Source organism: Sphaeramia orbicularis, chromosome 6 (assembly GCF_902148855.1).
Source record: "Sphaeramia orbicularis chromosome 6, fSphaOr1.1, whole genome shotgun sequence".
Lineage (NCBI taxonomy): Eukaryota > Metazoa > Chordata > Actinopteri > Kurtiformes > Apogonidae > Sphaeramia > Sphaeramia orbicularis.
Window position 1 is genome coordinate 8,826,911 of NC_043962.1, and position 72,089 is coordinate 8,898,999.

Below are 72,089 nucleotides of genomic sequence, written 5' to 3' on the forward strand. Positions count from 1 at the left end.
TATATATTTCAATCTAAAGAAAGTTTGACAGATCTATTATGGACAAACAAAAACAATCACTTAATTACTTATAAGATATTTGACATGGTTTGACTAGAATGACTTATATATTAGTTAAGGTTAAGAATTAAAAACAGTTACAAATTCTACTGAAAATTATCACCATTAGGTTTCTTCGATTAGGCTAATCAGGGCCGAAGATTTCTAATGATGTTCATTGTGTGAAATAGTTTATTAAAATACAAAAAAATAACAAAAATAATGTCCAATAAATTAAGGTCGGTTATAAGTTATACAATATTACAAATAAATGTGAATATTCTCATAATATTAAATAATATATGAAAGGATCATAGAGAGGATATAGAGTATGCACCTGTCATCCATTTGTCAGTTGGTGGAATGTTCTGTGAAAATCAGTTAAGAAACACCAAGCATTCTGGGAAATTGAGGACATAAGTTATAATTTTTATAAATCTTCATTTATTCTATAAATATGTTTTTATTTTTATGGATTAATGAAACTATTTGTTCACTTTGCAATGATTAAAATATATAAAAAAAAATATTAGGGTAATTGATGACTCTCACACTTCTTCCTCTGATATGAAGGTCCTGCGGGTTTAGAGGGTTAGGGTTCGGGGTTTAGTTTTAGGAACAGGGATAATAACCATGATCGCACATGTAAGGATCACACATTCTGATTTTGAAGTCCAACGGAAGATATTAGAGAGATGAAACCTTGACCTTAACCCCCCCCCCCCCCCAACAGTGCTAACTACTGTACTACCTTGATATGCCTAACCCTTAATTAGGTCTTTTCAATTATCTAAAAAACTTTTTTTTTTTTCTTTTTTCTTTTCTTCTTCTTCTTTTTTTTTATTTATTTATTTATTTTTTTACAAATTTGAAGACCTGCCCAAAATGACCATTTTTGGAGCACATACTCAGCCACAGGAGGGCGCTGATGACTATAGGAATATAGGTATAAAATATAGGTATAAAACAAAATAAACCCACATTAATCATTTGATTAGGTCTTTCCAATCATCTGGAACACGTTTTTGTTTTTTTGCAAATTTGGAGATTTATCCAAAATGATCACACTACTCAGCCACAGCATTGATGAATACTCAAATTAAGGTTTTAAACTACATGAAACATGTCATGAAGCACTTAGTAATTATCTAGAGCTCTTTTTTCTTCTTCTCCAAATTCAGAGATGTCACCATAATCGTGGCCTTACACTCCAGCCACTAGAGGGCACTGATGACCCTTGAAATAAAGATATGAAATGGCCTGAGAACCTTGTTCAGGTTATTCACATTTCTTAATGAAAGAATAGCTTGTAAATTAAACATTTTTATATAATTTCCCTTTTTTTTAACACTAAAACCAAGACTAAAATTTGGAGTTGTCATCAGTTATAGGCTCATATGCATATATAAGTGTGTACTCCTGGAGGATTCTGTTGGGTTTCTGTAAATTGGCTTGAGAGTCTGGTTTCAACCGGTGCTATATGTAAAGTGTCATGAGATAACTTTTGTTATGATATGGTGCTATAGAAATACAATTTGATTGATTTGAATATGATTGTATTTTACTGTCTGACCCAGTGAGATCTAGTGAGTAAATGTGCTGCATGTGGTCCCTGAACTAAAATGACTTTGACACCATTGATCGTTAATATCTTCAGTGTCATTTTTGCATGTCACAAATTCCCCCCCATGAGCTGGATTGGACCTTTTGGTGGACCATATGTTTGACACCCATGATTTAGCCGGTTCACAACGATGTTAAAGCATGGCTGCTGACGATTCGCTTCGGTTTACTCCAAAGGGAGGAGGAAGGAGAGGAAAGACAGGAAAACCAAACTTTGCGTAACAGTAAATTTAGTCAACCAAATCCTAAAGCTTACATACTGAGCATGATTAGAGTAACAGATCTGTAGTCATCTGTAATAATAAGCGTACGTAGACCACTGGGGCATGTGTGCTGTGGATCATCACAGACCATCATATCAGAAACATGAATCAGTGCTTCACTTAAAGTGCAACAACAAGAATTATTCTACCACCTCACAGGAAATATAAGATTAGCCGTAATGCAGCCTTGACATTTGTAGCTTGGCAGCATCATTTCGGAAGAAGAACCGTGAGATTCATTAAGATCTTTCAAACATTTATCTCAGAACGCAGACAACTTTTAATAATAAGAGTCCATCGCTCACACTTTCCATTTCAAACTGTCACAAAAAGGATGTTGCTGCCTCTTTGTTTGGCATGGGCTTTGTTGTTCTTCTGGCTTTGCTGAAGAGGATAACCACATTGGAAGTGATTGCTCCATCAGCCTTTGACTCCTTACATCTACCACGGCCAGAAACTGTCAAAACTTAAACTCAGTCTTGGCCAGAGGAATATCGCCTTCTTCCTGTTTGGTGCCATAGAGCAATAAAACAGATTCCTGTCCAAATAAGATGTAAAATCCAGAGTAGTGTCTGTTAGCGCCTGCCAATCGTCCTGTAACAACTGATGGTTAAATAAGTGACTCGCATACTCACCACTGAATACCAGTTCAGTGATGGATGTTCATATTTACTTGCTTTGTTTCCTGTTCTCTGAGCACTTATTCTACACTTCAATAATATTAATCTGCCTCTCTGTGGATTTGCTGTACTCATGTCAAAATTTTTTATCCTCTTAAAGCAACTTGAGTCTTTGACATTAAGTGAAGGAATGCGGCCTCTTGAGAAAAAGACGGCACGGAGCACTTCCAGGACTGTGTATGTCAGCCAAATGAGTTGTGCTGAGCTGTACCAGGACCCAAATATCTACAGTTTCTGTTTTCTGCTGCTTCTGGTTTCTCTGTTGTATGTGTGTGTGTGTGTGTGTGTGTGTGTGTGTGTGTGTGTGTATATATATATATATATATATATATATATATATATATATATATATATATATATATATATATATACATATATATACATATATATATATATATATATATATATATATATATATATAAATGCAGTTCCTCAAATGACCACTTGAGGCTGCCTTAAAAAAAAAAGAGTCATTCCCAAAAGACAAGGACCTCAGCTCCAAAATGAAACCAGTGGAAGTATGTTAAAAGTACAGCTGACGGTTACTGGGATTGGCTCCAAAGCGCTCTGGCTCCCATGAACGTACGTTGAGCCTCTCTCTAAAAATACCTATAAGTTAATATTTTTTTTCCCTTGACTCATCCATTTCATCTGGACCTTCTAATAAATGATCCGCTGGTCCATCTTTAAGATTTTCCTTTGTTAATTACATATAATAGCAAATACGTTATTATAAGTTCCATGTTAAGGTTCTATGGGGATACCAACTGGAAGGTTCCCTGCAACCCTGACAAGGACTAACTGGTTTTGAAAATCCATGTATTTATAAACATTACAACCTGCAGGTTTGGCGGGCACTTATAGTTGGACTCCGTAAATGATTCCAAATTAAAGCAGATCAGCCATAACACTGACATATGACAAGTCCTGTAGTCTTGATGCAGATCAAACTCCCAGCAGAAGTGGGCGGTACTTTAACTGGAGGAGAACTCAATTAATTCAATCAAAGTCCACATATGACTTCTGTCAGTGATCAATAGGACCTACACTGATATCTCTAACTATGTCCATGTTATAAGCCATTAAAATATGGACCATTACAAGTAAAGGCAAATTTTTAATATTTCAAAAATTCATCAAAAATGCAAGAATCTAAATTTCTCAAAATTGTGAACAAACTTTGTAGACATTGTACCGAAGAAGATACACAATAAATTTACAATTAATCCGACCAATAGTTTCGAAGAAGAAGACTGTTGAAATCTAGACATCGGTGACCTCAAGTTTGACCCTTCAAGGTCACTCAAGGTCAAAGGTCATGGACTCAAATGAAAGTCCATACATGACTTCCTATCAGTGATTAATAGTAACTACACTGATATCTTTAGCCATTTCCATGCTATAAGCCATTAAAATATGGCCCACTATAAGTAAAGGCAAATTTTTAATATTACAAAAATTCGTCAAAAATGCAAAAATCGAAATTTCTCAAAACTGCGAGCAGTCTTTGTAGACATTGTCCCAAGGAAGATACATATCAAATTTTAAATGAATCCAACCAGTAGTTTTATCAGAGAAGATGTTTGAAGAAATGGCTCATGAAAATGAAGAAGAAAATGAAGATAAAGACGACGATGATGCCACAATAGCTCACCGGCCTATTTTTATAAGTCACATTAAATATAAATGCAGTACCCGCTTCATTTGGTAATTATTAATACTGCACAGTTCAGTGGTTTCTGTGATTATTTATACACATTTTGTCGTTCAACAACACTTGCTGACGTCATGATATACCTCCGTACTTTGCTGAGAACCCAAACCATGTTCTCTGTGTCTTCACTAAGTAGAACATTTAGATCCAACCTCTAATGTGACTACCCAAAGTGGACAAAACCACAGTTACATTGACCAGTGATCTGACTTCAAAGGGCCTGAGCAGAAAAGAAACACCACACACACACACACACACACACACACACACACACGGAGCTCAGGCTGAGATGAGAGATATAGGCCTCATCGGACAGCTGAGATATAGCACCAGAGCCCTGGGGAGTTTCAGGGGATTTCCACTGAGGGAATCGGACACATTGTCTGATTTACACTAACACTTTGGCTAAACTTATGATAAAAGTTCACAAAAGAAACATTGCCGTATCTGTCTTTATCCATCTGTGCCTCTATCCGTCTCTGTCGTCGTCCTCTTCTCCCTCCTCTTTCTCTGTCCATAAAAACCACAGCGGCTGCTGGTAAAAAGAAAAAAAACAAAACATTTTAAAGCTGTGAGTTGTTTTCATCCATGTGTTTGTTCTCAGGCTCAAATAAAGTATATTTAAGCCCAGTGTCATATAGTAACTGAGTACAAATACTTCACTACTGTAATCAAGTATGTTTTTGGGGAGTTTGCACTTTACTGAGTATTTTTTATTCTGTTTACTTTCACTTTTACTCACTTACATACTTCTACTTCCATACATTTTTAATGCACAGTACTGTTACTTGTTAAAAAAAATCCGTTTACACTCATTGAAAGACTCCTTTGTAGGTTATTGAATATTGTCATCTCCCTCCTCTTTTCATAAAACATCCGAACAGCACTTGCTAAAAAGTAAAGAATGCAATAAAACAAATGTTATAAAGTCATAAACTAACAAAAATCACTCATTTATATTATAAAAGCCAAGTGGCCTCTGAGTGTAGGTGTGTGTGTCTTGGGAATCACACAAATTCCAGAAACAGCTGACTGCTGCCGTTTATCATACTTATGTATTTTTGGTCAAGGAACAGACTAGTGAAAGCGGCAAATTGATAGGACCAATATTTTGGGAGATATTTGTGATTTTGGAATACAATAGCCTTATAACCATGTTGCTATGACCACAACGCTTTGGTGGTGACTGCTGGACAAATGTGGTACAGCATGCACAAATACACAACAGCATAAAAACTACCACATCTAGAACACACTAGTATTCACTTTTTACAGCTTCAAAATGTCTATAAAATAATAATAATAATAATAATAATAATAATAATAATAATAATAATAATAATAATAATAATGGATTGGATTTATATAGCGCCTTTCTAGACACCCAAAGCGCTTTACATTATTATTATTTTATTATACATTACATAAAATCTTTCTGAATCACTGTACAGTTATAAAACCCCACATGCTTCTGGACCTCCTGAGGCACGGGGCTGGCCCCATATTTAATGTTTGTGAAAATGACCAAAAATAGTCACTTGTCTGATAAAGGGTTAAAGAAAATTTGGTGTTTTCACAGCTGAGATTAGGTCAAGAAGCTGGTTTGTCATTGGGCCTGATCGTGTAATGAACCGATACAAACGATGGTTCACACTCAACCTGTGGGTGATCTGTGGATGTGAGGGAGAGATGAATGAAGGTATGAGAAAAACAGACTGGTATTATGTCAGGGGGTTACACTTTGGATTCCTCGTTTACAAAGAGTAATGTAGGCTCCATGTTTTGAAATACCACATAAGTTTCATAGTTTTCATTTGTTTTTAAAATTCTGACATTTCTAAAACCAGCAGTGTCCTACTCCTGTTTAGGTTTCAAAACATTCTTTTGTAAGTGTGTGATGTCGGCATCATTTTTCATATTTGGACTGCTTGTCTTTTACTTTACCATGTTTAAAAATTCTAGGTAAACTTTATAATATTCCAAATTCTGACTGCCTTTGGTTATTAACATTTACTTGTACTTTTGCTTTCATTACTTGAGTACATTTAACTGTAGATTATTTGATATACTTAACCCTGTAAAGCCTTAAGAATTAAATCACTGACAGAAAATTCCAGTTCTTTGAAACTGGAGCCTTAATTGGTCCTTCTGAACAACCAATTTTTTTTTTTTTCAAATATCAATTTCCATGTATGAGTTTCAATTTTGTATCATATTTGATCCATCGGGTGTCAGTGCTCAAATATTATTATTTTTGAACAAACAAAAACATAATATAACATAAACATGTCTAACAAATTGGTAATTCCTTTTCAAAATTGCCAAAGTTCTGCCTCCTTCCTCATTAATGACAGTCTTGTAGTGTCACTGGAAAGGCCTCTGGTGAACAAACACCTCCCCCGGTGGATTATCTGTGTATTGTATGTATCTTATTGTATACATCAGGTTTTTCAAGAAAAAAAAAATAAAAGTGACAACGTATCAAATATGATACATTTGCCATTATAGGGTTAAATACAGTAAATACTCAATACTTAACCCTTTATCAGACAAGTGACTATTTTTGGTCATTTCCACAAACATTAAACATGGGGCCAATCCCGTGTCTCAGTGAGGTTCAGAGGCCTGTTGGTTTTTTTTTATAAAACTATACAATGATTCAGACAGATTTTATAGACATTTTTATGCTGGAAATAGTGAATATGAATGATTTTTGTCACTTTATGACTTTTTAACAGTTGTTTTATTGCATGTCTTTACTTTTTAGTAAGTGCTGCTCGAATGTTTTATGGCAAGATGAGGGAGACTGTTGTCACAGCAACCGATGAGGCTGTCGATGATGATGTCCAATAACACACTAAGGTTGAAATTTGGGATTTCAGAGTATTTCAATGAGTGTCCAATAAAGGGTTAAAGACTTTAACTTGAGTATTATTTCAGTCGGTGACTCATTTTTTGGTACTGTACCTGTACTTCTATTCAAGTGTGACTTTATACAACACTGTTTAAGTTACTGTGAGACATGAGTAACAAAACATAACAAAAAAAAACATTCATAGTGGATTGTAAAGAAGAGGGAGTGAAAAAAGAGTGAACGAGCGCTGAGAAAGGCTGAAAGAAAACACATTGGTTTTTATCTGGCTTCACTGCTCCTTTTTTCACTGAGTCCAGAGCCAAGGAATGTGATGAGGAATCTGGTGAGAGATAAAGAGAGGAAAGTGGATGGTACTGGACTGTGTGTGTGTGATGATTGTGCAACAGTTTTTCATCCACATAACTGGATCCACCGAACGTCCTTTAGTTTTACCTGCGCTTTAACAACACTTTAACTGACTTGTGGAGTTGAGCGCTGATGTGGGACATATGATACCGACAAAGAGAACCTTGTGTTGTGTGTTATGGGAGGGAACGCTGGTCAAGGTCAGCCGTTAATCTGTTGCTGTATAGGCTTCGAATGTGCACACATTTCATTTCAAGACTTTTATGTGCGTTTTTAACAGTGTAGGACTTCAGCTTCAGTTGCATATTAGTGTAGCTTCATTACAAAAGAATTAAAAATAGTGAAGCTAATAGTATTTCACTGTTATTACTTGAACAGAGGTGATATTTTAATCTAGTGTTAGTGGAAAAACATGTATGAACTGTTTCTCATGCAAATGTAAGATATGTACACATGAAGTGAAAACATACATAATGTGCAAACTATGCATCAGTCCTACTAATAATTAGAATAGTTTCATATTCTTTTTTTTTTTTTTTAATACAAATACTTAATACATTTAGATGCTATTTATCCTATTACTGTGTATCTGTTTTTATCTGTTTTACTATAGCTTTTATTTATTCTTATTTTATGAGTTTTAGCATATCTTGTATTTGCATCTACAACTTTGTTCAGCATTTTGCGTTGTTTTAAATATATATATATATATATATATATATATATATATATATATATATATATATATATATATATATATATAAATTGACCTATTCTTCTGGTATACCTGGCCCATACAGAATATATTTTTTGTTCTATTTATATCCCCATATACAGATGTGTGTGTTTATAATATCATACTACTATAGATATAGGAGCAAATACATTGGAGCTAATCAAATAGGGAACAGATTAATAGATTTATAAGTACTATATCGTCGCTGTTGGGCGGAAACCTCAGGTCTTTTTTTTGGTCATAAAATGATTCTATCAGTCAGTCTTCACATTGGTCTAACGGTTATAGAAATAAATATATAACTACATCTCTTAACGCTGTTCATTTATTTAAAATATACATAATTTTTCCACTTTTCTGAAAAATAACCATTTTGGACATAAGAGGTTTCCGCCCGACAGTGACGATATTAATGTTTCAGCTGGAAATAAGTTTTTTTTAACCCTTTAACTGATGCAGTGAGGAGCTTCTCATTTCTTAAACCATCAGTTTGTAAAGTAGACTATGTTTCAATGGAAAAAGGTCACGTGGTCTGATGAGTCCAGATTGACCCTGTTCCAAAGTATTGAAATAATTACCCATCATGCCTAGTGTCTACAGTACAAGCCAGTGGGGTCAGTGTTATGATCTGGGGTTGGTTCCGTTAATCAGGTCTAGGTTCAACAACGTCATGTGTCCATTAAATGAATTCAGCTGAACCTGAATAAACTGAACTGAATGAGCAGTATTAGCATCAGTGGATTTCCTTCTACGCTGATGATGCCTTCATATTCCAACACGACAACAACAGGATCCATCAGGATCAGATTGTGACACAGTGATTCAGAGATCATGAAACATCATTTTCACACATGGATCAGACACCATAGAGTCCAAACCTGAACAACAATCTTTACCAGACAAAATCATCTTGGCCAAAAAATTAATGCAACTATGGACGGAAATATTGTGTCATTTACTGTGATGTTGCATAAGCATTAACAAGTGACGCCACAGTGAATGAATTCTGTTTTTAAAGTCAGAGGCCATCCAAAGAAATACTGTGTAAATTTTTTTCCTTTTTTTGTCACAACAGAATATGACCCTTTTGGGGCTTGAATTAAATTGTTAAAATCTCCTCATGATCATGAAAATGTCTTGATGTGTTATTTCTAAAGTGGAAGAAACCCAGTGTTTGTAGTTTTAACTTTATGATCAAATCACAACAAATTATCAGTAACATCTCAGATATTTCCCATACCACATTCAAAAATAATTAAAATGTTTTTCCTACATTAAATTAAATCTTACATCATAACATAAACTGATATTTCAGTTATTATGGTTGTGCTGTACTTAAATAAAGGAAGACTTGTTGTCAGAAATGAATGAATAAAGACGACAGAGACAAAGTGTTATTGTATAAAAAAGAGACACAATACATTTACACATGGAGAAACAATCATGTTCAGTTATTTCACACTTTGGAGTACAAAATGCACATGTGCTGCTTTTTGACTCAAATCAAAGACAGAAAAAAAACAAAGTATAAACAGTTCCGGGATCTATCCAAAGAAAGTCTGAAATATATCTGTTAAGTTACATGTTTTCCCCATGGAAAGAGTTCAGTTCCCATAGTGAAGAAGTATTATTTACATCTTGACCATAATGTCCCGGCCACAGAGCCAGTGTGACCCAGCAGACATATTTTAGAGTGTGCAGAGTCTAAAACCCTGCCAAAGTCCAGTAATATTTACACACCACAGAGACAAGAGACTCACACACTTCGGCTCTAAGAGCTATGAGCTCTGCACACACAACAAAAAAACATCTGCATCAGGTTGTTTTAAATCAGCCCTAAAGGCAGATTTGTGTTTGCGGTGAACATTTTATTGTGACAGGACAAAACACCAAACTCTTACATTGCAAACACTGCCAACGGTTTCTGATGCAAATGGTTGACTTTACTAGATCTTTTTTAAAGTCAAAGCAATTTTTTATGGCAACACTACACAAAGTATAAAAAGGCAACGTGTCACTGCAGCAGCGACAACACACCTCGTATCATTCCAGTGAAAGCAAATCTGTCCATTCAAACATAATAAATAAGCCTGATTAAAGCAGTTTGACTGATGAGATATTTACAACAGCTGGACGGCTTCGGTTTGTCGCTGTACGCAGCAGATCCTGAATGGAGCTCATGTCCCACCAAAACCCAACCAACATCCCACTCATTTAACCAAATGATCCACTAACAAACAGTGGACTTTGAAAATACAAAACATCACTAATGAACAGATGCATATATGGGTGCGTCTATGAAACTGCTCCTAAAAACAGGATGTGGGACTAAAAATCCAAACCAGATGTAGACTAATGTTACGAAGCAAGTTTGGAAGCACCAAACTATTTTTCAGATACAACACATTTTTGTATTATTTTTATACAAAAATCCACATGTAACACGGTAGAAATGACCCAAAAATGTTGTGCTACATTTTTAAAAATATGTTTTTATTCTCTCACAGGTACATTTTGGGAATTGAACGAATTATCCAAGGCAGAGTGTTTGACAAAAATGACCGCTGTTGCAAAATCATTTGTGATTTATTTGTGTTTAAATGGGCAGGTTCTGCATGTAACACGAGTGGACACGATGGGTTAGACATGAAACCTGGAATGAGACTGAGATTCATGAAAAACCTGCATGTCTGGATTAGAAAAACCACTAGGATCCTCAAATTTAACACAGTGTCTTTATTTATAGTCTACATAAGACCATTTACTGCCATGTTTTCAAGATAATATGCACTGACACCTAGGTAGCTTTTCCTGTCCCGATTTTGGTCCTATTTTTGATACCAATATTTCATAAAAAATTCATTAATCTTTTGTAATTTTTTTTTTTTTTTTTTTCAAAATTTTAACAAATTTTTTAAATATCAAAAATTCACCTTTCCTTCTAATGGTCCATATTTTGAGGGTTTATAACATGTAAATGGTTACAGATATCAATATAATTCCTATTGATCACTGATAGAAATCATATATGGACTTTGAATTAGTTGAGTTCTCCTCCAGTGAAAGTACCACCCTCTTCTACTGGGAGACTGATCTGCATCCAGACTACACGACTAGAACAGAACCTGACAACCTCACAAGTTCAACTTATTGATTTGTGGTGGAACATAAACGCGAGCTACAAGGACATTACTTACATTTTTACAGTGAACGTGTCCTGGACTTTTGTCTTCATTGGATCCTGCTCTGTCCTTTTCAACATTCATTAAACACCATTAGTTTATCTACCTTTTTGTGCTTTTGAACCACTGTAGAACTCACTGTAAACTCCTGTCTTCATTGTTCATTGGTTTGGTAAGTAATGTTTTGTACTTTCAAACTCCACTCAGTGGGTTTACATGACACTTAGAAAAACAAATTATTGCGTTAGTCCGACTAAAACTGGACTGTAATAGATGTAAACGTATTAGCTCGACTGAAATCAAAGTTCTAATAGTCGGACAAACACACTCAGATAACAGATAATGAAAGTGGATTTACTTCTGCATGTAAACAGACCAGTCCAACTGGAATGGGACCAAGTGTTCTGACCCATATCCTGATCTGGAAGTTGAACATGACACATATCTGTAAACTCTATAATGTTGTCTTCTGTCATGGCAGTTTACCTCTAGGTTGATGACTTTTTAACTCACTAGTGACTATTGTTTCTGTGATGGCGTAAGTTCTCCTGCTGAAAGAGTGTGTATAAGGTGACGTGATTTCAACAACAAATCCATTACACTCCTGTGCATGTAGACAAAGACAACAGTCCACTTAATCGGTTCAGTCGAGGCGTGTTCATAGGTCGACTAAGCTGTGCGTGTAAACGTACTGACTGCGTTTGTTAGTGAATTTCAGGTTAAATTTTGGCAGTAAATGAGCTCCATAATCCTGACCCTTTTGCCGACTGTAGAAACCAGTGTATTTTCTCATTAAATGTTTTTCAGGACTGTCTTTTGACATGCACAGATTATCAACATTCATGCTGGATCAGTTCAGCATTAGAAAAAGACAGTTAACCCATAAAGACCCAGCACTACTTTTGTGGCAGTTCCCAAATGAATTTTTCCACTATTTCTACCTTTCTTAACTGATTTATCACCAACTTTTTTTTTAACAATATTATCCTCTGTATTTAGCCTTTTTTTGGTGTAAATCATGTATTTTCCTGTAATTAATTCACAGATCATGTAGATGTTCATAAAAACTCAGAGTAAATTCAAAGTTAACTATATCAAAACAGAAAAATGAAGAAAAAGTGACTTTTTCAGCAAAGATATTAACTGTACATAAAACCAGTGTCTCCATCCACTGTCACTGATCCAACTCCATGGGTTTTACTGGTGAATCAGTGTTGAAGAAGATAACGGTGTTTCCATGGTAACGACGGAGCCTCTGAACAACCATGAAAAGATGCCAAACGGTATTTTACACCAATTATTTACATGTATTGATGGGATTAGTGGATGAACAGGTGTTAAACAGTTTAAATCAGTAGATGGTTTGTGTCACCGGTGGCCGTTTGGGTCTTTATGGGTTAAAAAAGCGTTTTTCGGTCTTACAGGACAACCTGGAAGAAATCAGGTGTGACAATAACTCAGGGCGAGAAATTCTTCAGATTCCACAGCATCACAGTGGAGATGGTTCACAGAATTTGTCATTCTTAGACACATTTTGCATTTTGGCTCAAGAGAGCACACTGTGGCATCTCGTTTTTGTGTTGTTGTTTTTTTTTTCTAAATTATGATAATATACAACCACTGTTAACCCATTAGGACTCCACTGGACTTGTGGCTGCAGACCAAGTAAAGACGAACCAGAGTGGAGGACATAAACAGATGTAATCCAGATGTTTACGTGTAAAGCTGTGTTATGTACACAGTCAGATGGCCAGCTGCAGCTTGGTGAGGTTCCTCTGGTGCATGTTATGGTGACGCACCAGCTCGTCGCTCCGCGCAAACTTCTTCTGACAGTTGGGCCATCGGCAGTGAAACGGCTTCTCACCTGAGACACAGAGAGGTGACGACAGGAAGGACCAAGCATTACAATATCATCACTGTCACAGGCTGAATGGGGAGATTCAACAGACTGTATTTAACCAGTGATATAAATATTAGCGCGAATACATGTTGATATTCAAGAAAGAAATGGAAAAATAAAAGTTTACGCACTTGTTTTACCTGTATGAGTCCGGGTGTGTGTCTTAAGGTGGTCAGACCGAGAGAACTTTCTCTGACACGTCTGGCATTGGAACGGTTTAACTCCTAAACACATGTACAGTATGCATGCACACACACAGACACACACACATTCACACATACAGTACACATATAAGTTCACACACACGTACAGAAAACATAATCACACACACACACACACACACGCACACACACACAGGGAGACAGAAAAATACAGTAGAGCAGAGGCTTGCAGGGAAGCCATGCCAAAGTCTGGCCAGCCTTGAGCAAATTCACATGAGGAGAGTTCAGTTTAGAGCAGGGGTGTCAAACATGCGGTCCGAGGGCCAAAACCGGCCCCCCAAAGGTTCTAATCCGAACCCGCTGGATGAATTTGCAAAGTGCACAAATTACACTGAAGATATTAACAATCAAGGGCGTTGAACTCGTTTTAGTTCAGGTTCCACATACAGACAAATGTGATTTCAGGTAAAATAACAACATCATAATTTATAAATAATGACACCAAATTTTCTTCTTGATTTGATGTGAAAAAAAATTATATTACATTATGCTTATAAATAATGTCAACTCAGAATTTTTCTCTGTTTTAGTGCAAAAAATAACATTAAATTATGAAAAAATTTACGTTAACAACTATCCTTTAACAATAAAATTTTAATAACCTAAACAAATATGAACAACGGAAATGTCTGAAGAGAATTAAGAGCAATTTAAACAATATTCTGCCTGTTACTAAATGTTCTGTGCCTTGTAGATCCAATCATTATGCATAATTAATAATTTAAAAAATATAAATAAAAAAATAAAAAATAAATAAAAATCAATATTTTAACTTAATGCATAATATTGTTAAAATGGCACTTATTTTCTTACGAAATTTCACTTTTTTCCCGGTAACTCTTTTTTTTTGATAGTTTGTAAATGTAAATATTTTCGTAATTTAACATTATTTTTATGCACTAAAACAAAGAGAACAGCTTGTAGTTATCATTATTTATATGCTATTATGTTATTATTCTATTTTGAGATCAAATTGGGCTGAATGTGGCCCCTGAACTAAAATGAGTTGAACTTCCCTGGTTTACAGCATGAGTGTACACAAAATAAAAACAGTGCGCGTCAACAGATCGCTTTGTACAGATAAAATAAATGTCTGTCATGCAGAACAGCAGAGGAGGGTGAGGGCAGAGAGCTGGGAAAAGTGAAAGGAAACAGGTAAAGGCAGAGTGACAGAGTGAGGGGACAAAGATCAAACCTGTGTGCCTCCTTTGGTGTCGCTTCAGCTGATCGGAGCGAGAAAACCCCCGGCCGCAGTCAGTGAAGTCGCACAGATAGGGCTTCTCCCCTGAAGACCGAGGAAATAGAGCTGAAGTTGAAACCATCTCCACAATTACATCAAACACAGAAGAGGGGTGGACCATGCTCATATACTTTGGTCTTGTCCCTTTATCAGATTGTTTTGGGAGGAAGTGTCCAAAATAATCTCTGAAGCACTAGGCTTTGAGGTTAATATGTCTTTTCCCACACTTGTACCTTGGACTTCCCCCAGGGGATTTAAACAACAATGATTCTTATTTACTAAAGATTTTTATGGCACCCAGCAAGAGAGCTATCACGAGATGCTGGCTTCAAAAACACGGCCCTTCAGTGGACACCTTCATAAATATTGTGGATCAGTTACATCCTATGGAGCAGATCATTTATAATCTGAGGCTACAAAAGGATGCAGAAGGACACTGGACAAAGTGGATCTTCTTCTTTTCTCAGTAACTTCAAAAACACTACCTGCTTAAACCTGCTTAAGCACATGTAACTTATATATTGCAATATTTCATTTCACAATACCATATCGATATTAAAAAGTACTGTATTGATATTTTTAGGTATTAATCCAAATGCAGACATGGTGGAGGTTCTTTTTTTTTTTTTTTTGTTTATATTTTATTTATTATTATTTAACACTCATTAAATAATGTTAGTTCCTTTGATGGAACTGCAAAAAAATAATGTTATGATGGTAGTTATGAACTAATAGAATATGAACATTTGAACAGGATCTTAAACTGTAATGTCTGTAAAACATAATTTAAGTTTTAACACCGGAACATTTTGTGTCAGTTTTTCCATTAAATCACAAATTTGATGATTTGTTTATTTATTACCACGAGATGACACAAGAAATCATTCCATAAACATGGCAATGAACATAAATATGGTGTTGATTTACAGATATATTCATTATTATTATATGTTACACCTCTATCCTGTACTAAATTACAAAATGATTCGGTTTCCTGGTGTGTCTACACATACTGCGCCATGCTTATTTTAAAACTCTTCTTCTTCACTTGTAACGTCTGTCAACATCCTTTTTTTTTTTTTTTTTTAATTCACGTGACTCTAGTTGTGGAAAAAGGTCTTTCCATTGCAGTTTTGCGTCATATACCAATCGTGCTACACCTGAAAAACCACCTTTTACCAGCGTAAAAACTTTTAATCGAAAAACGAGAGTTTTGGCGAAATTGTCATTTTCCATTAGGTACATTTTTATGCGTAAGTTATATTCACGCAATTTGAGGGTCAATGGAAAAGTGACTAGTGTCAGAATGTTATGGTTGATTGGTGTATACAGTCGTCATCATCATCATCTTCATCATCATCACCACAGCTCAGGTTGTGTTTTGCCTGCTGTGTCACCTGTGTGTTTGCGACCGTGCATCTGCAGATGAGACAACTTGAAGTAGCGTTTGTTGCATCCTGGGTAGGCGCACATGAACGGGCGCTTCTCGCTGCTCTCTGACCGCACGATCGCTGGAGCAATACCGGGCACCCGGCGCACATCCTGTACACACACACAAACACAAACACACACATACACAGATTCACAACCTAAACAATCAGCGCTGAACAACCTCCAAACCGTCCCTAGATAACAATGACTCAACCAGTAAAATGTAATTAAGACAACACACAATTAAACACGACCTGTGAGGCCGGGAGAGGGTCATTATAATAAAAGGCTCATATATTCATTAGATGGAATTAGCAGTAAAATGACTCCAGACTGACTGCAGCCCAAAGGGAGCTGTTAGTCACGCCTGTTAGACAGACCCCCACCCCCCCATCACAGCCCCGCCGCTCGGTGCAGACGCACCAGAAGAAGAATAACAGGAAGTAACAGAAGGTTCATACAATATTTCAGTCTTGCAGAACATATATAGTTGTTTTTTTTTCTTAACTTTACCCTTTCATACCTCATATTTGCTCCCTGTTACTATTTGTGAGTCTCAAACAGGTCATGACTACAGCTCAGGATACATCAGTCACTGTTTCTACTTTTATGCTCAAAACTTTTGTCATTTTTGTACTTTTTTCTCTTCTCACCTCCTCCTCCTCCTCCTCTCCCTGTGACCATCTGCTCTTTATTTTGTCAGTGTTCAGTAAAATTACTTTCAAAGGTCAGCTCTGTTGTAATGGCTCTGTTTACAGCTATTGTTGTGTAGATTCTGACCTGGAGTAAGAGCAATAAGAGCTACTGACAATCCAAAACCAAGTCCAATTATGTACATAATAATATAGTATGTACGTATCATTATATTCATAATTATATTATTATTATTTATCATTATATTATGCATATATCACCATATGTCATATTACTGTTAAAATATCACGTCCTGATTAAGAACCACTATTAAATAGTTTATAAGTGAAAGGGATGTTTTTCTCAATTCAAAACTAGTCCCTATGCTCTAAAAGATTAGCAAATTAGCTTTTATAATCATTACATCTTGTGAGTCCTTTATAAAGCGTATGTACTGATCCATTTATTCTGACTGGTTCTGCTGTAACAGACTATTGTTATGCTACTCAGATTTCCAACTGCATACGCTGAGGAACTATTTTACTTAACAGAAGCAACAACACCATTTTCAAATCAAATTATTTTCATGTAAATATTTTTGGTCAAATGATTGATTTCTTGAGGAAATTTCTGTGGAATAAGTAGAATAACATTCATATTGCCAAATAAATCCCTTGATTCCAATTATGTCACGCTAGCTGCTTTTTTCCTGTTAGAATGTGTACGTCCTAATACAGATAAAGATGATAATAATGTTACTTTACGCTTTATAAATAATATAAAATGGTAGATTATCCTACTATTAAAGCTGTTAGTTATGTTTATGAACCCTTTATAAAGAGCTTGTAAGAATACATTATGTAATAAAAAAAATCATGAAAAAACCCAGTTTCACTGTGTTGCACTTTTCACTGATGAAAATGGACTAATACTCTAAACCAACCAAAACAGATGTGTTCACATCTACAAATATTTTTCTTTGAACCATTATGTAAATTCTTCTATTCGACAACCTTTACTGAAGATAAACAACCACGTAAAATGAGGGATAAGATCATTAACTCTTTCTCCTTCTGACAGAATCAACCATTGCCATGATTTTTAGACAGATTTCCACAAAAACACCATCAGAAACATTCAACTCATTCAGAATGGTTTTGGTGCAAAACTGCAAAAAAACACAACCTCCAGTACTTTGTAAACAAACAAACAAACAAACAAACAAACAAAGCAATATGTAATAACTTATTACAAAATGCAGGGAACAACATTACATAATACTTTGAGGCTATCATTACATATAGTTATCATTGCATCTGTGTTAATGTTTACTGAAGTAAAACAGAATACATTTTCTCCTGTTATTGAACTATATTCTCTGTGGTGTTGAGGGTTTTCCACAGTGCCTCAGTTGCCTTAGGAGTCTGGGTTCTAATATCTACCCTAAATTTGTTATAATATTTAGGTTCATATGTGGCACAACAAAGGTATATGATTAAATAACATTTTCAGCCATTATTATGATCAGATCTGTGACACAAATTTGTAAAGGTTAAATCAAGATACAAACAAGAAACAAGGATCTTAGAACATGTAAATCATTAGATGTGGAAAATTTGGATGATTTTACATGAATCTGTTGTAAGTGGAGCCATTATTATTTATTATTATTATTATTATTATTATTATTATCATTATTATTATTATTATTATTACTACAATACAAAAACCACTGTATCTGGGCATACATTTTCATGCACAAAACACACCGATCACTGGCAAAACATTTGTTTGTCCCACTTGTTAGATATTATATTACAAATCAGACACTTAATGAGATTTTTTAAATGTTTTAGATTAAGTACAGATAATATCTTCATTACAGATCAGCATCACTGTCAGAGAAGTGTGATTCAGTCTCATCTTTTCTGATCATAAAGTTCAGTTTTCAACAGGCTGTGTGATTGTTTTTGTTAGTCATAAATTGATATTAATGATGAATGTAGTTTCAGGTCTGTCAGCTGTATTTCCTTTGGCAGTGCCTGAGAATTAGTGTAATCGTTTGGTTAAAAAAATAGGAAACAAAACACCAGTTTGCTGTTCAATTTGTTATTTTACATTTTAGCAGCTATTAAATTATCCTTTAAAAGGCATAGGAGTGAGTTTGTTTATTCATCTGCACTGAGCCAGAGCTCTTTATGTGTATTTTGTGCAATTCAGTTGTGCAAAGATGGGGGAAAAAAACGTAAGAGGAGAAAGGTGAATGATGAAATAGACCCTGAAAAAAACAGAAAAACAGATCTTACAGTGTTGTGCTGTGGACTAAGAGCAGGTCTGGAGAATCTCTGCTCTCTGTCCTTTAGAGCTGCTGACAGACAATAATTAAAATATAATGATTTATTAACATGCTGATCCTTGAATGGAAACTGTATCTTTACCCAGCGTAACACTATGTGTGTGTCTGTGTGTGTTTCTCCGATGCTTAATGGGTTTGTGGAAAAGTTTCCTCATGGCCTTTTAAAGATCTGTGTGTTTGTAAATCTCTGCTGCATATCAGTATTTCCTCTTCACATCGCCTGTTCATTGCATCAGGCTCTTCATTCCTCTTTCTCAGCTCCTTCACTATACTATTATACAGTTGTGTGTTTTCTGTGATGTGCGTCTGCAGACAGAAGGTGTTTGAACACATGAAGACCTAAACAGCCTCTGATCACCAGAGCATCTATTGATCAAAAATGTGTAATAACTTTAAAACCACTAATCCTATCAATAAATGTAAATAATTCTGGTAAAATACAATTTTTCATATTTTCAGTGGAATCAGATATGACCCATTTGGACGTTCAGAGGCTCTGTAGTTACCGTGGAAACACTGTCATCTTCTACAACATTGATTCACTAATAAAACCCATGGAGTTTTTACAAATGACAGTGGTTCAAGGTGTTTGTTACATGTCACTTAATGATATATTTTGTTGAAATTGTCAAGTTTTCCTCAGTTTCAGTCACTTTTTCTTTTTCAGTCTGATATACACTGCCCGGCCCAAAAAAAAGTCACACATGCAATATTTCACTGCACCACCTTTGGTTTTGATTACAGAAGACATTCACTGGATTTAACTAAGCAAATAGTTCGAATCCCTCCATCGCTACATACTGCAGCAGTTAATAATGTTTCAGCTGTAACAGGTTATTTAACTCTAATTGATGAAGTAAGTAGTTTCTCACATCTTTAATATAAACAAATGGACAGTACCTGAATTGATCCGGATCATCAGGCTTGTGACAGAATGGTTCAGGGAGAATGAGACATCATTTTCACACATGGATTAGCCTCCATAAAGTCCAGACCCTAATTTGGGATGTGATGAAGACTTGATGCAGTGGTCTAATTCTCCATCATCAATAATCAAAAATGAATGCAACTACAGATGGAAAAAATATTATGAACCTTATTGTGACGCTATGTAAGCATTATGTGGCAAAAAAGATGCCACAGTGAATGTCTCCTCTAATCAAAACCAAAGGTGGTGCAGTGAAATACTGCATGCTTGACTTGTTTTTTGTCCAGAAAGTGTAATATCCTTTGAATTTATTCTGAGATTTTAGGAACATCTACATGATCAGTGAGATACATGTAGGAAATTATCTGATTTTCCCTGAAAAATATATTGTAGAGGATCAAATAAAATAGTGAGATATCACTTAGGAAAGGTTAGATGTAGAGAAAAAATCTTTTGGAATTCATCATCAAAATTCTTATACATTTTTAAGAGTTAATTATCAAAGACGAAATACATTTCAGTAAGAATTAAAGTAACAAAACATAAGATGCAAATAAAATGATTTGTATAATACTGTACAAATAATTGTGCAAATTGTTGGTCTTTTATCACTGTTTCCTCAGTCTTTCAGCACTCATTTTGTCTTTCTACTCTTGCTTGACTTTGTGTAACTTCTTAACTTTTGATCAAATGCTGGATATCAAACAGTATCTTCCTTCTGAAATAAAGGGCTTTGATATTATTGAACATTTAGTTAAAAACTAACAACAACCAGGGCTGAGCACTGTTTACATTGCTGTAACCAAGTAAAAACTTTACTTATTAGTCCTTTAATAATTAGTAGCCTGCTAAAACCTCCTCAATTTTTTTGCTTAAATGCATTTTATTCTCAAATTATTATTTTTCCTCATATTTAACATGTATACAATGTTTACCTTGATTATATGATTATACATAACCCTCATTACTCATTACAATAATAGATTATAATACATTTAGATAATAGGTGATGATATAATAATTAAGGCGACGCAGTGGCACAGTGGTTAGTCTGTGTTGTCGTTGTTGTTACTTTGCCCCAGCCAATAAAATCAGGCAAATATGGGTTAATTCTCCTGTCCGGAATTGGTCCCTGAGTGCCTTCAATAGCAGCTCATTGCTCCTAATGAGCTACATGCTAATGCTAACGCTACATGCTGTGTATATTCAGATGGGTAAAATGCAGAGACTGGGATAATAAATTGAGTTAACCTTTACAGGTGTTTCTGTCCAGTAGTGGTATTGTGACTCCTACCTGGATGCCCCTGAAGACTCCATGCGTGTGTATGCGATACTGTGTGCTGCAGCTGTACACCATGGGGGTACTGGGGTCACTGTCGTAGCCCGGTGCATGACTGTCAACACAGAGTGGACACAGATCAACCACACTGAAGATAGAGAAATCACATTTACATTACTTCAGAAAAATCATAAAACAAACAGAGAGAAACAGTCAACATGTGCTTTTATTATAGACTGAAACACACTTTTTACAGAAGTCAGAATGTTTCCTGTAGTACAACAGACATTAGCAGGCATTATTCACTTTGCCACATACATCCCATAATGCAAACAACAGACTAGTCAACTGAATAGAATAGAATAGAATAGAATAGAATAGAATAGAATAGAATAGAATAGAATAGAATATCTTCATTGTGACTGTAACAAGTACAAGGAAATTAACGGTGCCATCCAATCTGTACATTATATATAAAACTTGTTACTCAACTCAACTTTATTTATAAAGCACTTTAAAAACAAAACAGTTAGCATTTCAGCTGACCTAAACCAGACTCTGTTCTGTGGATGAACAGGTAATGACTTAAGTAGGTCATATATCCAACTTAACTGTACACACTCAGATGCATACGTGTGCATGTTTTTGGTCAAATAATAAAATAACAAACCAGCAGGAAAACATGTCCATAATCTATAAAGCCAGGGATGGAAATAATGAACTACAATAAATCAAAGTAAAGTTTTCGTGTATGTATGCTTATTTTATATCTCAACGATGCCAACAACCTCTGTTGCAAAGGAAAAAAAAAAATTAAGTCTTTATGAACTGTAGACCAGAAACGTTGGTTCTTCGTATCAGGAGGTTTGATTTGATGAAACACCAAAGAAGTGAACTTTCATTTAAAACAAATGGAAAAACAAAACCTAAATGCAAATCTACTGGAATCTAAATCCTGGTCATACTCAGCCGATGATGAACAGGAAGCCATAATTAAATGACCAAATCAACTTTAAGTAAATAGTAATATATAATAGGTAACTTGTCTAATTTGCTTCGATTCAAGTAGATTATTATGCAAATAACATATAAAGACATGCTATAAAAATAATACAATTTCCCCACAGCATGGCTTTGGCTACAGTGAACACATGCAGTAAAATATGCATATGTACAGGGTGGGGAAGCACAATTTACAATGAACATTTAGTTGTTTTTTCTCAGCAGGCACTACGTCTATTGTTTTGAAACCAAACATATATTGATGTCATAATCATACCTAACACTATTATCCATACCTTTTCAGAAACTTTTGCCCATATGAGTAATCAGGAAAGCAAACGTCAAAGAGTGTGTGATTTGCTGAATGCACTTGTCACACCAAAGGAGATTTCAAAAATAGTTGGGAGTGTTCATAAAGACTGTTTATAATGGAAAGAAGAGAATGACTATGAGCAAAACTATTACGAGAAAGTCTGGAAGATACTATTAAAGAAGAATGGGAGAAGTTGTCACCCGAATATTTGAGGAACACTTGCACAAGTTTCAGGAAGCGTGTGAAGGCAGTTATTGAGAAAGAAGGAGGACACGTAGAATAAAAACATTTTCTATTATGTAAATTTTCTTGTGGCAAATAAATTGTCATGACTTTCAATAAACTAATTGGTCATACACTGTCTTTCAATCCCTGCCTCAAAAATATTGTAAATTTTGCTTCCCCACCCTGTACATATACTGTTCATGTATTGTGATTACAGTCAATTTGAACTCCTCTTCTCCAACTCCTAAATATGCAGCTGCTTGTTACTTAAACTCAGAGTTTTTCAGTGCTGTGTTGGGTTTAAAAGCTGAAGTACCAGTCTTGTTTTGGATATGACTCGGCCCTGTTCACGTTGATGTGCTGCTGAATGTGTCTTTTTGGTGACTGCACCTACTTCAGCTTTTAGACCCCCCGCAGCACTGAGAAACTCACATTTTTCTCTGAGTTTGAGTAACATGGTTAACAGACAGCTGAGTCATGAGGAATAGGACAGAAGGAGATCAAACTGGCTGTAATCACAATACTTTTTCTTTTTTTTGACTGCTTTTATAGTTTCCCTTTCATTCAGTCTGCAGTTTCAAACTATGTTGTCAGGACACATGTGAGAGGAAACAGTAACTAGGATATCACCTGTATATCACGAGTTTGAGTTCAAAAAACTGACTTTTTATGACCTAATTCTATGTTACATGATTCTGCGCACCTCATGTAAGAAATATAAGTAGGGGACAGATCTATTTTTATGTATTTTTATGTGTATGTGCCAGTTCCATGCCTGGTGTGGACACTGTGAAACCATCATGTTGTATTAACTGCAGTTATTTATTGGTTCAGTGCGGCAAACAGGTAACAGGAGTAAAAACATGTTGTATTGCAGAATTCTTGGTCATGCACAATGTGAACTTTTTTACATTTTGATATGTCAAAGAAGGAAACTGTACTCATAAACACCCCCAGAAATGGCTTAATTGCATTTATTAATGAGTCAAATTATTGTTAATCTTTGTACTAAGTGATCAAAGGTGCCCTGGGATAAAAAGTACAATGTCCAGGTTAATAAGTGGAATGGAAAGTTATGTTGTATGTTGTTTTCTGTTTCAGTTTCAATTTGTCTCTTGTTTCTATCAAAATAAAAAGCTGCTAAGTTCTAAAAGTTGTATTTCTTTAAATAAGTGAACTCTCTAGAACAGGGGTGTCAAACTCCTTTTAGTTCAGGGGCCACATTGAGAAAAACGATGTGAATAACATTAAAAAAAATGAAAATTTCTTAAGACAAATAGGTGCAATTTTAACAATATTATGCCTCAACTTATCATTTATACATGTGCATTATGAATCGGATCTACAAAGGCATAAAACACTTAGTAAGAGGCAGAATATTGGTAAAATTGCACTTCATTTTCTTTAGAAATTTCAGGTTGTTCATATTTGTTCAGGTTATTCACATTTTATTGCCAAAGGATAGTTTTATAATGTAAATATTTTCATAATTTAATGTTTTGGGGTTTTTTCTGCACTAAACACAGAAAAATTTTGAGTTGTCATTGTTTATTGACATAATGTAATATTTTTTCCACATTAAATCAAGAAGAAAATTTTGAGTCATTGTTTATAGATTATTATGCTATTATTTAACTGGAGATCAACTGCTCTGTATTCATCCCATGGGCCGAAGTGGAACCTTTGGTGGGCCATATGTTTGACACCCCTGCTCTAGAGCTCATTAAACAGGAAACAAAAATGAATGTCATAGTGATGGAAGTAGGTTAATAACAAACAAAAAAAAACCTAGCAAACATCTATCCATTTAATGTCTGAAAAAAAAGGTGTGCAACGATAGTTATAAATAACACAGAAAGACATAAAATTGCAGATATCTGTTGCTTACATGATTAAAAACGAGCTGCGTTTAATCCAGTCGGTTAATCCTCTAATCCTGTCATCACTTTGACCCATCCACACATTTTTGGTACATAATACAAGTAGTTTTTAGTATTCAGATCCCTGTTCTAAAGTACAACAAAACCTGCTCTGTGCGACACAGCTGCTGGTGTTTCCTCTCATATCTTCTTACGATAACAGAAAGCTCTTGTCTATGAAATGTTTAACGTTTCCATGTGCCGACGCAAATGAGGAGGATGGGAGTTTGGATCCTGTGCTGCTGTTATGGGAATGTACAGTAAACGGCCCGGCAATCATAAGGTGCTCTTTGTGCTCCCAAGGACACCCAGACCATGTCAGCGATAAATCTACACTCCACAGGTTTTTCTGTATTCATATGCTCTTTTGCTCACGTCAGTTCTTTACTCATTCACTCGTTTTTAGTATAAACTGTTCATATTATTCAGGTAATGTTTAAGTTGTGCATCTCCCTCTATTGAAACACTTCAAACTCTAGTGTATCGATTGAATCCACGTGTAATCTGCAAAGTATGGACCAAGAACATCTACTGTAGTATGTCTAGAATATTGTATATTCTGAAAAACCTAACTAGATTAACTTTGTTGCCATTTTTTTTAGAATACAATGTTTTTTTATTTGGTTCAACCAGCAACCAAAAAGCCCAAAATATTACATTTACTACGACACTGACTGAGAAGAACAGCCAAACATCACATAATCAAACAACATTCAGGCTTAAAATGACAATAAAATGACTATATATATATATATATATATATATATATATATATATATATATATATATATATACAGGGTGTCCCATAAGTCTCCATAGATAGGAGACATAATACATTCCATACATATATGGTTCTAACATGTATTTCTTTATATTTCTTCTTTATAGTTCTTCAGCAGTGGAGGACACGCATTGAAATGTGTTCCCGACAAAATGGCAGTCATATAGAGCATATTATATAAATAAAAATGGTTTATGTCAAGAAACGTTTATTTTTCCTATGAATGGAGACTTATGGGACACCCTGTAAATATATATATATATATATATATATATATATATATATATATATATATATATATATATATGTGTGTGTGTGTGTGTGTGTATATATATATATATATATATATATATATACATATACATACATATATATATATATATATATATATATATATATATATATATATATATATATATACACACACATATACATATATATATATATATATATATATATATATATATATATATATATAAATGTCTTCTTTTTAGATGATACAGTTTCATCTCAAAGCAAGAATAAGATACTACTAATAAACTCCATGTCTTTTTATAGGTAAATACAGAATCACTTTATGTTCTTATCATGAGTAAACTCAGGTTCTTACTTATTGTGTTTATGTTTGACTGACAACTATAAATCACTTTGTTAGTTTATATCAAACCTATGTGTAGAAATATGATAGAAAAAACAATGAGGCTTATGCTGCTGGGGATGACAGTCAGGGTATATCCCCGAAATCCCCCCAATTATAAATCTATCCATGATCATTGTTAGACAATCGATATGAACTCAGTTTGAGCTACATGGACCTGATAGTGGCAGAATAATGGTCAGAGAACCAATTTTTCCCCACAAAACTCCACCTAGTGAATGAAAATGACACCATATGAACTCTGGATGGTAGACAGAGAAAAAGGACATTTGTAAGACGATCAACATGAACCAAATTTTATCTCAATCACCCTATTATTGTTGTTATAGTATTGTTTACTAACTGATTACTTAACTGTTTGCTTATTTTCACTGTGTGTGTTTTTTTTTTTTAATCAATTCAACAATTTCTGTAAAGCCCTGCAAGGTGACTTTGTTGTGATATTGGGCTCTATAAATGAAATAGTTTAAATATTTATCTATTTATTTATTTATTTCGAACAAGCAAAGAAACAAAACAAAGCAAAATAAGACAAAAGCAAAATAACATTTAAATGCACAGAATGTGTCTTCAGGTATGTGCAAGTCTGAATTTTGCACGGTTGAAAATGAGTAGGAGGAAGTATAAACTTATTTAATCCTACCTTTTGCTTTTACACCTTTGTCACTAACTGAATACATGAATCAAACAATACATTTTTCCTAATTTTAGCATTCAACCCACAACTAACACATAATGCAGTAACTGAATTATGCACAACAAAATGATCATAGTAGTGCAGTCATACAAACAGACATCAACAGTTCAACAATTTTCTTCAATAATTACAGCATATTTATCATTATACAACATTATCCATAAACAAACAGCCCTCATTGTCATACGTTTATGGATAATGAATTGAATAACTGAATTGAATAAACTGCTTTTCCAGGTAATCCTTTTCACAGAGCTCATCATAGTTCATAGACAGGTAATGCATAGTTCTGTTTTCATATTTACTGTGAAATCTTGACCCAGACCTATCGTCTTTCAACTCTCCTCCACTTCCTCTCTTCATCCTCATTCCTCTTTATCTCTACACTGACTCCCTCCTGCATCTAAACACCCCCGCTGTTGCTTTACTTCTCTCCTCCTCCTCCTCCTCCTCCTTACTACTCCATCACACCTCCCCTTCCTTCCCCTGGTGTCCCCCACCCATGATAAGAGGCCATGTTCATTCTCTACATGCAACTGAGCAGCAAAACCCCAAAAAACAAAGACATTCCTTGTGTCTGTACTGGCCCAGTATGATACAGTATGCCTCTATCGAACACACACAAACACACACATTCGTCCATTAACTATGATGAATGCCTTTTGGCTCGGAGCAGGAAGGTATTTGTGAGCCGACACAAACGCTGATCAGTGAACGGCTACGCAGGTCACGATGACATACAGTAAAGCACAGTACACACTGCTCTGGGTTTCAACAATGCCTTAATGCAGGATAGTCTCACAATCATAGTGTTTCTAAATGGTTCTAAAATTGTGTGTTTATTTGAGGGTTAAAAAGGGAACATGTCAGTATTCTACAATTAAGACACTACATAACCTTTTCCATCCTTTTTACATTTCAGACCATTAAACACTTTAAACCATCAAGACCCAAACCGCCACTAGCAACCAAAAGCATCTACAATGTTTAATAACTCCTGAATCATTAAACCTATCAATACTTTGAAATAATTCAGATAAAATACAGTTTGTCGTCTTTTCATGGTCATCAGATATGAGCCATTTGGATGTTCAGAGGCTCCGTAGTTACCATGGAAACACCGTCATCTTCTACAGCATTGATTCAGCAGTAAAACCCGCTCTATGAATGCTTTTCTAGAAAAGAGAGCACAGACCTCCGCCAAGGCAGATCAGTGCCCCCCCCATCCCCCCAATCACCACCAAAATTTAATCATTTGTTTCTTGTACCAGTATCAACATTTCCTGAAATTTTCATCCAAATCCGTCCATAACTTTTTGAGTTATCTTGCACACAGACAGACAGAGAGACAGACAGACACACACGGGGGGGGGGCACTGATCTGCCTTGGCGGAGGTCTGTGCTCTCCGAGTGCTTCTAGTTTGACATTGATTTGACAATAGAGATGTCAATAAAACTGAACTTTATTTCATTATTGAAATGAAATGACTTCTCATTATTCAGCGACCTCATACATACTAGTTTAGTCTTCCCCAATGCAGTGGCACATCACATGTTAGTTCACAGAGTCATTATATGGGAACATTAGCATGTGTTGGAAAGTCTTTCTTCTTCTGTCTATGCTTAACCTCCTAAGACCTACGACATGTCAAAGTACAAGCTTTTTTGATTTTTATTAAATAAGTGCCTATATTGGAAACATCATGATGCAACAGTTTTTTCAGATGCAGTTTTTAAAATTTTTATGGAATGTCCTTTGTGGTGGACGGTTTTCTTTTGTTTCTGTTTTTTTTTTTTAAGTTGTGAAACTCTTGTCCACAAATGTGGACAGTGGGTGTTAGCAGGTTAATAAAGCAATAATGCTTAGGGAAATTACTTATATCTTCTACTAAAAATAAGATGCACAAAAAAACCTGTGCATCTATGGCAGGGTACATTTAGTAATAGCTTTAAAATAAACTGAAATTGTAGAATGCCATTAAAAACTTTATTGTTGCAAGTTTAATAAGAACATGAATTTCTTCCTCATATGTGTAAGTTAATATCACTGGAGCCAATCAGTACTCCCAAACCTATAAACATATCTATCAACATATGAAACTACGACTAAGGATCTACCAATAGATTTTTTTTTTTTTTTACTTCATTCAACCACTGTATTTGAGTGTAGAAATTGTGTGCAAATGGCGAAAAAAAAAAAAAAAATTACATTCAACTCATTTCAGGTCAACAGTAGGTAGATAAATGAAGAATAATTGTGAAAATACTGATTAAACAGAAATATTGTAATAGAAATATTCAATCAGAAGTGTTTCATAGTAATTTCAAGTTAATAGTAAAACTGAAAATTTAAAACATAATTGTAAATGCATGTTTTTCATCCTCACCGCTGTCAGACTGTATATACACAACAGTGTAACCCTGTCCTGTGTGTCTCATCTGTTCTGTCTGACATAGTGCAATTCTACTCTATTGTGAATATGTATATAATCATTAGAGTTTATTACTACTATTTTTTTTATAGTGTTTGTCTTTTGCACTATCTTTATGCATGCACATTTTTTTTCCTGCACTTTATTCTGTTGCTGCCTTGACCTTGGAATTTCCCTGTTGTGGGATCAATAAAATCTAATCTAATCTAATCTAATCTAATCTAATCTAATCTAATCTAATCTAATCTAATCTAAATGACCTCTGAACCCACTTGCAGTACTTGCAGGTCCACCAGAGGGCAGCACATTGTGAACTAGTTAAGACATCCATGTTTGACAAAAAGACAGAAAACACCTCAAGCAGCTCATCTGCAATTTCAATTCTCCTCTGTTGTAAATATGTACATAGTCATTAGAGTTTATTACTATTATTAGTACTATATTTATATTGCTTGTCTTGTTTTTGTTTGCACTATCTTTATGCATGCACTTTATTCTGTTGCTGCCTTGGCCATTGAATTTTCCCGTGGTAGGATCAATCTAATGTAATGTAATGTAATGTAATCTAAATGACCTCTGTGCCAAATTGCAGTACTCGCTGGACCACCAGAGGGCATCATTTTATGAACTACACTTTGGATAAACATAATAAATAAACGTAATAAATGTTTGACAAAGAGACAGCAAACACCTAAAGCAGCTCATCTGGCTCTGTCCATAATGGCAACAAAATACTTATACCAGCTTTACAGCCCACTCTGTGTTATTTTAAACCAAAATCAATTTACCAACTTTACTAAAGCTCTTGAGGCTGAATGTTAAATATGTTCATTTGCACTGCCGCTCTTTAAAGAGAGCAATGGGTGAGTGCCTACCTCTTTATGCTGGATGCCAGTGTATTGACAGGGTTCCATGCCACACACTCCAACTGAGAGGTCATTTGATATAAATTTTCTCCGCTGTGAACGAAAGACAAAACGTAGAGGAAAAGCTCATGAGCTCAGTGGACTGTCATTTACTAGGGTTGCAAAAAAAAGTTTTTTGCCAGGGAGTGTCCCTGTAAACCACAGATATGTCTAATCTCAAAGTAATTTGTCAGCTTTTGAAGGATCTGCTACTTCATTGCCTTTCCTCAATGAGCAGGAGGCACTTTTGGTAACCTTTTCTTTATTGAACCTGCATGGTTTTAGGTTCAGGCAAAAAAAAAAAAAAGCTCTGGTTAGGGTTAGGAAACGATTTGGGTTTGGTTTAAAGGTTCAGAGTGTACAATGCATTTGTGCTTGAGTCTGTTGAACAGGGAACTGGTTGTTGGTTGATCTGACTACATTTATAAGCTAATTTTAGTTATTGTAGAGGAGCAGAAGAGTGAAACTGAAAAACTAAAGAGTAACTATAAAGATTTTCCCCAAAAACCTTTGTCTTCTATGTAGAAAAGAGTATACAGCTTGTTATCATGAATGTAGTCCACTGAATCTTTAGCTTAGAAACAGTGTTGGAGTCTTATTTGACAGATCTGAGAATGTGTGAACCTTTAAACCAAATCTTAACTGTTTCATCGCCCAAAACAAAGCACTTGTACTGCGTAAACATAAAAAGAGAGCAAAGATAAAACAAAAGATGTTTAACAAATGTACAGCCTAAACCTTCCACCTCCATCCATACGAAGTGCTGTCAGTGCTTAAACATACCCATAAAACCTGCAAAATAGTTAAACATGATTATTTCTGAGAGACACAGTTGAAAAGTGCAGTGACAGTATTTTTTGTCCATAAATGTTGAGATTATATGTATGTGTGGATTGCAGAAATGGCCATTTTTCTTGTGACTCAGGTTCTGAGTGTGAATCTGTTTTGATTATTATTTAATTTCTATTTATTTAACCTTTCTTTTACCAGATAGGTCAATTGAGAACCAGTTTGATAACCTGACCAAGACGCAGCATATCAAGCAGATAAAACAGTAAAAACAAAACAAAACAAAATACTAAGTCACACAACAAGAAATAATAGAACTAAAAGAGAGTATTGTTTACAGTATTTACAGTGATATACTTTTTAAAGGAGTAGTTATTAGCAGTAAGAATATAAAAACAGATGAAGCAAATAAAGCCGCAAACAACACACACACACACAAACACACACACTGTCTGATGGAGCTGAGGTCAAAGAATGCACCTCACGCAGACACCAGAAATTCTTTGATTAAACACAGCAGACACCACAATCATTACTCACAGCTGCCATGTAAATACACACAAATTTGTGCACTCACACACACACACACACACACACACACACACACACACACGTATCTATACATACACACAGTGGATTTATAGCTCTCATCCCCTCAGCCCCTCTATCACACCACCTGCAGGCTCACAGCGGTCTGCCGGGGTAGATGTGGTGCCTGGTACCCTGCTCATTACACAGCTATTATTTTACAGTACAGCAGGGGCACAAAGCCAGCACAGCACAAATGGTATTTCTGCAGAAAAAAAAAAGGTTGGGAAAGAGGCTAAGCATAAGATTTAAAGTAATGATTCATGACGTTTTCAAATAAATAAGTGTCTATTTGCCTTCTCTGTTGCTGACTGATGGAACCCATCGCTGATTCAGCCTACTTCCATTTAATAAACGCACTCTGTCCATGACATTCAGTGTCTGGTACAGTACATCTCTCCTGGGAAAAATGCTCTGGTTCACAGGAAATGCGCAGCAGCAAATACCGTCATTTAGCATGAAGAGTCATAAGTGCGATGGATGAGCAGACAGTGATTATCGTACATGTACAGTAACGTCACAAATACAGTTTGTGTGGTTAAAAAAACATGTTGAAAAGAGCAGTTCATCTAAAGTACAGGTGAAAACATGCGGCCCGTGGACCAAAACCAGTCCGCCAGAGGGTCTGATCCGGGCTATGGTTTCAATTTATGAAATGTGAAAATTTCACTGAAGATATTAACAAGGTCAGTGTATCTTTTGGAAATTGGATTTTCTTTTCAGAAACTAGATAAAACTAGTGGTTAATTGATTTTTGTTTTAAAATAGAAGAATTAAAATTGAATGTCAAGGCATTTTTCTTTTTCAGTGTCAAAATAGATAAACCAAATTTAAAAAAAAAAAAAAAATCTTCCAGTTCGTATGAAACCTGGAGTTTGTAGACATTTGCATTTACAAACTCTTTCATCAAAAATGGGAATAACATGAACAAATATGAACAACCTGAAATGTCTTAAGACAAATAAGTGCAATTCTAACAATATTCTGCCTGTTACTAAATGTTTTGTGTATTTGCAGATCCACTGTCATCTGTAAGCTACAATATACATGTGTAAATGATAAACTGAGTCACAATAGTTAAAATTGGACTTATTTTCCTGAATAAATTTCATTTTTTCATGGTTGTTCATGTTCTTCACACTTTTTAAAGGATAGTTTGTAGATGTAAACATTTTCATAAGGTCCAGTGATACTTGTTTGGCTGTTTGTGGTTCTTATGATTCTTTTTGTGTGTCTGACTGTTATATCCCAATGAAAATATTGTGGAGAAAAAAAGCTACTAACCCTCATGACGTTACAGAACTTCCAGCCACCCTTAAATAACAGAATACCTACATTTTTCAACCCTTTTTTTTTTCAATTGTAACAGACTATTACAATTACACCACTGCAGGATAAAAAGTACATTTCATTAGCCTCATAGCATAACTGCCTAAGTCCTGTTTTTTCAGGACATAGTCAATAATGCAGTAGTGTTAGCAGATTAAAGCAACACAGATATCACAATTTGGCCAAAAAGAAAAAAAAAAAAAAAGATTTAGACAGTTATGCTATGAGGCTAATGATCTGTCAGAGATGTAAATGATACTGACTTTATGTCACCGCCGCAGCCGTTAAGACTTGAGTGTGTGGATTCACAGAAAAGACCTCAGTGTGTTTTCATTACATGTTGTTCCTGCAGGCCAAGCTGACTGCCAGCAGAGTAAATACAGTCCTGTTGGTACCAGGCTGCAAGATTAGACAACTGACTTGACTCACATGAGGCTTTCCAGCCGGGTGTGTGCATGTCCACCGAGTAGATATCAGTTATGTTTATGACAAAGAACATCTTTAGACTGAGATGTCCAGGATAGTCTTCATCTACCCCCCAAAGTCTGTCTGTTCCACTCATACACACACAGACCATCTTTAGTATGAAGCCCTGCTGTGGAATTTATACAGCGGATTCCTTCTGTTCCTCAGCGTGTCACTGGCATGTGAAGAATGTTTCATTACATACAATCATAACAACAAACAGCTAGGAGACAGTACAGAGGAGATGTACCTGCTCCAAATGGGTTTTAATCTAAAAGACACTTATTAAGCACTAACTGCACATGATCACTGTGGGAAGTCCTCCATGTTGGGTTTAAAGAGAACGGTTTGGACTATGGTCACTACGGTCACATTTACATATTTTGCTGTTGACCCATAAAGACCCACAAGCCTCGACATTTAACCATTATCAAGTGTCACCGTTTATTATAACATTATCATCAGTATTTTTACATCTTTCAGTGTAAATCCTGTGTTTTTCTATATTTAATTTACAGTTCATGTAGATGTTTATTAAAGCAGCGCATGACTTTCACCACAATTTTTTCTTCAAATTTGTAAAAACCCAGTGATAGCCTAATTATTACTAATCCATTAGTCTTTCCGTGTTTACGCTCCTAAATCACTTCCCTCATGGTGAAGAACTTCGAAGATTACTCATACCAAACCAATACGACTCTTGGGCCTTTTTGGAAATCTTGTCACGAAGTACACTGTGGGAATGGGAATTCCATTCAGCCGCAACAGCAACAAACATAGAGGCAAGAAGCAATGAAACCATGACCGCTATCGGGTCAGAAAAAATGGAAGGAATCACTGTAAGTCAACTGTCATCTTATAATGTGGGGTGGGTGATTGTGAAAAACAATACTGAGACATCAGTTTCATGGCATTTTCAGAATATGTTATTGTGTCAGCTTATCATACACACATCGCAAGCATACAGGGTGTGGCCACGCCCTCACCGCTCACTCACTCCTTATAGTACGTGTATGATAAACCTGCACAATGACACATACACTATATAGACAAACGTATTGGGACAGGTTGAATTCAGATGTTACTTTTCTAACAGGGGTCTGGGAAACAGAACAATAATGACTAATGTCATTATATAATTTTATATTGGGATAAATATCACTGCATTGCAAAAAAAAAAAAAAAAAGCATTTTCTTCCACCAACTCACAGATCTAACACTTCTACAATGTTAGCGCAACGTTCCTGAGATGTGAGCTTAAACAATTACAGACTAATGCTTGGGTCCTACTACAGGGGTGTCAAACATGCGTGGGCCAAAACCAGCCCGCCAAAGGGTCCAATCCAACCCGTAAGATGAATTTGCAAAATGCAAAAATTACACTGAAGATATTAAGATCAGTAAAATACTATTATAATAACCTATAAATAATGACAACTACAAATTGTTCTCTTTGTTTTAGTGTAAAAAAGTACAATTACATGAAAATGTTTACATTTACAAACATCCTTTAACAACAAACACAAACAACCTGAAATGTCTTAAGAGAAGTGCAGTTTTAACACTACTCTGCCCATTACTGTTTTTTGTGTTTGTAGATCCACTGTGATCTGTAAGTTGTAATGCACGTGTGGAAATGATAATATTGCTAAAACTGCACTTACCTTTTTTTTGGTAAATGTCGGTTTCTTCATGGTTGTTCATGTTATTTACACTTTTTAAAGTTGTAGATGTAAACATTTTCATAAGGTAATTTTAATTTTTTTCACTGTAAAAATAGAGAAAAGTCAGGAGCTTAAAATTATATTATTATGTTATTACTTTGGCAGTGGCTACTGCCACAGTACTGTGGCATGAAATATGGGTTTGTCTATTGCTACAGAGCCAATCAAATGTTAGCATTTGTACTGTGACAATAAGCAGTAATGACATTTTGTTGCCACAGACCCTGTCATGGTCACTGTTCTATGACCTCATTAGCCTCTTATTGCCACAGTACTGTGGTGATATATGGTGTATAGGCCTTGTACACACCACAATGAAATTATGTCAATGCACAAAAGTTTAATATAATTTCAGCCTTCCGTCCACATGACACTGGCGTTGTCGGTGCCCTGAAATGGTATTTCTGAACAAGTCCCAGAGCAGAAAAATCTCACAATGCTGCCCTGGTGTTGTCGTATGTACAGGCTAAACACTACTTTTTGGAAACGATTAGGCCATAGTACCACGTGACCAGAAGAAGAAAACCCTGGATGTAACCTCATGCACATGCTCACTGCATTCTTCTGTGATTTGAGTGTATCCAGTGGCTCTGTCTGTGTTTCTGCACAGCGCCACATACAGGTGTGGCATACATATTACACCGTTTTAACCCAGTTTTCCTGTTTCCACCTGGAAGCAGATACTTCGTGTATGGACGTAAAACTTTTAGAATCTAAAAAAAAGAAAAATACCACGAGCGTTGTTGTAGCCAGCTAACTGGTACCCTATCCTTTTCTTGTAACCGAATAGGCACATGGCATGTGCTTATTGCCACAGAACTGTGGCAGCAGGGTGACAGGTTACCAGTCCACACATGATACATCGAGGGCGCTGATTGGCTCTGTGGTTAATGGACAAATGAGAAAATTTGTCCCACAGTACTGTGGTAATAGCTACTCTGTATTATTTTACTGCTCCGGCCCACTTCAGATCATGTTGGGCTGAATGTGGCCCCTGAACTAAAATGAGTTTGATAGCCCTGTCCTACTGTATAAATATAACTCACAAGCTTCTAAATTGTGAAATAAATCTATTGTTCTGACTTTTATTAGTACATTTCGTGCCGATGAAGAGTCAGTGCTTATGACGAGTAAAATAATTCAATCATCAATGCTGAGCTGTAAAACTTGATCTAAAATAATATTTCAGCATTCCACTACATCAGTAAATCACCCCATGTCCCTTCAAGACAACTTCCTGCCACTGTTGGGTGATTTCCCAGCGTTTTAATGTCACCATGACTTTGGATGGTCACTAACCTGGATCAACACAACATTTTCAAATCACATTTTGTCTCATGGTTCAGTTAGTAAAGAAACCACTTCAACAGCCAAAACGTGCCCAGAGGAAGAACAACAAAAAAGCAGAAAGGAAGCGGTGGCAGACAGACCTGTCCTGAAGGTGAACATCCTGTTCAGAACTGCATCCTGAGACCTTTTCACTGAATTACAGCCGTCTGACTCCAAACAATCGACAATAGCTTCTGAAACACTTCCAGGTTTAATAGTTTATAAAAATAGCTTTAGGAGGTGTGTGTTTGTGTGTGTGTGTGTTACCTGTTGTAAGGGTTCCTCAGCAGCAGAGCCTGACTCCCTGTACAGCTGTCTGAAGGTGTGTGGCATCCATAAACAGGAGGAGGGACAGGATACTGCTGCTCACCTACAATTCACCAACACACACAAGAACACTATAAATACTTGTATGGATATGGATATGTAAATGACTTTTTTAAAAGATTACAAACTCTAAAATTCCAGAATTGATTCAATTTAAAACAGCACAACTAATATTTAAAGAAAGACATACATTACTTCCTAATACTGGCTGCTATTCACTTGCACATAACATTGAACACAAACTGCATTGAAACTGCATACTGTTTAACTGTACTGTACTGTACGTACTCTGCTAGCCGAGAACTACCTGAAAGCCAAATTTCATTATGCGCACATAATGATAATAAACATTCTTGAATCTTAATAAAATACAGAAACTGTGCAGTGAGAGAGGGGGGATCTAATCTAAGATAAGATAAAATAAGATTAGAACAGATAAGATAAGATAAGGTAACACTTTATTTATCCCACCGTGGGGAACTTTCACTGTTAACAGCAGCAACATGCAAGCAACTGCAGAGAAAAAGACAGATAAACAAAACCACAAGCGAGTGAAAAATGAAATATAAAGAGAAAAATAAGAGGGAAACTGAATTTAGAAAACCACTGTGTCAGAACAACTGTAAAAGGATGTGAGTTTCAATCACAGGGGTTAAATTATGGAAGAGATAAATCAAAGCAAAGTAAAACTATAAATCAGTTTAAAGGAATATGTAAAATACAATTTTTAAATAAATGTAGGATGAGAAAAAAGCGTTTTAATCCAGGATGGTAATGTCAGTGTTATTGCTTTGTGCTGTTCTGTCCTTTATGGTATGTTATAACTTGTTCTCCTTTTCAGTGTTCTTTTTTTATGGACTGTATACATTAGTCATATAAAATTGGGATAGGAAAATATAAACTTGGCTTCTTCCTACCCTATTTTAGACAAAAAGTGTTGTTAAAAAGACACACTGAAATGGTTATACATTATGTGACTTTTTTTTATGGTCAAGTTATTGCCTTCAATATTCTGGAATGTTGTTTGAATTTGTAATTTCTCTTTTCCTTTCGTTCGAATTAAAGTTTAGCATTACCATTATCATTACGTCCCTTTGTCTGAAGTCTATTTATGAAGGCAAAAACCATCCACGAATCCCTCAGAGATGTGTTTTTTTAAGCTTCCACCATATCTCATCTCCTTCTGAACGCTATTTTCCTAGATTCTTTTGCACTAATAAAGAGTCTTTGCTTCCCTCGCAGTGTGGATTAGAGAATGGCTCCCTTGACATTTCCCTACCTTTCCTTACATTCCTACATGTATCCCATTCCGTTTCCACTCTCAGTTATGCTTACCAGAGAGAGAGACAAAAAAAAAAAACACACAAAAAAAAACATGGCAGATAACTTCATTCTGACAAAACCCACGTATTTCAATATTTACCAATAACATGAGCAGAGGAGGGATTAAAGGGGTAGGTGGGCGGATGAAAGAGGGGATGAGAGGAGGAGTCGAGGGGGTTTGTGAGTCAGGATGTGGCTGATTTATGCCTCCGACAGGCGAGGTCACAGTGGAGACTTCAGAATAAGGGACAAGACACTCCCTAGGTGAGGGTCATGGAGCTGCCATACAGACGCAGCTGTGCATTCATATTTCTTTAAATACACACAAACTTCTGCTTATTTTAGAGAATTTGGAAAGAGACGAACAAGCGCCGAGACGGAGAGAAAGCACCGGTAGAATACACACTGTCACGAGCGAAACAAAGTAACAAGTCACGGTTCTTTGGCAGCACAAATATACAGTATATCTGTATGATATGGCACATTTTTCGACACACTGAAAACTCACTCATCGTGTTCTGCTGGGTTAAAGCGTCTTCGTGTTTGAAGGAATGGTTGGAGAACTGCGAGCTGTGGTGCGTAGGAGTGTGACTGTAATTGCCGGCTCCATCAAAGGCAACCGTGCTGTAACCTGCAACATAGAAACAACGGCTTTCAACACACAATAAGAGCACATCACAGTCTGTCAGGGACATTTTTAACTCGTCGTCATGTTTTACAGATATTTTATTTAATCTGGTGTTATCGCTGAAACAACCTCAAAGTCAAACTGCACTGCAAAAATCTAAATCTTACCAATCTAAATCTTAATCTCATTTCTAAACATAATATCTCATCACACTTAAAATAAGACATAATCACCTAAAGAGTAACATTTCAGTGAGATATAAGAGCTTATTTTTAGACATTAGATCTCAAAAATCTTATTTCAAGAAATCTTACCAAGATAATTTTCACTTGCTCCACTGGCAGATTTTTAGCTTAATTCAAGATTTTTTTTTTCTTAATTCAAGCAAAAAAAATCTGCCAATGGAACAAGTGAAAATTATCTTGGTAAGATTTCTTGAAATAAGATTTTCAAGATCTATTGTCTAAAAATAAGTTCTTAGATCTCACTGAAAACTTCCTCTTTAGGTGATTATGTCTTATTTTAAGTCTGATTAGATATTTGGACTAGAAGTGAGAAAAATACACTTGGTAAGATTTTGATTTTTTCCAGTGTGTGCTCAAATGCAAGTGTTTTGGTCACTGATGTTTGCTTTTAGTGTATTCCATGTCTTACACTACAAAAAAACACAAAATCTGAGGAAAAAGGTACTCAAAAAAAGGTACTCAAAACAAGTGAAATATCTGTCCATGTAGCAAGATAATTTCACCTGACAAGATTCTTGAATTCAGTTTGTTAAATCTAGAAATAAGCATGTCTACAGATGTATGAACACTTAAAATAAGAAATTAGTTCTTAAAACAATATCAATTATCAAACACTTCTAAATCTAAGTTTTTGTTTTTTTAAGTGTGATGAGATATTTTGACTAGAAATGAGAAATACACTTGATGAGAACCAAATAATTTGCAGTGTCATTTTGTAGTGAGGTAGATCAGAGGTGTTTGGGGTAGAAAGTTCAGGGCTCTGCACCAGTTAGTGCTGTACTCATTCCAACACAGAGAAGCTTAAGTACATCCTAAGACATATTTATCACATCATCACTGTCTTTTTTCTGTATTAAACCAAGCCCTAGCAGCTTTATCTCTACCTCTAACCAAGTGCTGTCATTTTAATAAACAGAAAACTGTATTATTTCAAGAGTAAAAACTGCCAAAATCATTGATTGTACATCATTTTGGTATCTTTACACAGAAAAAAATGTCTGTATTGTGTTCAGGATCAATATTTTTTTCTCTTCAAAATTATACTAATGAGAATTTAATTATTTAGTCATGTGGCTGGTACTGCATTTAAAACAAAACATAGAGTACTTGTTAATGTGTTCATAATTGATTTTCTGTGCTGTGGTGTTATGAAAATGAATGAAAATCTTTAAGACTTTCACCTTTGTGCAGAATCTATGATCTTGCAGCCAATCATCATCTAGTACGCCACATTTTCTAGTGTGATGTGGACACACTAAACTTAAAGTTTTAATGAATGATTGAGAAACATCTTATGTCTGACAGATAAATGTCAGAAATGACACACAATCGTAATTGCGCAAATTGTAACACCGCGTATAATAAAGAGATTGATCCTAAATGTTTACTTTTAGCAGAATATTTCAATTAGGTCTCATGGCTAATGATAGATAAAAATGGCATTGGTTTTGAAAATCTTGTCAATACAGTGTTGAGATGTTTTTTTTTTTTTTTTTAATGTAATAGGAATAATAGATATGCTGCTGAAATATTGGAACTTTGACGTCATTGGAAAAATGATGGTGAGTCTTAAAAGATAAATTTAATCAAACACATTACGTTTACATATAAGCCATTTTCCAATATCAGAAGGAAAATAACTGTTCAGTTTTCAGCACTCAAAGGTGTTCTTGTCTGAGGACGTGGTAATTTGCCAGGGAATAATCAGCAGTTTCTCTACATGTAACCTTTATGTTCAGAGCTGTTTTGCAACTGCAACTAAATAAGAATTTTAAATCGTAACTTTCATTTACATTATGCCATAACACAGCTCTACTTGTGAGCAGTGCATCATCTGTATTTCTAGGATTACCGCAATAACCTTTAATCTGTGGTTTCTGCTTATTAAGATCAAAAACTGAGTAGTTAATTTAAGCCAAAACTAACTGACAATGCCATTAACCCATAAAGACCCAGTGCTGCTTATGTAGCAGTTCCCAAATGATTTTTTTTCTCTATTTTTACCCTTTCCTAAATGATTTATCACCATTTACTCTACATTCTGTATTTTGCATTTTTCAGTGAAAATCCGGTATTTCCTATATCTAATTCACTGATTATGTAGATGTTCATTAAACCTCAGATTACAGTTAAGGGATATTATATCCAAAACAGAGACAATTGAAGAAAAATATACACTTTTATGGCAAAATATATCATTAACTGTGTCTCCATCCACTGTCATTGATCCAACTCCATGGGTTTTACTGGTGAATCAATGTTGTAGAAGATGATGGTGTTTCCACGGTAACTACAGAGCCTCTGAACATCTAAATGGGTCATATCTGATGACCATGTAAAGATGACAAACTGCATTTTACACCAATTATTGACATGTATTGATAGGATTAGTGGATCAACAGTTATTAAACATTTTATATTAGTGAATGATTTTAGGCACCGATGAATATTTGGGTCTTTATGGATTAAAATATGTTCTGCAGTGAAATCAATACGCCATAAATAATGATTAGTCATGCCAACGTTTTGTGGTTTTCAAAAGGTACAGAGTTAGTTACATTATCTATTCTTTTTATCTTATTTAGCTATTATTTATCTTATCCCACAAATTCCACTTAACTTATCCAACAACCTTAAAAATGTAAGTCATATTTTTCACGCTGGCTACTTTAAATGACACATATCTATCTATCTAGCTATAATTTTTTTTGTCATTTGAATTTCTGATCTTAACCTTATCGTGCGCACATTTATATTGTCATATTTCAGAATGAACGTCAGGAAAGCTACAACAGATGACGCGCTAGGGATTGAAACTAATCAGGTGAGATGCTGATTTCTTTATTTTACTTTTAAGCCTGTTATTAGAGGAGTCTAGATCTGGGGCTGACAATTCAGACCAGACCTGACTCATGACTCGGACTGACCTACAGGTCATCAACACACTCCCATAAATCACGCTCACGCACGGGCACACACACAAACTCTCACATACATGCTCCATTAATTAAAACGCAGCACTTTCACTGACTTTCCTCTGTGAATCAGTGGGGAGGGACAGGAGAAAAAAACTCATTAAACATCTCCATTTATCTTCCGCTCACCCCGTCTGACTCTGAGTGTGTAGACTGATACGTTTGTTGCCTTGAAGTCCAGCACTGAGGTGTCAAACGATGAGGTCGAGTTGTATCGAACCAGAAAACCTTAAGTATCTGGGAAATACCCTGGAATTCCGGGTCTCATCTGCTTCCACAAATGGCCAAACTGTACTGATTAAAATGTAAACCTTTTTTCATTGAGTGGAATAGATGTACGGGCTGGTCTCTGGGTGACCCTGCCCCACTATCAGCTCTACTGTGTGACCTGAGTCCTGCTGTTAGTTTGTTTGTGTGTGCTCGTCCAGCCTCAGCAGGGAGCAGATAATCCAGGTTAGGGGTCGACTCAGCTCTTTGACTGTAATGTTATTCCTAAATTATCTGCTTGATAAGCATGTTATTACTAATTAATCTGCTGGGCGGGCACTAACAGATTGATGTTTCTACTTTGAGAAGATTAGGGATTAGGTGAGAACAGAAAAAAAGAGGTAATTTAGAGGTAACTTTTTAGAGGTAACTAATAACTCAGACACACAACTACAAAATAAAGCCAGTGACTTTATACTGTGTCTTGCGGTTAAAAATAATTTAGAGAATATGAAATCTGTTATATTACCTTCTGAATCAAGTTAGAAAAGAGCAGAAATTCATGAAATCATCCGTCCTGAAAAACTAACTAACCACCATACCGGTTTGATTACAATTATTTAAAAAATGGCTTTAAACTACCGTCGCAGAAAAAATTATTAGACCACCCTTGTTTTCTTCAATTTCTTGTTCATTTTAATGCCTGGTACAACTAAAGGTACATTTGTTTGGACAAATATAATGATAACAACAAAATTAGCTCATAGTAGTTCAATTTCAGAGCTGATATCTATCCATTTTCCATGTTTTCTTGATAATAACCAAAATCACCTCAGTTCTTCCATCAATATCTATGGCATTGTACTGACAAAAACAGTGCTTTTAGGCATTCCATGTTTTCTTTTCTGTCTTTTAGTCACATGATACACACAGGAGTTAGTACTTGATTGCATAACCATTGTTTCTGATGACTTTTGACGGTCTAATAATTTTTTCTGTGACTGTATTATTGAAGCAGTAAAAATACGATCAACGATGATTAAATAAACTTAAGGGTCTGGGAAAACAAAAAAATCAAACTGAAAAGGTCAGAAGTGTCACCTCACCATCCTTAACTTTCTTCTTTTAATTACATTTGCAAAGAAAAACGTCTGATCGAGCTGACGCATTGCCTCTCGCGCCGTACATCCTCCCTACTCATTCGTTATTATATTCACTTATTACTGAGCTGAATAATTCCACAAGCAAAGAAATATTAGCTGAGGTTAGATTTGGTTTAGTGATTAGATTTGTTTTTTGTGGAAATTTAGCAGTCTTTTTGATCAGCCGGAACAGTCTTTGTTCTGTAAATTTAACGCATGAACTAATTCATAGAAAAAAAGATATATTAGACATTTTGTTGTTAAGCCTCTGTATTAAAAAGAGTGTGTGTCGAGTATGTATTATGCTGTATAATGTCCTCATAGAGATGTTAGATGGAAGGATCAAAATAGTAATAATGAATATATAAATATATAAGCGAAAGATCATGACATCAACTTTATCTAAATAATAATTTACAAAAAGGCTTAAAACAGATGAACACTTGAAAATTATCTCAAATAATTATTTTTCTCACCAAGTGCAATGTGCTCTTTAATAGATCACTGTCATTACCCCAAATATTACACACTGACCACAACAATCGTAGCTGTTAATCTTCAGTCAGACAGAGCTTTACACCTGTCTTGTAAATGTTTATACTAGGAGGACCTGCTAACTTGGTAAACTGTTAACTTATTACTACTGAAACAGTTCCGATGAATGACCAGCCACCAGCCGATTATCACATATCAAGTTCGGTAAGAATTGATGCCATTAAATTACTCTGTAATGATGGTTCCTGGGATTTACCCAACTCCTTTAAAAAATTAATAAAGAATATGTGCAGATTTCTGTGCACACGAGTTGGATCGTTGTGTGATTTTAAACTTTTAGTATTTCCTAATTTGTATTTACTGTCATATATTTACACTTTTTTTATTGACTACATTTCACTGAGATCTTGGAGTACTTATATTTCCAAATGTGTTGATACTGAATTGATTGTTAGCGATAAATTAAGAATGAGGTGTTTTGTGTTTTTTTTACAGGCTTTAAAATGATCTTCCTTCCCAACACAAATAAACTGAACTAATAAACTTCTGCACAGGTGTGTATTTTTGGAGGTAATTTGAAAATGCTTGGTTCTCACAGGACAGTGACACTAAAAATATATGAAGATAGAATATGATGCATTGTTGTAGATTAAACCAACAACAGTAGCATAAAATGAGCTCAACCTTGAGCACACTTTTGACAGATTAATTACAATTTGTTGATAATACTAATACTAACACTTTTACTTATGTGTTTGAAGTAGTATTTTCAGAAAACTGTCACTTAAGTAAAGGGTCTTCTTCCATTACTGGGCAGTTTAAATAGGTTTTTTTCAGAAAAGGTTTACAGTATTTTTTCTGTAAAACACAGAAGAACTGCAGTGTTAACAAAAATGCAAGTTATATTTTATGATGAGTTAATGTGTTTACAATGACAATTTGTATAAAAGTAGGAAAACTCCTCCAAATTCAAAGGTGTAGAACTGAATGTACATGTAGATACGTTCGGATTTCCTGATTTCATTTAATGTATTTGTCTTGTTTTAGAAAACAGTGAATTTTGCTATAAACTCTTAAACTCAAACACACACATCATGCTCCTCCAGTCGTACCTGTCTGGTTGCGGGTTGTTGGCTGCGTGTCCATGCAGTTGGTCAGGTACGTCGGGTTGCTGAACATCCTGCTGGGGGGCTGGTGGTGGTGCAGAGCTGCTACAGATGGTGGCTGACTCGGGGCCGGGGGTGGGGGGGCCCCGAATGTCGCCCCTGTCCCTGTAAACTGTCCTGAGAAGTGGACGGTGAAGGCGCTGAGGCCGCAGTGAGGGTCTGTTTCATGGTGATGGGGGTCAGTGGTGGCCCCCCAGCTTGGCTCCTGCTTGATGAAGGAGTGCGGCCCCAGGGAGGTGTGGGGGCCGCCCAAGGAAGAGTAAGGTGAAGCGGCCGTGTGGAAGTCCAGGACAGGAGCCCACTGGGGGGCCGTGCTAACGGGCAGACTGGGGCAGCTCGGGCTGGGGCCCGCTGGAACCGGGGTCAGCAGGGAGTTCAGGTCACGGACATCTGAACCCATGATGGTCCAGGAGTGACACTCAGAAGGAAGTAAAGCTATTGTAAAATCTGACGTCTCCTTCAATTTACCTGTTCGGCTCCAGGACCCTCACTCAGAACAGCGACACCCACCAAATCCTCAACAGCCCAGAGTCTGGTTCTTCTCTTCCACAAGTCTCCTCAGATGCGGTTGTTTACGACAACTCCACACAGCTACTCTGGAAGCTCCTGAAGTCTGAATGAAGCCACACCAGCCAACTTTTCACAACCACACAAGAAGAAGAAGAAGTGCAGAAATGATGAGCTGCGATCCTTCACCGTTTCCACTCCACGGCTGTGAAAGAGATGGAGTCCATTGAAGGAGGAGAGAGGGCTTCTGCTCAGAGCTTTCACTGTGAATGGAGAAAGAGGAGTGGAGGAGTGAGGAGGAGTAGCCCTCTTTTCCCTCCATACTCCCAACCCACATGTGTGTGTCTGTGTGCATGCGTTTGTGTGTATGTGTGAGGGTCTGAGGGGGATAAGGGGTGGAGTCAGGAGGTGATGAGGGACAGGAGCCCTCTGACTCCATTCATTTACTGTACACTCCATAGTACACACACAGGCTACACAACACACACAGCAAACCCCCTCTCAATTAACAAAATAACAACACAATGAAAAAAAATTATTCATGTTATTCAATGAATAGATACGATTTTATGAGGTTAGATAAATGGATCTTTATACATTAAAAACTGATATTGATGATATTTTGTAGATTTTGATAGTGCAGGTAATGCAAAAAATGTGTATCATTTCTAAGAAGTGACCTCTCTTTTTTTTTATAATTAAAACATAGATGTGTCAAAAAAATAAAGTGCATGTAAATCCTACTTTTAAGATGAGAAATGAGTCCCGGCCTCACCCATGAATCCCACTTAAATAAACTGAAATAACTCGCGGCTCCTCTTGTATTAAAGTTTTTTAAAAGGTTTCTGAGACATTTTCCTCAGAATTATTTCATGTAATTATTTTACCGTCGAAAAAAAGTCATCCGTTTTTATCATTGAAAAAATATAGCAGTTAAGCTAATTTAACTTATTAGTAAATGAAGTGTCAGTTACGGGTGAAAGGACCCCGCCTGATCATAAATCATCAGGCTTCAAGGCCTATCGCTTTTTCTTTCTTCTTTTATTTATTTTTATACATATTTTTTAATATTAGACATGTTCTTATCCTATTAAATAAAATGTAGTTGATTATAAAATTGCCTCAAAAAAGAGTTATGGCCTGAAAAATACAATAAAATAAAAGCAACAATAATTCGACACGGACACCTTTCCAATTAAACAGCCCGATTTAAAAAATAAAAATAAAAAAAAATAAAAACACCTGCCCTATTATTATTATTATTATCATTATTATTATTATTATTATTGCTTCTGTCCCTTTTTGTTCGTTATATATTTGTGATATAAGTCCGTTAATTATCTCTCCCTTGGTCAGACCCGCCGCTTCATTTAATGCAAATATCATATTTTAACACCATTAACCGCTAAATGGAAATACCCTAACAGGCTAAATAAATTAATTAATAAAAAACACGCTGATCTTGACCTTCAGTTAATATTTCTATGACTACGTACTTATAATTATACCCAAAAAATGTCTGTAAAATTCTAATGGGGAAAAAAAAAATCATGTCTTTTGACTCCAGCATGTCCATTTTGCTTTTTAAAAACAGAATTAAAAGGCCCTACCGCCTATAGAAAACTTGTGTAAATGGTAAAATTGAGCCTTAATAAATAATCATTCGCATTTTATCCGTTTACCCGTCTTTCCTTTCCTCTCATTCCGCCGTCTCTTTTCTTTTCTCCTCTCTTTCTCTGATCCGAGGCTGACTGACCCACCACAAACTGATCCAGGACCTGTTTATGACCATTCCTCCTGCCATAATTTAACAAAATGCTAAGTAGTGAGACAAAGAGGTGGGAAATATGAGAGAGGAGGACAACCATGATGAACCGTGTCCACACATGAAAAAAAAAAAAAAAAAAAATCTAAAATAAGGAGGGATGAAAAGGTGGGAATGACAGTTATTTATTTATTTATTTATTTTAAGAAATGTGTGTTATCTTTGACTTTATATTTTGTATTATCTAAAGTGTTATTTCTTAGTTTTATTTTGAGAAGGGGATTTCCAGATATTAAATTAAAAAAAAAAAAAAAAAAGCTGAACTTGCCTGTTGTTGTACATTATTACATAATGGCCGTGACCGTGTTATTTTAATGAAGGTTACTGTGACACAGCAGAGGAGTCAGCCTCTGAAAAACAACACAGACATGATGTTTCTAATGTGAAGGTTAGGGATGCTCTCCCGGCCGGATCTGGGTTTTACTGCTTTCTTATTATCTTTGTCGTGAATTGGAAAAAAAAGAAAAAAGAGGCGAGAGGAAATCCATATATGGCCAAAGGAGGAGTCAGTGTCAGCTGCAATGACAGCAACAAATGTAATTGGCTGAGAAAACTGTCAATCACTTCACCAAACATGCATCATATTAACTATTATGTCCTAAAATAATAAAATATGTGAAGACATTATATCAGTTTTTGGAATTTAATTCTATTTCAATTATGACTTTTCTTGAGTTTTCACCTAGTGGACATTAGAGGAACTGCAGGTTATTTACATTTACATTTACATTTATGCATTTGACAGATGCTTTTTTCCAAAGCGACTTAAAGGGGAAAACCAATCAAATCACTCAGTCAGTCAAATTTTTATTTATATAGCACCAGATCACAACAAAAAGTTATCTCATGACACTTTATATATAGAGTTGGTCAAAACCAGACTCTAAGCCAATTTACAGAAACTCAACAGAATCCTCCAGGAGCAAACACTTGTGACTGGTGACAGTGACGAGGAAAAACTTCCCTTTAACAGGCAGAAACCTTGAGCAGACCCAGACTCCCGGAGGATATTTAATGACTTATTGCATCAATACTCAATTTTGTTGGTCAGTAACAATAATAAAATGGGTTTCGCACTGCCATTATGCTGCAGAATCTGACTGTTTCTCAAACTCGGGGACCCAAAATGACCTGTTTTCACTGGGTTACCATTGGTAGAGAAAAAAATATGCATGACAGGTCACTTAATTTCCTTATTTTATTGATTTATTTAACCTTTATTTAACCAGGAAAAGTCTCACTGAGATTAAAAATCCCTTTTGTGCCAAGACAGGTAAAAGCACAAATTACAAGCCAGTTAAAAGAAACATTGAATCAAACATACAATGAAAGAATACAGATAAAATTTGATATTTACAAAATATACAATTAAAACTGAAGAAAGATGTTCTCTGGAGTTCAACAGGACACACAGAGGAGAGTCATTTATAAATGATATAACAAGACAAAATGATTTATAACATGCAACAAGAAGCAAAAGATGGAAATAATGTAGTTACAAAAATAGCATCGAAAATTCAGAGACAGGAAAAGTCAGTAGAAACATAGCTTATGGCAAGTGAATACTAAATTTAAGAGATCGATAAAATTATTTTTTAAATCAACATAAATATTTTTTACATAATTATTGATGCCTTGTAATGTGATAGATGGGATAATATACAGAAAGTCTGTCATTACTGGATGATTCAAGAGTAGTTTTTGATTTCATGACCTGGTGCGTTTCCTTTAATTAATTTTTATTTAATAGCTACCAGAACAGTCTGCCTGAATTTAACGACAATTATAAGAAACAAAGGGTTTAGATTTTTTAGCACTGGACATAAATGCAGAGTCAAATTGTCTCATTCTAATATAATTAAGTTCTTTGGGATAGTGACTAGAACATACAACTGTAAACATTTTTTTTTACTTCTGACATTAGTTTGTCAGTGAGTAAATGTTGCATCTGAATGTATAAAGACAAAGTAATAAGAGTAACATGCAGTGAATTTTGTCCTTTTCTGTCTCCTGTTGTGCACAGTGTGTGCTGTCCTTCAGTTCTGCCACTGCCTCTGATCTAAGACTCGTCAGCCTATTTAAGGTTATCTTTCTCTGGCTGACGCTCCTGTTTTTGCCAGCTGTCTCGTGTCCATGGAAGCAAACACTCACACACACAGTGACAAATACACTCGACATTTTGCCTCTTAGTAGCCTTTGATTCTATTTTTTAACAACCATTTCAATAAAAAAAAAAATCAGAACACATTTGGATAAGAAACAGAAACACAAAGGAAACGGGGCTGAGATGGAAACAGTCTGTGAATCCACTGGGACTGATTTTTCTCTATAAGACACGGTTCGTTTTCAGAATTATTAATGAGTTCCTTGAGTCGGACATGATGTCTGCATTTTGGGATGAGTTTGTGTTTTCCTGAGGCTGGTTGCTCTCCCCATTGAAGAAGATAAATGGATGTTCAGACCAAAAGATGCTGGCAGAGTTCCACTCACAAAACTGTACACACCGAGACTGTCTAAAACATTAAAGAATCACAGTTTAAGTGGGTTTTCCCCCTCTTTACGGAAGCGCCCACTCAGCGCTTTTCTTCCCATCATGCTCTTCGTCCTGGAACCGATTACAGCACTGGCATGTCTCCGTTTGTTTTACACTCCTGCTGTTTACGTCAGAGGATGCAGCGTGTTGTCATTTGCTGTTTGTTCATTAACTGCATGTCATTAAAACCACTGTTAATCCACTCTGTACTATATGTGGCTGTTCTATGTGCATGTGTGTGTGTTCATGTGTGTGTGGTTCAGGGTGTGTTTAATTGATGAGCAGAGATAGATGGTGACTTCACCATCTGGAAATCTAGTCTGGCTCTCTCTGTGCAAAGAACTGCTGACCCATGATTCAACTTTTCAACTCTGAGAGAGAGAAGTGAGGAAGAGGAGCGAGTGAGGAGGAGGAAGAGGAGCGAATGAGGAGGAGGAAGAGGAGCGAATGAGGAGGAGGAGGAGCGAATGAGGAGGAGGAGGAGGAGGAGCGCTGTGTTAAAAGTACTTCTCAGGAGGAGAAGAATCAGTGTGTCAGACCGCTTTGTACAGCCATCAACGAGAGACCTGGAAATACAAGAAACACACACCCACACACACACACACACACACATACACACACACGTGCAGTAATGTCCATGCGTGTGCACGTTGAAGCTGATGGCTGTTTTACATGACTTATGTTGTTTCCTACAGAGCCAGACACCGGCTGACATGTAGTGGAAAAAAATGATGTTGTGGTAATGAAATGTGAACCCGGGTGACTGACATTCACTATGTGCAATATATATGTACGGAGGAAAGTGTGTAAACAGGTAGAGAAAATGCACACATTCTGAGATGTTGATCTTAATGTCATGAGGATTAACAAAGAAAAAAGTCACTGGTCAACACACAAAATACATCCAATGTAAAAGTTAATTTAAAAAAATAATAATAGTAATATTTAGCTGCCCCAGTCTTCCCATATATATCATTTTATAAATATATAAAAGAAATAAATAATTTCAGAAAATATTAGTTGACTGTACAGTTTTGGGTTACAATGTGAAATTTGTTGAATTAAGGTTTGTCTCTGAGCTACTTCATATTAGAAAAGGTTCACTTTACAGATTCCTTCTAGTATAAGATTTATGAATCTAATATACAGCCGTGGCCAGAAGTTTTGAGAATGATACAAGTGGATTCTGTGCTTAACCTCCTGAGATCCAGGTCAGTACAAGTCTCTGCTCCTTTGCATGAAAGAATGTCTTGAGTGAAAACAGCATGACACAACATTTTTATTTTTCAAAAACATTTTTATAATAAACAAGTTTTTTGTGCATGAAAAAGGCAGAACATAAGCCTCTAAAACAGATTTGTAAACCAGTTTTTTTCACTTAAAGTGAATTCCACATTTTTTAATGAACCGTTCCCCATAAAGTTGTAATAATTTTATTTTCAGACACATTCCTCTTCTATTCCATTTATACACATCAGTAATGACCTTTGACCTGGTGCAGTGATTACATACTGAGTCCCACTTACACTTTATCGGTCAAGAATAAATGACATTGTCACAATCATTTCACGAGAAGACGTAAAAATATTTTATTCCAACTTTAGGGGCAGTAGTCTCTACATTATATTGTTATATTTACACATAACTTGCTGCCTGTAACTTCACAAACTGTTAAAAACATTTACACATTTGACACTGATTCGTTTTTCAAAACCACTTAATCAAGAAGGCAAGGTCCTCTATTTCACTACAGACAGACAGACGTCCACTCACCACTACGACTAATTTTGAGTGTTCAAATAATTTATTAAACCATAAAGACTCAAACATCCACTGGCAACCAAAAGCATCTACTGATCTACAATATTTAATAACTATTGATCCACTAATCTTATCAATACATGTAAATAATTGGTGTAAAATACAGTATGTCATCTTTTCCTGGTCATCAGATATGACCCATCTGGACGTTCAGAGGCTCTGTAGTTACCATGGAAACACCGTCATCTGCTACATCACTGATTCACCAGTAAAACCCATGGAGTTGGATCAATGACAGTGAATGGACCCACGGTTTATGATCATGTTAATGATATATTTTACTGAAAAAGTCCCCTTTTCTTCAGTTTTCTCTTTTTTGATGTTAAAACCTTTGAATTTCCTCTGAGCATTTATTCCATCCATCCATTTTCTTCTGCTTATCCTGGGCCAACAGTAAGCAGGGACGCCCAGACTTCCCTCTCCCCAAACACCTCCTCTAGCTCCTCTGGGGGGATCCCGAGGCGTTCCCAGAACAGCCCAGAGACATAGTCTCTCCAGCGTGTCCAAGGTCTTCCCCGAGGTCTCCGGGACATGCCCAGAACACCTCCCCAGGGAGGCGTCCAGGAGGCATCTGAAAAAGATGCCTGAGCCACCTCAGCTGGCCCCTCTGAAAGTGGAGGAGCAGCGGCTCTACTCCGAGCTCCTCCCTGGTGACTGAGCTCCTCTCCCTATTGCTAAGGGTGCGCCCAGCCACCCTACGGAGGAAACTCATTTCGACCACTTGTATCTGGGATCTTGTCCTTGCGGTCATGACCCAAAGCTCATGACCATGGCTGAGGGTAGGAACCTAGATTGACTGGGAAATCAAGAGCTTCACCTTTTGGGTCAGCTCCTTCTTCACCACAACAGACCAATACAACAACCACATCACTGCAGATGCTGTCAGTCAAGAGCAAGATCCCGAGATACTTGAGCTCCTCCACTTATACTTACATACCGTTATGAATAAAGACACTGTGTTAAATTTGACAATCCTAGTGGTTTTTCTAATCCAGACGTGCAGGTTTTTCATGAATCTGCAGTTTTATTCCAGGTATTACATCCACTTGCGTTACATGCAGAACCTGCCCATTTAAACACATAAAAATCATGAGTAATTTTGCAACAGCGGTGATTTTTGTGAAACACTCTGCCTTGCAGATTCGATTCCCAAAATCCGCCTGTGAGAGAATAAAAAGATATTCAAAAAAATAGTAGCATGTAATTTTCATGTCCTTTTTACAGTGTTACATATGGATTTTTGTTTGTGCATGTCAAATAAAAATGTGTTTTAGCTAAAAAATACTTTCTCTTTTATCTCAATGAATACTTATTTTTAAAACAGACCCAAAGTGCTTCCAAACTTGCTTCATAACATTAGTCTACATCTGGTTTGACTTTTTAGCCGCTCTGTACTGTTTTTAGGGACCAGTTTCATAGAAGTACCCGTATATATATTAGTTTATGTACATTTATACAATAGATTTATTAATTGTCTACTGGAAAGAACCTGAAAAGTGACATCCTGCTCATTTTACAGTTATTAGATTTTATGTTTATCATTCTTGTGCAAATGACAGAAGGAGATCCAAATTAACTTAAACTATAGGTAAAAAACTTCAGTTTCAGTGGGGTTGACACTTTTACATCTTCTGCTCTGTGTTTTTGCTGATAAATGTGCTCAGATCCATCATGATAAGCCGTCTATCTGTGACAATACTCTGATGTAAAAAAAAAAAAAAAAAAAAAAAGGCTAAGAACAAAGACAACAGTATCAAAGAAAGAAGCAGGAGTCACACAAGTCAGTCAGTTTTTTTTGGTCTGCTCTTCTTTTTTTTTTTTATGTAATTCCTTAGGAGAGTCAGCCAGTCACACACCCGTGTTCTCTCCATATTAACATTAACATTAACATTAACATTAACATGGCCGCCTGTTTTCCCAGAGGAGCGCTCAGGCATCTGACCAGTCGCCCAATCTGGTTGGAAGATTGATGGCCCCCATGGCCAATGGAACACATTCCTGCTTGACGAACAACAAATTATCTTCAAATGAAAACTGCACTACCTTTACCCCCAGTGCTTTCTCTAGATACACACAGATCCCACTGACCCAGGAAATATTTTGTTTTTCCATACGCGGCTGACTGAGGTTAAGGTGGAGCTTCTTTAAATTTAGGACTGAATCACTGTCACTGAAGCTCTGCATGCTCTCTGTTCTCCTGTTTCTCATTGAGATTATAAACCACACATTTTTTCTGTCCTGAAAGATTACTACTGATGGTTTTTAAGTCATTTTACAGTTCATGTCATTAGGGAAAAAAAAACAACTGCAGAAAACCCACCTTTTGACAGTAGTCACTTTTCCATTGACCCTGAAATTGTGCAAATATAACTTGTGCATAAAATTTACCTAATGGAAAAATGACAATTTCGCCAAAACTTGTTTATCGTTTAAAAGTTTTTGCGCTGGCAAGAGGTAGTTTTTCAGGCATAGTGCAATTGGTAAATCATGCAAAACTGCAATGGAAAGACCTTTTTCTGTAACTAGAGTCGCATGAACAAAAAAAAAAAAACAGATGTTGACAGATGTTACAACGTGAAGCATTTTAAAACAAACACAGCGCAGTATGTGTGGGCACATCAGGAAACTGAATAATTTTTTAATTTAGTACAGAATTGAGGGGCTGGGGGACTGATAAGGGGGGGTAAAAATGACAAATTCATGGGGCCCAGCATTTGTTGGGGGCCCATAGAGTAGTGGAGGGGGTCCAGTGGATACAGACTAGAAGTTGTGAAAATTTCATGTAAGATCTGCTGTATAAGAGAGGAATAAAAGTCAGGAATCGGACGTTGAAGGTATGTTAAGTTTCAGTTTCATTTTCACGCTAGTGCAAGTGACGTTATGTATGGACCGCACCCCAACATACATACATACCACCCCCCCCACCCCCCGGCTCTGACAGATCAACAAGATATTGAATTTTATGAAAGGACCCACAACGTTTAGCTTTCATGGGGCCCACAATTGTTTGTTTGTTAGTTTATTTATTCTGAATATTTGCAATAAAATCAACAACAAAAGTATTACATAAAAAAGAAAGTAAACCATTTGAAAAGAAGCAGGATGAAGCGGCGCCCCTGTAGAGAGGTAATATATAATAATAATGAATATATCTGTAAATCAACACAATATTTACGTTTGTTGCCATGTTTATGGAATGACTTCCTGTGTCATCTCGTGATAATAAATAAACAAATCATCACACTTGTGATTTAATAGAAAAACTGACATTAAGCACTTCTGTTTTTTCGACATTTAGTAAACATCGGTAAAGTTTTGCGCATGTGTCCAATAGAAAAGCTACTACTAAATTTTCCAGAGTATGCAACAAAACTAAAATTACAATTAGTTTAAAAGCCTGTGTGTGTGTTGTGCATCTGATGACATGATTCATGTGCTCTGAGGCTTCTTTTGTTGCAGCAGGTTGTGTCTGGATCATTTGGGAGCAGATAGTTCCTCCCTATTCTCCGCCTGTATTTGTGTGTGTGTGTGTGGATCCTCCCGTCTGTGACTATGACTGATATGAATGAAGACTTTTCCGGACACAGCTGGACACTGATGGCAAAAAAAAAAAAAAAAAAAAGAAAAGAGAGAGAGAGATAATTATGACCAAACAGCCTCAACAATAAACAATGAAGTATTCTGAAATGTTTGAGAGCACTAAGAGATCCATAAAGACACTAAAGTCAGCCTTGTCATGGGTGATTCTGTGTTATTGTTGACACTGTTGAAGAAGTATTTAAACCCTTCACTACATACTGTGACAAACTTTACATAAAAGTAACTAGTTATTTGAAGAGAAGCAAAAAATCCTTGACCATTATTATATCCTGATTTAAAAAAAAATGTGTTTCAGGTGAAAATATTTAACCTGGGAATTAAATAAATGTGTGTTTTATGAGTATTGGAAGTATTCAATACAATAAGTAGTATTTAATGTACATTATAGTGTACATTATATATAATTATAAACATTATGTAAACATTACATCTCATGAACATTGTATATGTTTTTTTAATGCAACTACTACTACTACTATTACTAATAACAATAACAAACAACTATTATTATTGTCATTAATAATAATACTAAGAAGACGAAGAAGAAGAAGAAAATTTCTTTTTAAAAAATCATCTTTTTGATAGATTTAAATCATAAAATGCCAATAAAGGGAGAAAAATGACACGAGAATGAGATTACAAATTCAGAAATATAGAAAAATGGATGTAACCACACACACACACACAAATAAAAAAAATCCAAAGACCAAAAATCAATGAGAAAAAAAGAATGTCCTGTTTGGCATAAATGCAGGCAAAGTTTTACAAATATTATCAAACTTATTAGCCCTGACAAGATCAATACATTTATTACCGTAAAAGTATTAACACACGATAAAAACTGATTCTAAAGCAGTGAATCTTATTCAGTGAAATCATCACGTTTTCGAGCCAGCAATTTTCATTAGCTTCAAAAAAATTGGTCTGTTTTTAACATTTTAACTGTGGATTTTTCCTTTCCTTTCCTTTCTTTCTTTTTTTTTTTTTTTTTTAAAGAAACTTTTTTAAAGAAAATTTTCCAATCAGAATCATTTAACACATTTGGAGATATGTGGTTTTGAATGGAAAAGAAAGGGAAGGAAAACTACAGACAAACATAGTTGAGTAACAACTATAATATTTTTTCTCTGACATGTTGGAATAAAAGTATAAAGTAAAAGTATAAGAGCCTCATATAATCTGCTTCAGAGATTAAATGTGTTAAATCTTACAAACTTGAATAAACTGAAACAAATGACAAACGCTCTGGTTTGCTCATATTTTCAGTTTATATGATAAAGTGCTATTATACATATAAATTTATACAATAGATTTATAAATGTTCCAGTTTAAAGAATGTGTAAAGTGAATGTATTATAATGTACAGACAGAGTTTTGAAGTCGAGTGAAACCCATTCTCTCATTAATTCGCATAATTTCACATTTTTGATCTCAGTTTGTATCTTTCAAACTATTTCCAAACAGCATTTTGGATAAATTTTTCTTTTTTAGTGATTCAAAGTGGGTAAACTTTCCCTAATTTTACTCACAGACCAGTGTTATCGCCATGTTTTAAATCAGAACACCAGAGAAAAACAAGAAGGCACACCCAAACTGGCTTCCATAAACCCCTGTTGTACCGTTATAAAATCTAGATATAAGAGGATAAACTAAAAGAAAAAAAGCAGCTGGATTCAACACAGAAGAGTCTCCATCTTCTCAGCTTTATGCTGTACGTCTCAAAGGAAGGTGAGGAAAGTTTTCTAAAGTGTCCAGAAAAGGGATGTCAACAGGGAGTTGGGATTATGAAGAAAGATGAGCTACCGGTATTACAAAATTGAATCCCTGAAACACTTTTTAAGAGGCAGGTTTGGACACTTTGCATATTAGAGTTGGCTCAGAGTCCACACATTTCTGCTGCAACACTCCCTCGGTTTGATGACTCACAGATTATAGATAAAGAAAGTCAGGATAAAGGGAGGTGATGCACAGGTCATACACCGAAAACACAGGTTAGTGCGACTGATCCATCATGGGCATTTTCCCTGATGGGCAAAAGAAACAAATGCATGAAAACTTGAGGAAAAAAAACACGCACAGATGTTTTATTTTCACTGAGGATTATAATTGATAGTTCCTGGTGATCCAAGTGGAGCTGTCATGACCTTTGACCTCAAAATAATGTGTTCTTTGGTCAGTGTTGGGCTCAAATTTACAGCTCGCAGAGGAACGAGACGCTCCCTGCAAACACAGGTGGTGAACTGGACTGACCTGGACTGGGTTTGGAGGTTTTATCAAGATGATGCTGCTCCAATAAACACCGACCACATCGCAAATACTATAAAACCCAACGCTAAGGCCTGGATTTTATTCAGCTGAGGTTGGACAACATCCAGACAAAATCAGGAGTGGTACTACCATCTGCAGTCTCATTTATTAACACACACTGACTTCAGATAACCTTGAGTCAGCTGCAAACATGCGCACACACACACACACACACACACACACACACACACACACACGGATACACGGAAAAAAAAAAAGAGTTACAGTTTGAAATAACTCTTGCCAAGATGGAATTCAGTACAGTAAGACAGAAGATTTATCATCATTATAACTTTATGTCTGTCTTATTGCATTCATTATTCAATCGTCTACATGTTGTGTACTACAAGTTATAAAAACACAAGCTTCAGCTGATGCCATTTACAAAAAGAATAGTTTGAAGTCTATTTTGCAAAAAAAAATTTTTTATCTGTACTGTAAAATAGGTCAAATCAAGTAAAAGTTGACCGAACCCTACAACGCCAAATGTATCATATTTCATACATGAGTTTTGAAGCCCTCTACATGATCAGCGTGATATTTTTTTTCTAGAAAAACCTGATGCATACAATTAGATACATGCAATACACAGATAATCCACCAGGGGGGAGGAATTCATTCACCAGAGGCCTTTCCAGTGACACTATAATATTAAATTAATGGGGAAGGAGGCAGAACTTTGGCAATTTTGAAAAGGAATTACCAATTTGTTAGACATGTTTGTGTTATATTATGTTTTTGTTTGTTCAAAAATAATTATATTTGAGCATTGAGACCTGATGTATCAAATATGAGACAAAATTGAAACTCATATATGGAAATTAATATTTGAAAAAAAAAATGTTTTTGGTTGTTCAGAGGGACCAATAAAGGCTCCAGTTTCAAAGAACTTGAATTTTCTGTCAGTGGTTTAATGGTTCTGGCTTTACAGGGTTAACCCAAAAAGACCCAAACATCCACCATCTACCGAACTCATCTACTGATCTAAACTGTTTAATACCTGTTGATCCACTAATCCTATCAATACATGTAAATAACTGATGTAAAATACAGTTTGTCATCTTTTAATGGTCATCAGATATGACCCATTTGGATGTTCAGAGCCTCTGTAGTTACCGTGGAAACATCGTCATCTTCTAAAACATTAATTCACCAGTAAAACCCATGGAGTTGGATCAGTGACAGTGGATAGAAACATTTGTTTTATGTTGAGTTAATGATAGCTTTTGCTGAAAAAGTCACTTTTTCTTCAGTTTACTCTGTTTTTGATATAATAATCCTCAACTTTACTCTGAGCTTTTATGAAAATATACATGATTTGTAAATTAAATGTTGGAATATACCTATTTTTCACTGAAAAAAACACAAACCACAGAAGATAATATTACAATAAATGGTGATAAACCACTTAAAGACAGTTAAATACAGAGAAAAAAATCATTTGGGAACTGCCACAAATGTCACACTGGGTTAAACATACAGTAGCACATGTAAAACTACATAACCATAAATAATGCTATAAATAAATGATATCATTAGGATATATATAGATGATGATTGCTTGTTTATTATCCCGCCCCCCGAGTGAGAGGCAAGGGGTATTGTTTTGGTTCTGTTTGTTTGTTTGTTTGTTAACAATCTAGCAGCAAAACTATTGGTTGAATTCATACCAAATTGGGTTTAGAGATTGCCAGTGACCCAGAATAGATGTGATTACATTTTGAGAAAAGTAGGTCAAAGTTCAAATTATTTCTGAATTTCTAAAATCTTCTTTTTTCCCATTTACTTATAATGGAAGAAATTTGTCTATACTGTCTATGTCGATGCTGACGTCAGCACACACAGCCATGATGATATCAGCTTAAATATTTCTAAAACCACCAGGCCAACGTGAAGACTGACCAATAGAATCATTTTATGACACAAAAAAAAAAAAAAAAAGACCAAAAACAGACTTATGAGGTTTATTTATTTCAGTTCTTTCATGGTTGTTCATGTTGTTCACAATTTTTTACGGACTGCTGTAAACAATTTCATCATGTAATTTTACTTTTTTTTTCACTAAAACCCAGAGAAAACTTTGGAATTGACATTATTTTTATATTATTATGTTATCATTTTACTTGTCCGGCCCACTTCAGATCATACTAGGGGGATGTGGCCCCTGAACTAAAACGCTATAAGGTATTTCCTCCATCAGGTGCCAGATATTTAATTGCATTAGTAAGATGATTTTAGCCAATGCAACATAATAATGAATATCCTCCCACTAAAGGCAGCAATAAATCAGTTCCTATGTTCTTTATTTCCTGTGTTCTTGTGGAAGTGTTGATTTCCGAGAACAAACGAGCAGGCTTTACAGATGTTTTGTCAGGGCAGATGTGAGACAGAGGACAGGGAGAAACAGAGGGAGAGGTTGAAATATACAGAGACAGAAACAGACACACAAATACACACAGATATGTTGGCCTGCTATCAGCTTTCACAGATAACTTACTTCACACAAAGTAAGTTATGTTCTGGCCATTGGAGACAATCCTTCAAAGATACTATCTCTGTCTCGGAGCAGACGGCTGAAGAAAGAACGTCCAAATAGGTATGTAGTATATATATTTTCGGTGGTGAATACAACAAAGCAACAAATCACAGCACTCGCCTTAATATCCAGCCAAATCCAGCGGACGTGATCTGAAGCTGCAGACATGAGTTAACATATATCATGAACGCAGATCCAAACATTTGACTCGCTTGAGGTCGGTTTAACTCACTTGACACTTCAAATTGTTTGATTTCTTATAAAGCCTGGAAAGAATCGGTGATACATCTTGTAACATGGTTTGCGTCGGTGGCTGTTTGTTGCTCGCAGTCATGTCATCCATCAAGTAAAACAAAAATTTCGCCAACAGACCTTAACCTCATGAACGTTATGAATTAATGCAAGGAGATTTATCATGATTTAGACCCAAGCCAAGCAGATTGTATGTACAGTTGCCGGGCTGAAGTCTTTGCAGACGTCAGGATGGAAAAAACACACACAATCAGACGCCGTATAAACACAGCAAAACAGAACAGTCTGATAATGATAGATGTCTGATAAAACAAAGGGTATAAATAGGACGAATAAACACATTGAGCTTCAGCGCTTCCTTCGCTCAGAACACTGAACGTCTCTCTTTGTTTTCTGTTTTTTAACCCATAAAGACCCAGTGCTACTTATGTGACCCAAATGAACTTTTCTCTGTATTTAACTGTCCTTAGGTGATTTATCACTATTTATTGTAATATTATCTTTGTTATTTTACTTTTTTTTTTTTGAGTGAAAATCTGGTATTTTCCTACATTTAATTCACTGATCATGTAGATGTTCATAAAAGCTCGGATTAAAGTTGAGGGTTATTATGTCAGAAATAGAGAAAACTGAAGAAAAAGCAACTCTTACATAAAATATATCATTAACTGAACATAAACCACGTGTCTCCTATGAAGATAATTTTGTGTCTTTATTATTTAAGCAAAGGGGAAAAAAGGCAAAAAAAAAAAAAAAATCAAGATTTGCAATTAAAAATGAATGTTTCAAAATTTTTAATCTCAGCAAAATCAACTGTGTTTTCATTTTCTTTCATTTCAAATCTGAAACTTCTGCTTGCAGGCCAAAATGTTTTATCATTTTGAAGGTTTTCTTTGCAAGTCCAAAGGTTCTGCACCTCTAAATCTTATGCAGGGTGGCTCACCAGTTCCCACTAGGGCTGAACGATATGGACAAAATTTCATATCTCAATATTCATGCCAGATATCTCGATACTGATACGATATGATATGACTACGGGTTCGGTGAAAACAAAGCATTTTTCAGAAAAATACTAACATCATAATACAAAAGAAAGTGCAAAGTGCAATTTTATTTATAAGAACTCACTGCCAGTCATCAACATTAACATAAAGTACAAATAAATTAAATTTGTTTTGACTTCCAGAGCTGTACATGCAGGGCGAGCACGGGGGAAATCTATATCGTTTATATCGTTGCTTTTTCGATATTAATATCTTGAATGTTCATATCTCGATATCGATACGATAACGAGATATCTTTCAGCCCTAGTTCCCACCATGATCAAGTGGGTGGGATGACCAGGCACCAGCCACACTGTCAATCTGAAGAAAGCTACCAATAGAAATCCACCACTTCTGCTCCTGTAGATCCTGCCCATTACAAAAGTTTTTGCTCCACAGAAGATTTTGACATGCAAAACTTTTCTACTCGCAAATGATTTTGACCTGGAAGTTAATATCACTTGAACTTGCAAGCAAAACTTTTTGATTTGCAAAAGATTTAGAGGTGCAAAACCTTTGGACTTGCAAACAAAACTTTTAAAATGACAAAACATTTTGGCCTGCAAGCAGAATTTTCAGATTTGAAATGAAAGAAAATGAGAACACAAACAATTTTGTTAAGCTTAAACTTTTTTTTTTTTTTCAAACCTTGATTTTAGTTTCAAAACTATATTTTTGTTTGCCTTTTTTGCCTTTGCTTGCATAATAAAGACACAAAATTATCTTCTTGGTCTCCATCCACTGTCATTGATCCAGCTCCATGGGTTTTACTGGTGAATCAATGTTGTAGAAGATGATGGTGTTTCCACAGAGCCAATGAACGTCCAAATGGGTCATATCTGATGACCATGAAAAGACGACCAACTGCATTTTACACCAATTTTTTACATGTATTGGTAGGATTATTTTATCAACAGGTATTAAACAGTTTAGATCAGTAAATGCTTTTGGTCTTCGGTGGATGTTTGGGTCTTTATTGGTTAAATTTCTTAAATAATACTCTCTTTGCTCTGACACACGCTTCAAAGCAAGAAGGAAAACAGAGACTGAAGAAATCTAATCCGTCCAGCATTCAGCCGTGCCAATTTGTCACTCGCCCTTGTGAGCACAAACTATTAAAATCACCAAAGATAAAAGTGCCAAAACAAAAGTAAAATGCAACAAAGTGTGAAAAGGGAAAGTCAAGCCAGTCATGGTTAAAGCAGAGGCTGATGAATGACTGGTTGTTTTGATGTTGTGCTACAGACTGCACAGCCACAGGAACTCTGGATTCAGTCCAACTATTTCATATACACACTCAAATGAAATACAACAGGGCAATATTCACTACTGAAAAAAGTTTTTTTTTTTTTTTTAAATCAGAGAACCATAGTTTTTATACTTCACACATCACATAGTATTTCTATGCATATTTATTCTATCCTGTGTATATAATACTATTTAGTGTGACCTCTGACCCTATGCCAAGAAGCTGCACAAACAATTAGAAACATCTGACATATGTTAAATAAGACCTGGTATAAAACATCAGAAAATAAATGCAATAAATCTCATATTGTCTGAACAAAAGGGTTAAAGATATGTTAAGTGCAAAGGGAGGTCACACTAAATATGACCACTTCATTTGTTTATAGAAGCAGTTTTTTCACATAAACTTTTGATTTTACTGCTGTACATACTTCACATAAATAGGCTCCGCCCCTGGAACCGTTATGAGGAATAAGCATAAACAGGTGCAGGTACCCAAGTGTTCTATTCTGTCAAAAATCTTATTAACAGAAGACAAATTGAAAGAGGGAACACTTTTTTACATTCATATTTAATTTATATATCGTCTCCAACACACCAAGACAAATTCCTTGTGAAAATGTACTTGGCAATAAAGTTCATTCTTATTCTGATTCTGAGTCTGATAGAGGCTCCAAATAAAACAAATAAGACCAGAATGACTCCAGGAAAATCTAATGACTTAGTATTTTTAGAGAGAAGTTAAGTGTAAGTTTAAAGGAGCCAGGCAGCACATTACATACTGTATGTGTATGTATATATGTATGTATATATATATATATATATATATATATATATATATATATATATATATATATATATATATATGGCAGATTCACAAACTAATTATGATAATAACGCATAAAATCCTCTCCCACTAAGCCTCAGTGGACTCTCAGCTCCACTGATCTTTACCCTCTATCTTCATCCTGTCCTTGTCACCTGCTCATAATGAGCCGGAGTCAGTCAGCCAACCAGCACAATAAAGTAGCTAACGGGGAGGTGGATGAGCTTACTGGCAGGAAAACTCCTGGCAAGAAAACTAAGTGTCCTGAAACAGATATCAGACAAAGGAAGGGCCGTGAATGTGTCTGTTGGGTTCACCGGCTGGTCAATAGAAAGTGTTTCGCAGAAAGGAAAAAAAAAAAGAGTCAGTCTTGGCCGGTCCTCACATAAAAGAAGAGTTACACCGTAAGAAAAAACGTTTCGCTCCACGGCACAGTGAGTCTGAAAGTCTTTCCTTTCATTCCTTCATTCTTTAGCGAAATTTATGCTGTTTCAGATTAGCTTTATTAATCTAAAAAAACTACAGCAGTGACAGCCTTGACTCCAACATTGCACAGTGTAGTTTTCAGTTTACGTTAAATACTATGACTGTTTTAGACAACACAATGAATTTTTGGTGGAGTTGGCTCACGTAAAACTGCAGGGTGAGGTCAAGGGTGTTACAGATGGACAGCCCACGACTGTTTGATTCATAACTTTTTGAACCAGACAAGTTTAAGACAAATATTTTGTGTAATTGTAAAGGTCTAAATGCCATCTTAAACATACTCAAAGGACAACATTTTGTTTCAAATATTTTCAAATGAAATATATAAAAAACTACTGCGTCATGGATGGACAAAAAATTAACGTCTATTTTTTGCAAGGATTACAAAGTTCTCAAAAGTGACGTTCCAATGACATTTTCATCCTAAAATGTATTCAGTGTATACCTTAAACCTTCTATTTTACAATCTAATAATTGGTTAGAGGAAAAAAATATTTGATCATACCTAAACAGCGAGAGTTTTGACCAATCACACACAGATGGACAGATGGACAACAAAAGTAAATATCAAATTAAACATGTTTTATTTCAATTATCAATATCATATACCTTTTTTTTTTTTTTTTTTTTTTTTACAATATTTACAATATACAATATATTACAATATTAACATTATATTCAAATGCATTTTGCATAGATATATGCATTTATTAATTTTAAACACTGTGTGATTAGAATATGACGTAAATAATACCCGATCACCACCAAAATTTAATCATTTGTTTCTTGTGCCAGTATCAACATTTCCTGAAAATGTCATCAAAATCTGTCCATAACTTTTTGAGTTATCTTGCTAACACACAAACAGACAAACCCCAATGAAAACACAACCTCCACCGTTCCTTAGTGGAGGTAATAATAGTCAAATATCAATGTATTTGGAATAAATTTAGTTTATATATGGGAGTTTATAAAATGAACCCAGAATGACAGTATAAAACTTTGTCACTTTCCAAACATTCACACTCATAAAACTCCTCAAATTTATTTTTCACACATTTTTTCTCATCTCAAAATACATTTTCCTAAAAATATAAGTAATGACCTACCCAAAATATTGGTGTAGATTATTGTAATTACATTTTTTTGACCAGATGTTAACCTTCACTTGACTTCGCCCTGCAGCTAAAGGTTAGTGTGTGCTCTTTATTGACATCTAGTGGTAAAATTTCAGACTGCAATCAACTGAAAACCCTACAGTTCCCTCCCCTGTGGCGGCAAAAAAACATAACCTGGTCATCACCGTTACCATATGGACCTGGTCAAAGGCACTCAATTCTTTATGTTGATCACTTTGCAGCTTCAAGGACTAAATGTTTACTTGCTGCCCAATTATTCCAACCCAGTGAAAGGTACCACTGGAATTAAATTATTAATATAATTACCTCTTCTTGGTTCATGGTTCTAAAATTTATATTATATAATAAAAACCACAGGAGGATAAACTCTAACATCCAGTTAAGAATACCTACAAAATGACTTTTTTTTGTCATAGTTGGCCTAGATACTGGACTTACAGCATAAGACATATTATATAAAAACATAGACGTCTGTGTAGAATAGCTTGGAAATGAACTGGCTCTGACACCCACGGTGCCCCCCTGCTCAATAAACACCTCCCAGAATCATCTATCAACTCCACCGCTCAGCCATCATCAGCTCTGTGTGTCTCTTTACAGTATAATACTCATGATCAGTGGAAGGAGGCATAGGTGTACCTGTGTTTTTATTGCAGCGTGTGTGTGTGTGTGTGCGTGTGTGTGTGTGTGTGTATGTGTGTGTGTGTGTGTGTGTGTGAGAGAGAGAGAAAGAGAGTTGTGAGGCGAGGGTGAGGACGTCGCTCAGTCATGTGGCCTCCTGCTGCAGAGTGACCGCCATGATGAAGTACCAGACACATTCCAGCACTTTAATAACAAATGGGCTGACAGGGAATGATGATGGCAGGGTATGGGTTCAGTCAGCAAGTGCAAGAATAGATTTTGATGTTGTGGTTTGGTGATACATAGTTGCAAAGTACCTCAATTTGTGACAAAAGTTGTGAAGATGAGAAGTTTAGATTAATTTCTACTTTAACCCATTGTGATTCAAACACCCACTGCCGACCAAAACCATCTACTGATCTAAACTGTTTAATACCTGTTGATCCACTAATCCTATCAATACATGTAAATAATTTATTTAGAGTGTTGCTGTAGTTTTATGTACTTATTTATTGTTTTTAGTATTTCTTTTAATTGTTTTATTGTTTGTATGATGTGCAGCACTTTGGAAACGTTCTTGCTGTTTAAATGTGCTATATAAATAAAGTGGATTGGAGTGATGTAAATAATTGGTGTAAAATACAGTTTGTCATCTTTTCATGGTCATCAGATATGACCCATTTGGACGTTCAGAGGCTCTGTCGTTACCGTGGAAACACCGTCATCTTCTACAACATTGATTCACCAGTAAAACAGAGGCGATTTCTCATATACTGCAAAGGGAGCTCGGCTTCCCCTAAAATTACAAAAATTAAATGATCAAATCTGTTCGTTTGTGTTGACATTTTATTGACTACAAATGTGTTAGAACACGTTCATCTCACAGACGAGTTCGTTCAGAATCAGCTTTATCACAAATCAACAGACTCGATGTTGTTCACTTCTCATACATTCTGGTTGCACTGTTTTCTCATTCGATCTCTGCTCAGTGCATTTGCCTGTAGACGCTCAGCGTCCATGCACTTCAATGGGACTGAGTGGAACAGTTTTTCTTCATTGCCTCAAAACTGGACGGTAATTGGATAAATGCCACGATGTTGTCCCACCCCCGGACACTCGGTGTCTCTAGGGGTGAATGGAGCTGTGGGCGGAGCTCGGCCGGGCTGGACGCCAAGCTTCCACGTGCTGATTGAAGGATCAGTCGAAAGGCTGAATCCCATTTGATTGACAGCTATTTTCAGATCTACTCCTTCACTGACAGAGTTCAGTTTAATACCATCATGCATTCTGCTGTGAAATCGAGAGAGAAACCACTACGAAATTACTTGCTCATTTCTTGCACTGTAAATAAAACACTCATTGTACTTCCTTGTTTCATTTCAACATCATTTCAACATCATTTCAACATTTTCTTGTTTAGTTGGTACGATAAGGTCACTGACCATTTTCTTAAAAAGGAACAGAGGGCCGAATTTACGTTTAAATAACTTGACTTTTTTTTTTTTTTTTATGTAAGCCAACAATGAGCTTCCCTCTCTGAAAGACGAGCAGCCGCCCCTGCAGTAAAACCCATGGAGTTGGATCAATGACAGTGGATGGACACACAGGGTTTATGTTCAGTTAATGCTGTATTTTACTGAAAAAGTCACCTTTTCTTCAGTTTTTTTCTGTTTTGACATAATAACCTTTGACTTTACTCTGACCTTTTATAAACATCTTCATGATCAGTCAATTAAACATAGGAAAATAAATGATTTTCACCAGAAAAAAAAGCAAAATTCAGAGGATAATATTATAATCAATGGTGATAAATCACTTAGGACAGGTTAAATAGAGAGAAAAATTACTTTGGGAACAGTCACATAAGTCACACTGGGTCCTTAAGGGTTTAATATAGGAAATTAAAAATACAAAAATACGTGATTTACAGTGAAAAATGCAAGATATAGAGGATAATATTATAATAAATGGTGATAAATCACTTAAGAATGGTTAAATAGAGAGAGAAATTCATTCGGAAACTGCTGCAGAAGTAGTAGTGGGTCGTTATGGGTTAAAACATTTAGAGTGTTCAGTCAGAGTCCAGCTCATAACAGACTTTAATAGAAAAAACTAAACAAGGCCTCTTAAAGCCCGGTAGGAGATTGTTCTGCTTTCTTGTAGTTTTCTTGTCATCTCTATCTCCTATCTGTTTTCTTTCCATCAAAACTCCCCTTCCAAACCTCAACCTTCTATTTCGAGTTTCGCATGTTGCTCTTGGAGGACGGCCCGACTTCACTTCCGACATGATGAACCACAAGAAAAAACAAACACTCTTCATCTTTATCTGAGACAAGAGGAGAGAGATGACCATAGTGGCAGTGGTGCTCTGCTGATCTGAATCCAGTGACCTTTGACCCCATTTTTCCCCTCCATCTGACAGGTCATTAAGGGCTGGACTGAACACCATCAATCAACAACTAACTACTAAACTGACCATCGATTCACATTATTACCTCCCTCCAGATAAGCAAAAATATTTTATAACATATCACAATCAGTCTCGTGACTCTTATCTCTTCATGTAAAAGAGCTTTGTGAAGAGTTTGTGTGTACTCTGGAAAAGTTACTAAATTGAGAGTTAAATAACAGAATAGTTATTTATCAGATGATCTAGCAAACAGAGACAAAGAAAACCATTAAGAGAAGAAAAAAACATGAGAGCAAATAACAGACAAGCACTACAGGAAGTGAATAAATCAAAGCCATGACCTCTACGTATCAGTAAATCAGCCTCTGGAGCCGTTTCTAAAATTACCAGTCAACAGAATGTAGATGTTAGGTCTCGAAATAGAAAAATGACCATTGGAATTAAAATACTAAAACATAACATGGAGGGATTGTGTAAGCAAACGGAGTATGGGGCAGGAGTGTTGAATTCAAATACACAGTAGCGCTAATGAGAACAGGTTTGAGTTCTTTTGGTCGTAGAAGCGTCATGGCTCCACTTTTGGAGTCTTGTCATGGAACCATAACAACTCACAGTATGAGTCTGTGGCAAAGTAGGTGAATGTGACAAAGCTATGATAGATTACTTCTGCAGTTCTCCACATGGTCACTAGATGAAAAAGCACACATTTTTACATGTTAATCGGTGAAAAACCTTTACTATTATTATTTTGGGTGGTATGGTGGTGTAGTGGTTAGCACTTAGGCCTCACAACAAAAATGTGTATGAATGTGAATGTGTATGTATGTGGCTAGCATATGCTGCTATGAATGTCTTGCATTTGTTTGTTTGTCCCTAATTGTTTTGACGTCCAATAAGGCAGGGTAACTGTGAACTGAATTGCCCTTCGGGGATTCATAAAGTAGTCTGAATCTGAATCAACAAGAACTTTCCTCTGGTTTCCCCCATCATTAAAAACAGGTACATATAGTTCATTCTCCTCTTGGTGTCCTTGACTACAGGACTGATGAAGATCTGGAGTTGGTACTGGATCACCATCAATGGCAGGTCACTGCTCCTAATGTGTGCTACATTCTGATTGCTAATGCTAATGCTAGGTACTGTGTGTGTGTGTGTGTGTATTATGGGTAAAACGCAGACCAAATTTCCCTATGGGGATTATAAAGCTGTAAAACTACAGACATACACTGCTGGTTTCATGTGGAAGAGCTTAAGTTGGATCTTCTTCTAAGATCCAGACTTCAGACTTGACTTAGGCCGTACTGGTCCCACCTTAAAAGTAGTTCTTGGACCTGTTCTTTAACTTGGGACCCTCTAAGTTTAAAGATATTTTCAGCATTCTTTTCCCAGTTTTTCAGATGGACTCAGTGGAGACAGAAAAGGTATGATATTCAGCAAAGACCCTGAGCCAGATTCTAACCAGACTCCAGAATGTGGTGGTCTACCAGGAAATTCACTGTATACCCCAAGGAACTTCAGTTTGATGCATGCAGTACATATATTGTTGCATAACACTGATAAAAGCAATGCACTGCCAAATTTCACAAACACAAGTTCCTCCTGAAAGCTTTAATGGTAATTAGCAAGTTACCAGCGAATCATTTAGCTTGGTGTCTGACTGAAGGCATTTTCACATATTTCCTGTTTGGTCCAGTCTTTTGGACTTTCCAAACCGTGGCGTAAACCAAACAGTCACCAAAACAAGAAGTCTGAAGAAAAATAAAGCATAACCAGGGCTCCGTTCATTTACTGTGTGCAAAAACTTTCTGGAAGGTATTTCTGCCAGAAAACAGAAGCAGCTAAACAAATAGAGGATGCAAGGAAAACATGTTGATGTCAGACACACATACACATGTATAAAAGGGACACAGCACATGTAGTAGAGGAATAAAGCTGACTATAGTTCTCTTACAAAACTGCAGTGTAAAAGGAAAACAATGCAGATGAACTGTAAACAGAACACAGCCCTTGGTTTGAACGACAGGAATTAAGTAACTCACTTGCTTCTTACAAATCAGCTATGAAGTTCACAACTTTAACTGTTTATATGTTTACATTGTACTTCAATCTGTACACTTTTACCTTGAGCTGACAGTACAACATACGGTGGAATAAACTGTACCTCAAACTACTGGTTGTTATAAATGACTGAATGGATACAATAAACTGACAGAAACTTAACCTTATGCATTGGTTTTGTGTTTGTTTTTCCTCCTCTTACTGATACTAAACAGTGTCATCCAAACAGGAATGTGAAGACAAGAGTGAGTTCTTTGTACCATTAACTAGCATTAACTCAAGGCTTGACTTAGGACTTAGTAATGCCGTCTCTCTTGACATGGACATGTTAGTCTGTACGTTAGGCTTACCCTGGACCTGTTGATCTTGGCTTGAGTTTGACTTAGAAATAGTTTATCTCAACTTAATGCTTGACTTTGGGCCTCATGGTCATGTCTTACTCCAATGTTTTTCACGGTGCTGATAGGATCATGTTCATTTAAGAGATTATGATGTTTGTAAAGCTCCATGATATCAGCTGTGAGAACCATATTTAAGGAAGTAAGCAGCATGAGACCTCAGTGGTTGCAGTGCCCTCAGACCGACTTGGAGCATTAACTGTAAGGACGTCACAATCCCAGCACTACGGTACTTTGTTAACAGACAGTTGCATACGCAGAGGGAATAAACTCTATCTCAGGATTTTTTTTTGTAGATGTATTTCTCTGATCCCTTTATCAAACAGAAACAGTTCCAACTGGAGCCAAAAATAAAAATAAAACCCTCTAATGAGACTAACATTTCCATTAAGTTTGTATTTGTTTTGTGCTTTGATTCTTTATCTCCTGGGTTTTGACGCTCCAGTGGACCAGGGGGTTATCCAAACATTTTAACCTGGTCCTAGGGTTTGAGTGCATACCAGTCCACGGCAAAAGAAAGTGAGAAAATGACACTGGCTCTTTTAATGGAATCATAATAAAGACAGACATTCATCTGTGTCGCTGCTGCCTCACTATTTAAACAAACAGACTTGAGTCGTATGTGAGTGGTTAATGTTCCATGGGATTACTGGTCCATTTTTAATCATGCTCACCATCATTTTCTGCTCTTCTTTCTGCAGCCCTGACATGGCACCTTTGTTCTGTGAATGTATTCTATCCATTATCACTGACCCATGTGTACTGGGTATTAGAACTACAAAAGTCTCCCAACAGTTAGACGGTAATGACTCAAACAAAGAAAACAAGTTTAAAGGAGCTGTATGTGGTATTTGTACTGCGCCCACACTTTTTCACCTTGCAAGCTACTTATAGAATGACCAAGTTAAAATAATCTACCTACCATAAAAATGTAAAACATTTATTTATTTATTTATTGATTGATTGATTGAGTATTCTTTATTCTGCTATATAATGCACATTTCGGCCCTGCCCCATGTCCCATCGATATGTGATCGATGTTGCAGCACGGGAGGGCTTTTGTACGGGTTTTCCTCAGCCTTCACAGGCCCGATCACCACCAAACTCGCAAAATGAATAGAAACATTACCTGACTATCTACTACGCACAATTTTATGTCCGTATTCAAATGGTGTGAGGTATTCTGGCTGATTTTTGCCTCTCATGCTATCCTACAATGGCACCACGGGTACAATGTCGCTAGTATGTACAATATATGTTGGTGTACCTTGTATAACTGCATTAACCCATATTGCACTATCCATCCATCCATCCATCCATCTGTCCATCCATCCTCATCAATATTTCTGGTCCTCACTCAAACACTGGGG

General features: G+C 35.9%; 1 protein-coding gene across 1 annotated transcript; it reads right to left on the reverse strand.

Moving 5' to 3' along the window:
* Positions 1-13,199: 13,199 nt before the first annotated feature.
* wt1a (WT1 transcription factor a) lies at positions 13,200-45,509 on the reverse strand. The gene is made up of 9 exons (XM_030136803.1): positions 45,056-45,509; positions 38,760-38,882; positions 36,869-36,971; positions 30,348-30,431; positions 21,461-21,560; positions 16,216-16,360; positions 14,774-14,863; positions 13,489-13,581; positions 13,200-13,321 (listed from the first exon to the last, which is right to left on the reverse strand). The coding sequence occupies exons 1-9, from the start codon at positions 45,507-45,509 to the stop codon at positions 13,200-13,202; spliced, it is 1,314 nt and encodes a 437-aa protein (XP_029992663.1).
* Positions 45,510-72,089: the final 26,580 nt, after the last annotated feature.

Excerpts from the sequence above, each read along its gene's own strand:
- wt1a (XM_030136803.1), bottom strand. The coding sequence starts at position 45,509 with ATGGGTTCAGATGTCCGTGACCTGAACTCCCTGCTGACCCCGGTTCCA. Across the intron at positions 36,972-38,759 it reads AACCCAGCAGAACACGATGA|GTGAGCAGCAGTATCCTGTC; the intron begins GTGAGTTTTCAG and ends GGTGAATTGTAG. Across the intron at positions 14,864-16,215 it reads GCACGGTCGCAAACACACAG|GGGAGAAGCCCTATCTGTGC; the intron begins GTGACACAGCAG and ends CTCGGTCTTCAG.